Genomic DNA, 72,089 nt, shown 5'->3' with positions numbered 1-72,089 from the left:
CGAGATACTTGCTTTAGTCCATAGAAGGATCTTTGCAGTTTGCAGACCTTGTGATCACCATCACAATATCTCATAATCATATTATGCTGCAATATCAAGCAATTATTCGAATAGACTTCAGCATTGCTACAGGTGAAAAAGTATCCTGATATTCAGTGCCTTCGCACTGACTATAACATTTCGCCATTAGCCTTGCCTTATAGGTCTCTACCTAGCCATCCGAACTTAATTTTTTCTTGTAGATCCACTTACACCCAATAGGTACTATACCTTCTTGGTGAATCTACTAAGGTTTAGACTTGGTTGGAATGCATGGAGTCCAACTTTGACTTCATTGCTTCCAGCCATCTCTCGAAATCGATGTCTAACATCGCCTCGTTGTAGGTATTGGGATCCTTACCTTGATCTCTATCTTCCATGAGGAACACTTCCTTTATGAGGTGGAGGAGGTACTACGTGTACTGGCTTAATATAAATAGGTTCTATAGGCATAATGGCTCGTTGCTCTTTAGAGACTTTCTCTTCAAGCTCAATTTTCCTCCTACTGTCTCTATCAAGGATAAACTATTTCCATGAAGATAGCATGTAGGCTCACAAATACTTTGTGATCCTTTGGGATGAAAAGTCGTATCCTAATGACTCTTTAGGATATCCTATAAAATGAGCATTAATTATCCTATCCTCTATCTTGTCTGCCTGTTGTCGCTTGAGTTGAGTTGGACATCCCCAAATCTGAGATAACCAAGACTCAGCTTCTTACCATGTTATATCTCATATGGTGTGGTAGGAACGGACTTTAGAGGAAACTCTATTCAATAAGTAAATAGCTGAAAATAGGGCATCTATCTAAAGAAACAAGGGTAAATCAGTGAAGCTCATCATGGACCGGACCATATCCAATAGAGTCCGATTCCTCCTCTCTGACACTCCGTTGAGCTGAGGTGTACTAGGAGGAGTCCATTATGAAACTATACCATTCTCCTTTAGATAATCATGGAACTCTCCACTAAGATATTCATTTTCTCGATCTGATCGAAGAACCTTAATGAGTTTTTCTGTTTATTTTTCTACTTCATATCTCAACTCTTTGAACCTTTCAAAAGTTTCAGATTTGTGTATCACACACATATCCATACCGTGAGTAATCATCGGTAAATGAAGTAAAAAATTACAATCCCTAGCCTGCACATCGAATGGGCCACACACATCAGTGTGTACTAGGATAAGTATTTCAGTGGACCTCCCTGTGTCCTACAAAGGATAAATTGGCCATCTTTCCTCGAAGGCAGAATTTACAAATCGAATATAACTCGAAAGTCAATGAGCCAAAAAGCTCATGTTTCTCCAATTTGTTTATTCTGTCTTCTCTTATATGGCCAAGCCTGAGGTGCCACAAATACTTTAGATTTATCTCATTTTTTGGATCTATTAGATCCTATGGTATTCACTGTTTGCTCAGATACATTCATAGATATATCCATATGTATGTGATAGAGACTGTCAATCATAAAACCATGTTGAACCAATTTATTTCTCAAATAAATGGAACAGTAGTCTTATAAAAATCTTTCTGTGCTAAATAAGATACAGAAATCAAATTTCTGCTAGCAACAGATAACAATCCCTAAGTATCCTGAGCATATCTGACATACCTTCTTAAGGTCTGTCACCCTTCATGTTCTTTATGCTTCCCATGTATGTAGGACAGTTCCTCTTCCAATGGCCGTCCATGATGCAATGGAAACACTTTTCCTTGCAATTGGCCTTTTTCTTGGAACTTCCTTACTTGGCGTTTTCTCAGTCTTCTGCTTCTTCGCAGGCTTCTTCTTCTTCCGAATAGACTCTCTCTTGGAAGTAGAAACCAACTCGACAGTGAGAACGATGCCCCTTGAACTCTTCAAGGTTCCTAAGGTAGTTACCAATTTATTTAACAATTCTATTTTGGTGCATACAATCTTGTTCATATGGTAATTTACTATAAACTGTTCATATAAAGCTAGAAGGGATTGTGGGATCAAATCCGTTTGCAATTCCTTGTGCATGGTCATGCCGAGCTTCTCAAGCTTCTCTAAGCCCTTTATCATGGTCAAACCATGATCATGGACAGACTGCCCATCGCGCATCTTGGCCTTGAACAGCCTCTTGGACACTTCAAACCAAGTTGCGTGACTCTAATCACCATACTACTCTTGCAGGTGATTTAATGTGTCCTTGGCAATCTTCATGTTCTCATGCTGGCATTATAATTTATTGGACATGGATGCCATTATGCAGCACCTAACTTTATTGTCATCGTTCGTCCACTTAGCATGCATCTCACGCTGATTAGTGATCGGACAGATTGGTAATACGGAGATTCCATGGTCTAGCACATATCCTAATTTCTCACAATTCAAAACTATTTTGAAATTTGCTGAACCAGTCTTTATAATTGGGTTTGGTCAAACGGTTGTTCTATAGGATATGAGTTAAAAGTCTAGAAGCTAACATTATAATTCTCAGAGAGTAAAAATTCTAGTTAGAATTTTGTACTTGATCCTAATTTGTTCTAGGGTCTTTTAGAACAAATGTACCTTCCACTATTTTCTCGAATTCCTCACACTTTCCTGGTAGAAAACGGAAATCCTACACGACTAGGGTTTCTAGTGGGTACTGCGGTCCCACCGATTTACGTACCACCTCACCTAACAATTATTGGTGATACATAAATAGATGAGTGTACAACTCTTGTACAATGCTTCTTAAGCATGTTGCAGTGCTACTTGGTCTCTAAGCTATGAAGACCTCACCTAACAGTTATTGGTCCCATTTCTTAGTTAAGTCAGACCCACCGTATAACCGTAGAAATAAAGTCATCATTGGATCCTCACCTAACAGTTATTGGTGCCCAACCCCACCTTTACCCTACAACATCTCATGTCTATAGAGAGGTCCAGTCCTCCGATGCAACTTGCCCACTGTGTCCAGACGAGACAAATCAACATCAGAAAGACCTTAGCAGCTCTACTACGGTGGAAGACCTATGGACTTAATATCGGTTAATCAGGTCTTAGTGTTTGCAATCTTGAGCTCTTCATAAGAGGTAATCGATCAATTGGCCAGGTAAGCAGGTGTGAGGCTCTCTTTACGCAGAGAGTAAGGTCTTAATTAAGTAACCACCTTTCATGCTTTCCTAGACACCAATTAGATCAATTAATCTAATATGACTCGCTCATGTTGGTTCACTCTCGACTTGATTGAGAAAGTTTTAGTTTAGGTCTCATTGGGATTGGTCTACTAGTTTGCATCATATGTAAACCTATCTACCCTGTTCACATTCGCATCACATGCAAATAGCACATCACAGGCAGTTATAATTGCAGCAATAAATAAAAGCTGAACTTTAAATAGGTGATGATCATGGATTCTAATTAGGTCATATTATAAGCACATGCACGTCAATTGATCAGTTGGTCTTCAACTCTTGAATTGGTCCCGAGCCTCCTTGATTTGATCCTTGATCAACTCTTGATCCAATCTCCATCAACCGCTCAGATCATCGTTCATCTTATGTACTATCTTCGACTTGATCGTTGACGTACATCACATCACAGAAATACAACCAGATATTGAATAATAAATTACATCCCCTTTTAGGAGGCATGCAGGCCTCTCAAAATATCAAATAAGATGCATGCGAGCATCTGAAAAATTACATGACATTACAGATCACATCACAGGTCTTTACATTTGATACCAAAAGGGTTTGAATCCAATGATCATCACCACATGCAACAATTATAATTTTCAGATCTGAAATCTAATTGATTATCATATGACAAGGGTTGCTGATCATGCTAAACATGATTCTAAACTTTGTAATCCCATTAACAATGTAATTAGAATCATCAATTTATCAATAAAAATCATCATATAAAAATCAGTAACCCTAAAAAATTAAGCATGCAGAAAATTTCAGCATACATATCCTTTTAAATTTCAGATCTATCATGCCTGTTAATAATTAATTCTAACCTTAATCTACGAAGCCTAGGCTCTGATACCACTGTTGGAAACCCGCCCATGCCGCAGAAAATTTAAAAAAATTTCAGATGGCAGCGGAAGAGGCATGCGCGAGATCAATCGTTCATCCTATAAACGTTGTTTAAAAACCGTTCGTAGATAGATTAAAATTAAAATTTTTAAAACTATTATGAAGATTAGATCTTTACCTTGTGCGGATAGATGATCACCGCAAACTGAAGTTCGTGGTTTAGTAGGATGGTTCGCTTGAAGCCGTTCACGCGTCCGGCCTCTACGAGTATCCACACGAAGTAGAGATCCGATCAAAGCTTCCTTGTCTCTCCGGGGTGCTAGCTCCCTTGCAGAGACAACTTTGGATGGCTGATGTCCTTCCTTTGAATCAACCCTTGATTGTGCTTGGGAGGAGGAAGAAGAAGGATGAAGTTTGAAGAAGAATCAAAGCCCCTGCAGCCTACTTCCTTTTCCCTGCGTTGGAACCAAGGAGGAGGGAAGAAGATGGCCGCCATGCTTTCTTTTCTTCTCACCTTGCTTGCGGCTGAAAACCAAGGGGAGAAAGGGTGGCCACGAGTTGGGGAGGGGGAGGGCTTCAATTGATGCCCTAGGGTGCCGCCCACTTCTCCTTTTAAATGCATGAAGGGCTCCTACAAATTAGGAGCCCTTGATCTTTTTCCAAGAGGGGCGCCGGCCCCTCTTGTGTTGCCGCACCAAGGAGAAAAAGGGGGAGGGGCCAGAAAAAGGGGGAGGGGCTTGCGCCCCTCCCTCTTGGTTAACCCTAATCCTCATTAAGTAAGAATTGGGATGCCCTAATGTGGCTAAGCCCTAATCTAATTAGGCTTAGTCCAAGGGTGAACCAATTTTGGGTTTGATCCATGCAATGTCCTAATCCAATTAGAACTCAATGAATCATGACTCAATTGAACCCTTCAATCCTAATCTAATTAGGAGTCTTAGATTAATAATTAATTGGAACTTAAGAAATCCTAATCCAATTAGGACTTATTTAATTTTAATCCTAATCCAATTAGGACTCTTCCTTGAATCCAAAGTCCTAATCCAATTAGAATTTCTAGGAATCCTATTCTAAGTAGGAATCCAAATTGAATTCAAAATCCTAATCTAATTAGGATTGTAGGAATCCTACTCCAAGTAGGACTCCCAGTCCTAGTCCAAGTAGGATTCCCAGTCCTAATCTAATTAGGACTCCAGGAATCCTACTCCAGGTAGGATTCATGTTCCAAGTCCAATTAATCAATTCCCATTGTTCCTTCTTCAATTTGATTATCAATCGAATTGATTACTCGTGATTCATAATCACATTTCAACCATTGGATCGGTCAATACCTCTAGTGTGTGTGACCCCATAGGTTCTATTCTGACTGGTAGTAAGATATATTGCGATCTCTATCACAATGTCATTGAAAACTTCTTTCAATGGGTTGGAACAGTTCCAACTCAACTCATCAGGGTTTATCGATCATCAATATATTTCCTATGAGTCTCACCATCCACCAGTGACACCAAGCAGCATGTAGTGGCTACCCAGCAGAATGGAGTGATGAACCTCTAGGTGCAGTTATCGTATGATACAGTCCTTCTATCGTAGATCCCTATAGGACGGAGGTCATTGACAACTCGTCAAACCCCATCGTCTGTCATATGTCAAGATTTATTCGACTTAAGCTCGAGAGTGGAAAACTCTTTCTCCACTGTGCATACCGCCCCGGCCGAGGTCTTACGAACTCAGTCTCATAAATCACATAGGATCTCTCCTTATCTACCAAGGTTGATAGATTCTATATAGGTGCATACCCTACTCCTACAGTGAACCTACTACAGCCAATCTACACTGCATGGACCTATATGTCTAGAGACCATGTATATATGCAGTCAAACTACAATAACCTTACTGTGAATAGCCGAAGCACCGCAGGTCAAAGGACCAGTCACACAACTACAACATCAAGCAAGTCACTGACGAGTGGATAGACATCCAAGTGATTTCTTGTCTTAGTCATGCTCAGTACCCTTGTTCTCTAACAAGCACTTGCACAATTGCTCCAGTGTCCCTACACTGTGGACTCAAGACTCATCCATCAAAGAAACCAATATGTGTACTAATCTCAGCGGATCAATCACCGTTCTCGTGATGATCCATCGATCAGGAGCAATTCAGGAATTAATCACCAATGACACATGCCTCAAATTCTCAACTCTTGAGAATATGCATCATCATCTTATTAATTTCTTGAACGATTCATGGACACATAAGAACATGAATGAAAAGAATGCCCAACTTAATTAGGACAAGTACAAATTTATGTTTCAGAATAAAATAATGCGTCAGCCAAATTGGCTTCTAGGGCATACTTCTAACACACTGATCTCATTGGATCGATCACCGTCCTTGCGATGATTCATCAATCAAGAGCATTTAGAAATTAATCACCAATAATACATAGCTCAAATTCTTAACTCTTAAGAATATGTATCATCATCTTATTAATTCTTGGACGATTCATAGACACATAAACAATATGAATAAAAAAGATGCCTTTTATTTATAATAAATAGTCAAGTACAAAATTATGTCCTAGAATTAACAATGTGTCAGCCAGATTGGCTTCTAGGGCATACATCTAACAGCTCCCCTGTTCTGTTTCCGTGAAGTCTAGAAAGTGATTAACTCGGAAGATGAGCTGCTGTCGTTTCACCGCACGGAAGAAGATCTTGGATGCGGGAGATAACTTGCAGTTGGCTGGGATCAATTCGGAAGATGAAGTTAATCCGGATGTTAGCTTGGTTCGGAAGGACAGTGTCGTGGATGCTGATCTCGCGAACCTACAAGGTACGTACCATTGCGTGGTCTTTAAAGTTGACTATCAATTTTTGGTACCGTTGCTGAAAATTGCCAGCACGGTTGTTTTCTTTTTATTTATTTATTTATTTTTATTTGTTTCTTTCTAACGATTGGATACATCTATTTTATTATATTGCTATATTTTTGAAATGTACTAATCATCATTTGTTTTGTTAGGATTATCAAAAAAAAAGAGAAGAAGGAAAAGAAAGAAGGAACGAATTTTGGACGACTAGAGAACACGTACTGAAGAGGTTTGATCAATTAGCTTGCTGCAATTTTTGCTTGGTAACCTCTAAACCTCTTTTGTCTTTATTTTTCGTGCATCAGTTTGCAAACGTAGTGGGGAAGCTTGATGAGAGCACAAAAGTGCGTTATACACGTTGCTTAAATTAATATTATTGCTAACAAATAATGATAAAAGGGCTGCATTAATTTTATATTTTATTTGGCACAGATTATCGTAAATCAGAGTTTAAATGTGCATTTGGTTGACTTCAAGCTTGATTACACTGGAACAAAATTGAACCCGGTCAAGCACACTTGCACCCGAGGGACACATGGCAGCCATCCGGAGGCAGCGCAAGATGCATCCACTAAGGGTCTAATTTCATCATCCGGGAGGATCCAAAACCCCGCAACGGATCTGTGATTTGATCTCCCGCAACCCCTCATCCAGATCCTGCGATCAACGCCCTCATCTTTCGCCCATTTAAGGCGCTTCCCAGCTTCCTCCTTCCGCGTGCGACCCCATATCCCAGCGCCCGTGAAGCTTCCCAAAACACCCAAAGCACCGCATCCTCTTCCTCTTGATTCTCCTGCGGAACCAGCGAGCAGCACCCGACATCATCTTCTTTCCCCGTAATCCCAGCTTCCGGATCAAGCAACGCAACGCCCGTGATCACCGCCCAGCCATCCGCCTCCTCCACGGCGTCCGTCCAAGCTTCTCCCCCGCGAGCAATCTTCCGTGATCATTCCGCGATCACCTCCCAGCATCATGCGTCCGTGAACCGCGTCCAACCGCGTCCGCGTGCCAACCGCGTCCGCGTGCCAACCTCCAGCCCGAAATCCAGCCACGGATTGACGCCCTCCGCCTCTGCAGCACCCATTTCCTCGTCACAGCCAGATCCGGCGACCGGGCATCCCGCTGCCAGCCGAGATGGGCATCCCGGACGATCTCCTCCTCCCAGCGAAATTCCAGCATCTTTAGTTTGGAAATTTTGGTTTTAATTTGTGAGGAAATCTTGTTTTTTGGTGAGGTTTTCATTGTATAAAACAGGGGAGGGGTCGGCTGGGAGGTTGTGCTTGATTCCCACACAAAAACAGGGGAGGCTCTGCTTCCACAAAGAAAGAAAAAAAAGAGAGTGAACAGGGGAGATATTCATGTCAATGGCTAGTACATTCATGTCAATGGCTAGCTAACTCCATTGGTCAAGGGAGATGGAAGAACCCTTGACTTTTTGCTCTCATGAAGTAAACTCTGAACTTTGGTTTTAATTGATTTACATACTCTCATATGTTCTGATTCTCTCATATGTATTTATTAGATAGATTTGTTATGGTTTATATTTATTGATGCACGAATTGCTCCGATATTTGATTTGTCGTAGACATAACCGACACGATGAATGCTTAGAAGTTGAGTTCATGTATTCAATCGATATATTCCATGATCAGAACTATTTTATTTATTTGATCCTTAATCGAGAATCGTCGAGTTTATTTGTTGAAAGTAAAATTGTCAAGGGAGATTCTGGATCCCTAGCCATCTTCATATTATCGAACTTTGTTTAATTATCCATTAATTCTCTGTTTTTAATTTTTAAATATCAACTAAAAATCACATCTAAAAATTACGCTAATAATCCATAGATCGTTCCCTGAGGAATCGACCTCGGACTTCTGAGTTATACTACTTGTGCGATTCTCCTGCACTTGGGAGAACAGTTTTATTTTTGCACCAAAGCTCGGTACATTCGTCTCCGCATATGTGTGTCTAGTATGTCGCCCCCTTTAAACTACGAGTGCTCGAATAGATATTATTTAGGTTGCTCATGTATTTGAATCCTTGTTGTAATTGTTTGATTTAATTTGAGTAAGGCATGTATTATTGCTTGACACACCATTTAATTTATCACGCACATAGTAAGGGCAATCACCCCAACAAGATAAGAATTGGATTTCATCACCAGATTTTTACCCAAATTAGGTGAACCAATTCTCACATAGCTATCACTTTAATTAAAATCAATTAGACGTTGGCCCCTAGGGACATTCGAGCTCAATAGGACGAAGATCACCAAAAGTTGCACCAATTTCGCTCTGTGGCTCAGTTGATGTCTAGGCAAGCTTTGTCCCTCTAAGAGAGACAGTTCATCTATTCAAGACAAGTGGTTTTTAAGTGGAATCTTTGCAAATGCATCGTGACCCCTCCACTTACCTGGGAGTTTACTGTTGGGAACCCGCACATGCCGCAGAAAATAAAAAATAAATTCAGATGGCAGCGGAAGTGGTATGCGCGGGATCAATGTTCATCTCATGAACATTATTCAAAAATCGTTCGTAGATAGATTAGGATTAAATTTTTTTAATAATATTAGGAAGATCAGATCTTCACCTTGTACGGATAGATGATCACCGCAAACTGATGATCGTGGTTTTAGAAGAAGGCTCCCTTGAAGCCGCATACGCGTCCGGCCTCTATGGGTTTCCACATGAAGTAGAGAACCGATCAAAGCTCTCTTGTCTCCCCCGGGTGCTAGCTCCCTTGCAGAGACAACTTTTGATGGCTAATTTTCTCCCTTTGAATCAACTCTTGATTATGTTAGATGTATGCCCTAGAAGCCAATCTGGCGGACACATTATTAATTCTAGGACATAAATTTGTACTTGACTTTATTATTATCGAATAATAAATGGGCATCTTTTCATTCATATTGTTTATGTGTCTATGAATCGTCCAAGAAATTAATAAGATGATGGTACATATTCTCAAGAGTTGAGAATTTGAGCCATGTATCATTGGTGATTAATTTCTAAATGCTCATGATCAATGGATCATCACGAGGACGGTGATCGATCCGATCAGTGCACAGATCGCTTTCCTTATGGATGGATGAGACTCGAGTCCACAGTGTAGGGACACTGAAGTGATAGTGCAGGTGCTTGTTAGAGAACAAGGGTACCGAGCGTGACCAAGACAAGAAGTCACTTGGATGTCTATCCACTCGTCAGTGACTTGCTTGATGTTGCAGTAGTATGACTGGTCCTTTGACCTGCGGTGCTTCGGCTACTCACAGTGAGGTTATTGTAGTTTGACTACACGTATACATGGTCTCTAGCCATATGGGTCCTTGTAGTGTAGATTGGCTGCAGTAAGTTCACTGTAGGAGTAGGGTATGCACTTACATGGAATCTATCGACCTTGATAGAAGAGGAGTGATCCTATGTGATTTATTAGACTGAGTTCTAAGACCTTGGCCAGGGCAGTAATATAAAGTGGAGAAAGAGTTTTTCACTATCGAACTCAAGTCAAATAAATCTAGACATATGACAGACGACGGGGTTTGACGAGTTATCCATGACCTCCGGTCTGTAGGGATCCACGATAGAAGGACTGTATCATACGATAACTGCACCTAGAGGTTCATGATTCTATTCTGCTGGGTGGCCACTACATACTGCTAGGTGTCACTGGTGGATGGTGAGACTCACAGGGATCATCTTGATGGTCGATAAACCCTGATGAGTTGAGTTGAAATTGTTTCAACCCATTGAAAAGAGTTTTCAATGATATTGTGATAGAGATCGCAATATATCTCACTACCAGTCAGAATAGAACCTATGGGGTCACACACATTAGAGGTATTGACCGATCCGATGGTTGAATGTGATTAGGAATCACAAATAATCAATTAGATTGATAAATGGATAACCCACTAAGAGTTAGTGGTTGGAAGAAGAAACAATTACAATCGAATTGCAATTTAATTTAATTAATTAAATTTAATTAATTGGACTTGATCACGAGTCCTACTTGGAGTAGGATCCTTGGAGTCCTAATTAGATTAGGATTTCAAATTAAATTAGAATCCTATTTGGAATAGGATTTCTAAAGTCCTAATTGTCTTAGGGCTGAAATTTAATAAGTCCTAATTAGATTAGGATTATTTTAAGTCTTAATTAATTTTAAATTTAATTTAATTAATTTCATGACTCCTAATTAGATTAGGATTGAAGAGTTCAATAGAGTCATGGCTCAATTAAATTCTAATTGGATTAGGAATTGGAGGAAATTGAAATGGGTTCATAAAAATCCTATTTTGACTAGGATTGGACTCATAAAATGAACCCAAACCATCTTGCCACTTAATTTGATTAAATGGCTAATAAAATGGGATATGAGGGAGGGGCCCACGCCCCTCCCCTTGGGAAGTGCGTGGAAGAAAAAGGAGGGGCGTAAGCCCCTCCTTGCTGCCGAATTGGGGAGATAAGGGTGAGCTCCTAAAAATAAGGAGCTCATCCTTATCTCATGGAGAAATAAAAGGAGGAGGGGTTCAGCCCCTCCTCTAATCCTTCTTTTGGTGTTCACGGCAGCAAAAAGGACCCCCTTCCTCCTCCTTTCATCCGCAAGCAAGAGAAGAGGAAGAAGAATCCTTGGTGGCTCTCCTCCTTCTTCATTCTTGGTGCCAACAAAAGAAAAGGGAAAAGGCTGAAAGTGTTTTGTTCTTGTTCCCTTTGATCCGTCTTTCTTCCTCCTCCTCCCTAAGCATTCAAGAGTTGATTGAAAGGGAGGACTTCAGCCATCAAAAGCCATCTCTGCAAGGGAGCTAGCACCCCGGGGAGATACGTAGGCTTCGATCGAATCATTACCTCGTGTGGATACCCGTAGAGGCCGGACGCGTGTGCGGCTTCCATCGAACCTTCTACAAATCCACGTAAATCAGATTGTGGAGACCATCTACCCGCACAAGGTGAAGATCTGATCTTCTTAATGATTTTAAAATATTTTAAAATAATTTAATTCTAATCTATCTACAAACGAATGGTTTTAAAATACGTTCATGCGATGAACGGATCCCGCATAGTTTTTCCGCTGCAATCTGAAAATTATTTCGAATTTTCATGGCATATGTGGGATGCTAACAGTGGTATCAGAGCCATGGTTATGTAGATTAAGATTAGAATTAAATTTTTCAAGGCATTTTAGATCTGAAATTTAAGGGATTATGCTTGCTGAAATTTATGTATGCAGAATTTTCAGCTTGCTGATTTTTCTGCATACTAATTATTGGATGCTTGGATTAATGATTCTAATGCTTTGATAATGTGATTACAAATATTTAGAATCATGTCTTGCATAATCAGCAAGTCATGAGATGAAATAATCAGTTAAATATCAGATCTGAAAAATAATTTTTATGCATGTGATGCGTATGGTGATGATCATGGATGAACCCTTTTGAATGTGCTGAAATGTTCTGCGATGTTCTGTGATGCATGTAATTTTAATTTTCAGATGCCTGCGTGCATCTTAAATTCATGTATTAGAGACCTGCGTGTCTCATGAAAAAGGGTTGTAATTTATTCTTTTATTTTATTTTAATTTTTAAAGCAATCTGGGATGTAATCTGTGATGTGTGTTGCACGTCGATGGTTGATCGATATGTACATCAACAAGCTCAACATGCGCGGATCGAGATCAAGGGTTGATTAAAGATGGATCAAGGAGTTGATCACAATTGGACCTAGAGGATCAAGATCGAGTCAAGAGTTGAAGACGATCAAACCAATTGACGTGCATGTGCTTGTAAAATGACCCCATTCTGGATCCATGATCATCACCATTTAATTTTATTTTTGATAAATGCCTGGATGTTTAATGCTTATGTCTATGCGGGTAGACTTATATTTGCATGAGATGTGAATACGCGATCGAGTGAGACCTAAATCGAAACCTCCCTAATCAGTCAAGGGTGAACCAACATGAGTTAGTCATATTAGATTAATTGATCTAATTGGTGTCTAGGCAAGCCTATAAGGTGGTTACTTAATTAGGACCTTACTCTCTGAGTAAGGGGAGCCTCCCACCTGCTTACCTGGCCAATTGTTCGATTACCTCTTATGAAGAACTCAAGTTGCAAACACTAAGACTTGATTATGCAATATTAAGTCCATAGGTCTTCCACCGTAGTAGAGTTGCTAAGGTCTTTCCGGCGTTGATTTGTCTCGGCTGGACACAGTGGACAAGTTGCATCGGGGGACTGGACCTCTCTATTAGACATGAGATGTTGTGGGGTAAAGGTGGGGTTGGGCACCAATAACTGTTAGGTGAGGACCCAATGACGACATTATTTCCGCGGTTATACGGTGGGTCTGACTTAACTAAGTAATGGGACCAATAACTGTTAGGTGAGGTCTTCATCACTTAGAGACCAAGTACCACTGCAATATGCTTGAGAAGCATTGTACAAGAGTTGTACACTCATCCATTTATATGTCACCAATAACTGTTAGGTGAGGCGGCATGTAAATCGGTGAGACCGCAGTACCCACTAGAAATCCTAGTCGCGTAGGGTTTTCGTTTCTCCATCAGGAGAGTATGAGGGATTCAAGAAAATAGTGGGAGCATATTTGTTTTAAAAGTCTCTAGAACAAATTAAGTTCAAGTACAAAGTCTAACTAGAATCTTTACTCTCTACAGATCACAATGTCAGCTTCAAACCCTTTGACCCGAATCCTTGAGACCAACAGACTGACCGGAACTAACTATAAAGACTGGCTTAGGAACCTGAAAATTGTTCTGAATTGTGAGAAAATAGGGTATGTGCTCGAGAATGATATCCCTAGGCTACCAGCACGTCCTACTGATGATCAGCGTGAGACGCATCAGAAGTGGACTGATGACGACATTAGGGTCAAGTGCTACATCATGGCATCCATGACTAACGAACTTCAATGCCAGCATGAGAACATAAAGACTGCTAGGGAAATACTGGCTCATCTGCAAGAGTTGTATGGTGAGCAGAGCCGCACTGCACGCTTTGAAGTGTCCAAGAGGCTCTTCAAGGCAAAGATGCGTGAGGGGCAGTCTGTCCACGATCACTGTTTGACTATGATCAAGGACCTCGAGGAACTTGAGAAGCTCGGTATGTCCATGCATAAGGAACTGCAGATAGATCTGATCCTGCAATCCCTTCCTGATTCATTTGGTCAGTTTATAGTAAACTACCATATGAATAAAATTGAATGCACAAAGACCGAATTGTTGAATATGTTGGTAACTGTTGAAGGGGCCTTGAAAGGTTCAAGGGGCTCTGTTCTGGCTGCTGAGCTGACTTTTGGTTCCAAGAGAAAGTCTACTTGGAAGAAAAAGAAGCCTGCAAAGAAGCACAAGAAAGACAAAAAGCCTAAGAAGGAAGTTCATAAGAAAAGGGCTGATGACAAAGGAAAATGTTTCCACTGCAACGTCAACGGCCACTGGAAAAGAAACTGCCCTTCATACCTCGAGAGCCTGAAGAACCAAAAAGACACACCTTCTGAAGGTATGTTAGACTTGCTCGTGATTGAAACTAACCTTACGGTTTCTTCTACTTCTAGTTGGGTTATAGATTCTGGTTCTAGTGCTCATTTGTGCACTACTATGCAGGATCTAAAGGAAAGTAGGAGGCTGGCGGAAGGTGCAGTGACCCTTCGGGTTGGCAACGGGGCAAGAGTTGCTGCTGTAGCTGTGGGCACCTACCCTCTGCGATTACCATCTGGATTTAGTTTATTGCTTAGAGACTGTTATTATGTCCCTGCTGCTAGCAGGAATTTGATTTCTGTTTCGTGTTTAGCACAGGATGGTCATGTTTTGACCTTTGACAAAGACTGCTGTTCTATTTATTTCAGAAATAAATTAGTTGCACGTGGTTTCATGATTGATAGTCTCTATCACTTGCATATTGATGTGTCTGTGAATGTGTCTGAGCAAGTAGTGAGTGCCATAGGATCTAAAAGATCCAGAGATGAGATAAACCAGAAGTATTTGTGGCACCTCAGGCTTGGCCATATTGGAGAGGACAGAATGAACAAAATGGAGAAAGATGGGCTTCTTGGCCCATTGACTTCCGAGTCATATCCAGTTTGTGAGTCCTGTCTTCAAGAAAAAATGGCTAGATTATCCTTTGTAGGACATGGGGAGAGGACCACTGAAATACTTACCCTAGTACACACTGATGTGTGTGGCCCATTCGATGTGCTAGCCAGGGGTCGTTATTCATACTTCATTACCTTTACCGATGACTATTCACGATATGGGTATGTGTATCTTATGAGATACAAATCTGAATCTTTTGAAAAGTTCAAAGAGTTCAGAAATGAAGTAGAAAAACAGACTAGAAAAACCCTTAAGGTTCTTCGATCAGATCGAGGAGGAGAATACCTTAGTGGGGAATTTCGGAATTATCTTAAGAAAAATGGCATAGTCTCACAATGGACACCTCCGGGTACACCTCAACTCAACGGGGTGTCAGAAAGGAGGAATCGGACTCTATTGGATATGGTCCGATCCATGATGAGCTTCACTGATCTACCTATGTTTCTTTGGGGAGATGCCTTATTATCCGCAATTTATTTATTGAATAGAGTTTCCTCTAAATCCGTTCCTACCACACCGTATGAGATATGGCATGGTAAGAAGCCGAGTCTTGGTCATCTCAAGATTTGGGGATGTCCGGCCTACGTCAAGCGACTACAGGCGGACAAGTTAGAGCCTAGGACCATAAGTGCTCGTTTCATTGGATATCCTAAAGAGTCATTAGGATACAATTTTTACATCTCAGAGGATCACAATGTGTTTGTGAGCCGACATGCCGTCTTTCTGGAAAAACGGTTTATCCTTGATAGAGGCAGTGGGAGAAAAATTGAGCTTGAAGAGAGAGTCTCTGAAAAGCAACGAGTCATGGATCCTATAGAACCTATTCATACAGAGCCAGTACACGTAGTACCTCCTCCACCTCGTAGATCTAGTAGGGTCTCCCATCCTCCCGATAGATACTTAGGTATACTAGTAGAGGACACCGAGGAAATGTTCCTCATGGGAGATAGGGAACATGTACCAGGATCCCAATACCTACGACGAGGCGATATCTGATATCGATTCCGAGAAATGGCTGGAAGCCATGAAGTCAGAGATAGACTCCATGTATTCCAACCAAGTCTGGACCTTAGTAGATCCACCAGAAGGTATAGTACCTATTGGATGTAAATGGATCTATAAAAGGAAGATAGGTTCGGATGGAAAGGTAGAGACCTATAAGGCAAGGCTAGTAGCGAAAGGGTATAGTCAGCGCGAAGGCATTGACTATCAGGAGACCTTTTCACCTGTAGCCATGCTGAAATCCATTCGAACATTGCTTGCTATTGCAGCATTTCATGATTATGAAATATGGCAGATGGATGTGAAAACTGCTTTCCTGAATGGATATCTTGATGAAGATATCTATATGGAGCAGCCTTTGGGTTTCACTTCCAGTGATGGTGATCACAAGGTCTGCAAGCTGCAAAGGTCCATCTATGGACTAAAGCAAGCATCTCGGAGTTGGAACACTCGTTTTAATGATGCGATCAAATCGTTTGAGTTCATCAAGAACGAAGAGGAACCGTGTGTTTACAAGAAGGTTAGTGGGAGTGCTATCGTGTTCCTCGTACTGTATGTGGATGACATCCTCCTGATAGGAAATGATATTCCTATGCTAACCTCGGTCAAGGTCTGGTTATCACAAGAGTTCTCCATGAAAGACCTTGGGGAAGCATCCCACATTTTGGGGATAAAGGTCTATAGGGATAGATCTAAAAGGATGCTTGGCCTATCACAAAAGATGTACATAGAGGAGGTACTGAAGAGGTTCAGTATGGAAAACTCCAAGAGGGGTCTATTACCCCTTAGGCATGGGATTCATCTCTCCAAAAAGATGTGCCCCAATACATCTGAAGAGATTCAACGCATGAGCAGGATTCCTTATGCTTCTGCAATAGGAAGCCTCATGTATGCCATGCTGTGTACACGACCTGATATAGCCCTTGCTGTGAGTGTCACTAGCAGATATCAGTCGAATCCAGGTGAAGAGCACTGGACAGCTGTGAAGAACATTCTTAAGTACTTAAGAAGAACTAAAGATTTGTTCTTGGTCTTTGGAGGAGCATCGGAGTTAAAGGTAGAAGGATACACAGATTCAGACTTTATGACTGATATTGATGATAGAAAGTCTACATCCGGATATGTGTTCTTGTGCAATGGTGGTACGGTAAATTGGAAGAGTTCCAAACAACCGATCATTGCTGATTCTACCATGGAAGCTGAGTATATCGCCGCCTCTGAAGCTGCAAAGGAAGCCTTCTGGTTCAACAAATTCATTGCAGAGCTAGATGTAATGCCATCGGATGCCATCACACTCTACTGCGATAATAATGGCGCCATAGCTCTTGCTAAGGAGCCAAGGTCTCATCAGAAGTCCAAGCACATAGAGCGGCGGTTTCACCTCATACGCGAATACCTCGAGAAGAAATATGTCGAGGTACAGAGAGTAGATTCCGCAGACAACGTGGCAGACCCGCTCACTAAGCAGTTAAATCAACAGAAGACAGAAGCCCACCTTGAGAAGATGGGACTTAGATATATGTCTGATTGGCTTTAGTGCAAGTGGGAGATTGTTAGATGTATGCCCTAGAAGCCAATCTGGCGGACACATTATTTTCTAGGACATAAATTTGTACTTGACTTTATTATTATCGAATAATAAATGGGCATCTTTTCATTCATATTGTTTATGTGTCTATGAATCGTCCAAGAAATTAATAAGATGATGGTACATATTCTCAAGAGTTGAGAATTTGAGCCATGTATCATTGGTGATTAATTTCTAAATACTCATGATCAATGGATCATCACGAGGACGGTGATCGATCCGATCAGTGCACAGATCGCTTTCCTTATGGATGGATGAGACTCGAGTCCACAGTGTAGGGACACTGAAGTGATAGTGCAGGTGCTTGTTAGAGAACAAGGGTACTGAGCGTGACCAAGACAAGAAGTCACTTGGATGTCTATCCACTCGTCAGTGACTTGCTTGATGTTGCAGTAGTATGACTGGTCCTTTAACCTGCGGTGCTTCGGCTACTCACAGTGAGGTTATTGTAGTTTGACTACACGTATACATGGTCTCTAGCCATATGGGTCCTTGTAGTGTAGATTGGCTGCAGTAAGTTCACTGTAGGAGTAGGGTATGCACTTACATGGAATCTATCGACCTTGATAGAAGAGGAGTGATCCTATGTGATTTATTAGACTGAGTTCTAAGACCTTGGCCAGGGCAGTAATATAAAGTGGAGAAAGAGTTTTTCACTATCGAACTCAAGTCAAATAAATCTAGACATATGACAGATGACGGAGTTTGACGAGTTATCCATGACCTCCGGTCTGTAGGGATCCACGATAGAAGGACTGTATCATACGATAACTGCACCTAGAGGTTCATCATTCTATTCTGCTGGGTGGCCACTACATACTGCTAGGTGTCACTGGTGGATGGTGAGACTCACAGGGATCATCTTGATGGTCGATAAACCCTGATGAGTTGAGTTGAAATTGTTTCAACCCATTGAAAAGAGTTTTCAATGATATTGTGATAGAGATCGCAATATATCTCACTACCAGTCAGAATAGAACCTATGGGGTCACACACATTAGAGGTATTGACCGATCCGATGGTTGAATGTGATTAGGAATCACAAATAATCAATTAGATTGATAAATGGATAACCCGCCAAGAGTTAGTGGTTGGAAGAAGGAACAATTGCAATCGAATTGCAATTTAATTTAATTAATTAAATTTAATTAATTGGACTTGATCACGAGTCCTACTTGGAGTAGGATCCTTGGAGTCCTAATTAGATTAGGATTTCAAATTAAATTAGAATCCTATTTGGAATAGGATTTCTAAAGTCCTAATTGTCTTAGGGCTGAAATTTAATAAGTCCTAATTAGATTAGGATTATTTTAAGTCCTAATTAATTTTAAATTTAATTTAATTAATTTCATGACTCCTAATTAGATTAGGATTGAAGAGTTCAATAGAGTCATGGCTCAATTAAATTCTAATTGGATTAGGAATTGGAGGAAATTGAAATGGGTTCATAAAAATCCTATTTTGACTAGGATTGGACTCATAAAATGAACCCAAACCATCTTGCCACTTAATTTGATTAAATGGCTAATAAAATGGGATATGAGGGAGGGGCCCACGCCCCTCCCCTTGGGAAGTGCGTGGAAGATAAAGGAGGGGCGTAAGCCCCTCCTTGCTGCCGAATTGGGGAGATAAGGGTGAGCTCCTAAAAATAAGGAGCTCATCCTTATCTCATGGAGAAATAAAAGGAGGAGGGGTTCAGCCCCTCCTCTAATCCTTCTTTTGGTGTTCACGGCAGCAAAAAGGACCCCCTTCCTCCTCCTTTCATCCGCAAGCAAGAGAAGAGGAAGAAGAATCCTTGGTGGCTCTCCTCCTTCTTCATTCTTGGTGCCAACAAAAGAAAAGGGAAAAGGCTGAAAGTGTTTTGTTCTTGTTCCCTTTGATCCGTCTTTCTTCCTCCTCCTCCCTAAGCATTTAAGAGTTGATTGAAAGGGAGGACTTCAGCCATCAAAAGCCATCTCTGCAAGGGAGCTAGCACCCTGGGGAGATACGTAGGCTTCGATCGAATCATTACCTCGTGTGGATACCCGTAGAGGCCGGACGCGTGTGCGGCTTCCATCGAACCTTCTACAAATCCACGTAAATCAGATTTGCGGAGACCATCTACCCGCACAAGGTGAAGATCTGATCTTCTTAATGATTTTAAAATATTTTAAAATAATTTAATTCTAATCTATCTACAAACGAATGGTTTTAAAATACGTTCATGCGATGAACGGATCCCGCATAGTTTTTCCGCTGCAATCTGAAAATTATTTCGAATTTTCGTGGCATATGTGGGATGCTAACAGATTATGCTTGGGAGGAGGAAGGAGAAGGAGGGATCTTGAAGAAGAACCAAAGGCCTGACTGCAGCCCTTTTCTTTCCCTTGCGTTGGAACCCAAACGGGATAGGAAGGAGGGGCCGCCAAGAGCTTTTTCTCCCTTCTTTGCTTGCGGCTGAAACAAGAGGAGGAAGAGAGGGGGCGTACGGCCACAAGGAGGAGGGCTTCAATTACCCTAGCTACTGCTCCCTCTTCTCCTTAAAAAGGATGTGGAGCTCCTAACATTTAGGAGCTCCATATTAAATTCCTTAAGAGGGGCGCCGGCCCCTCTTGTGTTGCCGCACCAAGAAACAAAAAGAGGAGGGGCGTAAGCCCCTCCCTCTTGTGTTGCCCTAGTCCTCCTCTAAGGAGGATTAGGAGGCCCCTATTTGGTTTAGTCCTAATATGATTAGGCTTTAACCAAATCATGAACCATTTGGGTTTAATCTAGGTAAGTCCTAATCTAATTAGAACTCAAATGAATTATGACTCAATTGAACTCTTCAATCCTAATCCAATTAGGATTTATTCAATTTTAGTCCTAATCCAATTAGGACTCTAATTTGAATCTGAAGTCCTAATCCAATTAGGATTTCTAGAAATCCTATTCTAAGTAGGAATCCAAATTGAATTCAAAATTCTAATTCAATTAGGATTGTAGGAATCCTACTCCAAGTAGGACTTTCAGTCCTACTTCAATTAGGACTCCAGGAATCCTACTCCAAGTAGGATTCGTGTTTTAGTCCAACCTTCCGCCAGCCTTCTACTTTTCTTTAGACCCTGCATAGTAGTGCATAAGTGAACACTAGAACCAGAATCTATAACTCAACTAGAAGTAGAAAAAACCATAAGGTTAGTTTCAATCACGAGCAAGTCTAACATACCTTCTGAAGGTGTGTCTGCCTTCTTGTTCTTCAGGCTCTCGAGGTATAAAGGACAGTTCCTCTTCCAGTGGCCATCGACATTGTAGTGGAAACATTTTTCTTTGTCATTAGCCTTTTTCTTTTGAACTTTCTTCTTTGGCTTCTTATCTTTTTTCTGCTTCTTCGCAGGCTTCTTTTTCTTCCAAGTAGACTTTTTTTTGGAACCAGAAGTCAACTTAGCAGCAAGGACATTGCTCCTTGAACCTTTCAAGGCTCTCTCAGCAGTTACCAACATGTTTAACAGTTCAGTCTTAGTGCATTCAATCTTATTCATGTGGTAGTTTACGGGTGTAGTACGTATCCTATAGGATAGTGATTACGGGTGTCGGTCCACAGGGATTGAAGAATAAGTTATTTTTCTTTTAAAAATAAATCAAGAAGAAGGATTTGCTAACTTGATTTAACTAAATTAATCTATGAGTATGAATTGAAATTTATCAAAGTAGATAGATCTAGGGTTTGGAATCCACCGCGTAGCATTGTATTAGGGACTGTGTTCTTAATTTTTATCTTTTGGAGAGGCATGCAAATTGGCTACAAACCTTTTAAAATAAAAGCATAAAGAGTGTTAGGAAGATCCATCTTCGGTGTAGCATGAAGTGTCTACCTAAGTATGCTAATCTAGGATGCAGCACACTTCATCTTCCTAGGCATGAATCATCTTAGACTACTTTAGCAAATATGATTAGTAACTAGCATGCTCAAAGTTTAAATATCATAAAAGAATATTTCATTGAAAATAAGAATTTAAACAAGTTCCAAAATAATAAAAAAATAAAAACTACAATGCCCTGATACATTGCTAGGGCTTCATCCAGTCCTAGACTAGACGTTTAGCCGTGCATGGCTTCCGGACGACCTCCCATCTTCAAGTGAAAGTCTTCCCCTCTCATTCTTCCCAAAATATCACAAAATATTCTCTTTCCCCCTCCTTTCTCTTTTTTTTTAATTTCTTTTTCTCTCCCTCTCGGCTTTCTTCTTCTTTTCACCGAAACAGGGGGTCTCCCCTGTTTTTCTGTCGAAGCCCGCTCCCCCCTTCTCCCTCTTCTTCATCTTGCTTTTATAGATCGCCGAAGGCCGGTGATGGATCCCCAGCGAGGAGGAAGGCGTGATGCTGGGAATGATCTCGGCAGAGGCTTGATTTCTATTGCACGTGAGATCGCTGGAGAAGGGTGTGATCGTTGGATGCGGCTGGAACGGACTGATGGCGGAGGAGCTGCATCGTTGATTGCAGCCGGCTGGGATCGCGGAGACTGGGATGGGATCCGGATGCGCCACGGGCGGAGGAGGAGGCGGAGACGCTGGGATTTCGACGCGGCTTGATGGCGGAGCTGGATCTCGGCTGCAGGCTGCGTCACAGGCGGAAGACGAGGCGGAGATGCTGGTTGCAGGATCGTCGAGAGGACGCTGCGGGGAGGATTTCTTAGGCGATGCCATCTCGTGGCTGGAACGGGAATCTCGGCCGTGATGCACTGCGGGGGAGGGGGGAAGAAGATAAACAGTGAACTCATTTGTTATTATTATTTTTTTTTTTGTAACACTGTTCATATGAACAGTGTTTTCACGGGACACTATTCATATGAACAGTGTTTTCACGGGACACTGTTCATATGAACAGTGTTTTCAGTGATTCTTCCCGAAATTATTTTTATTTTATTATATTCATTATTTTCTTTTTTTTGTTTTAAATTTATCAATTTTATATGAAGGCAGGTAATGAATTGGTTGGGAATTGACTTTGGGTTTGAGGTGGGTCATGATCGTTGATTTGCTTGAACTTACTCTCGAGCCCAATGTCGTTTAAATTTAATTTTTGCTAAACTGCTTCAGACTGGACTCAACAGGGCTAATAAGCAGGATCGTGACTTAATAAGAGGTTTAATCAAATATTTTTCTATACAATTATAACTTTTAATCTAATCAAGACCAAAGCCCATTTAATTATAACCTTAGCCGGGTCAACACAATCTCCTTATATGTTTTTCTATAGTTTTCATGAAAGATTGCAATCAAGAGAGAGACAAGTTCAGAGTCTATTTTAAGAAAAAAATTATTTACTTCTTACCATATTTTAATTTTTTTTCAATGTTTATTCAATTTTATGGTAAAATATGTATTTATTAGTTTAAGAACATTAATAAGTGCTACGGAAAGATAACTAAATTATGATTATTAAGTACTTATCACACCCCCAAACCTATGTTTTGCTAGTCCTCGAGCAAAATAAAACAAGAAAAGAAGAATTTTAACTCACTTTCACAGGCATCGCGGTTACATTTACCATATGTAACAAGGCTTTAAACTCCTAGGTTACCCTAGTGGACGAGTTGTAGTCTCGTGAGGGTTTTTAGTGAAGATACCCACAAACTTCAATAAATCATTTATTATTATTGTTATTATTAATTTCTTTTCTTTTTTTTTGATAAATCAATTGATCTATGAAGTGAAAATAAAATTCCAAATGCATACTAGTAAGGAAATTAAAATCTAATTTAAGATACATAAATGATAAGAATTTCAAAATACACACGGTTTTATTTACTAAGTCAGCCCAAATCCTCAGTCAAAATGCAATTCAAGTTGAGGTCATTAAGTTTCCGTTAGGGAGTTGTAAGACTTATTTATACTGGAGTGCTCAGTGAAATCTGGACCGTACACAAGCTAAGGGTTCGGATCTCCAAAATATTGCTAATACTAGTAGTTTCCAAGGATTGGTCGAAAGGACCTACTCACTGATTCAAAATCATCTTATCTGCAGGATTTCGAGAGTTCTGGATGTTTACTTTAGTACCTCATGGGCTTTATCTGTAATATTTCAGTTTACTCGAATTTCTACAACGACGGCTTTCACACTATTGTCTTTTACAAGGTCAATACAAAGTTTTTTTTTTAAATAAAAGATGGATAAATTGTGCACTTTTACTCTTGTGGTGATTTCTCCGCGTAACGAGCAATCAGTTGACAACTCTCACACCAGTTGGCACAAGGTGTCGGGCATCAAGACTCCCCTACGGACTTATGCTCAGAGTCCTCATCATAAGCCCACTTGACCTTTGACAATAGGTAGCCCTTTTCGATGTTCCTGATTAGATCCTTTTTATTGATGATTTTTTTTTTTTGAATTAGATAAGTATGAGTCATCAGGGTCCAAGGTTGCTACTATACTATCAACATATTGTCGAGCCTAGACCTTAGAAGGGTCGGCTAGTGTGTAGTGAAATTCCAAAGTATTAATTAGCTTACAACTCCCTAAGAGAGACTTAATAAAAAGAACTTGAATTTATATTACTTCCGACTAGTCATTGGGCTTTTTAGATTTTATATACCTTGTGTATTTATCATTCTCGCATAAATGTATAGAAATTAGGTTTTTAAAAACAAAAACTTTTTTTTATTTAAATTTTATTATTATTATTATTATTTATTATTTCTAAATGAAAATAAACATATTTTTTCTATTTTTTTCTTTTTTTTTGGATGAAAATCAAAATGAATACCCTCAAACCTAAACCTAATATTGTCCTCAATGTTAAAGAAATCTAAAAGAATTGGGTTGCCTCCCAACAAGCGCTAAGTTTATTGTCTTCAGCCAGACACAGTGCATCCTTAATTATTTTGATAAACAGGGTTCGTCAAATTAAGAAATTCGATCAATTGTCCATCGGCAACATAGTCCACATAAGGTTTTAACCTTTGACCATTGACTTTTAAAACATGTCCACCATTGAGGTGTTGGATCTCTACTGCACCATAAGGAGAAACCTTTTTCACTACAAATAGTCCATCCCACCTAGAGCGAAGTTTACCCGGAAAGAGTCGCAACTTGGAATTGAACAACCAAACCTTTTGACCAGGTTCGAAGGACTTACGGTTAATATTTTTATCATGAAAAGCCTTAGTCCTTGCTTTATAAATTTTAGCATTTTCATAAGCCTCATTGCGCAATTCTTCAAGTTCACTTAGTTGGAGTTTTCGGTGAGGACCAGCTACTGCCATGTCTAAGTTAAACTTTTTGATAGCCCAGAAAGCTCTATGTTCAAGTTCTACCGATAAGTGGCAAGCTTTTCCAAAAACTAATCGGTAGGGAGACATGCCAATAGGAGTTTTGTAGGCAGTACGATAGGCTCAGAGTGCATCATTTATCCTTTGAGACCAATCTTTCCTATCGGGACGTACCGTTTTTTCTAAGATGTGTTTTAACTCCCTATTGAATACCTCGACTTGTCCACTCGTTTGGGGATGGTATGGGGTAGCAACTTTGTGGGTGATGTTATATTTGCGAGCCAAAGCCTCGAAAGACCGGTTGCAAAAATGAGATCCCCCATCACTGATGATGGCTCGGGGTGTGCCAAAACGACAAAAAATGTTTTCATGTAAAAATTTAATCACAACCTTGTGGTTATTAGTTTTAGTGGCGACAGCTTCTATCCATTTTGAAACATAATCAACCCCTACAAGAATATATTCGAAACCAAAGGATGGTGGGAAAGGGCCCATAAAGTCAATACCCCATACATCAAAGATTTCTACAATTAAAATAGGATTGAAAGGCATCATATCTCTACGGGAGATGGTACCATCCGTTGGCACCGTTCATAAGTTTGGAAAAAGTTATGGGCATCTTTGAAAAGTGTGGGCCAATAAAATCCACTCTGTAAAACTTTTACTGCAGTTTTTCTACCCCCAAAATGTCCCCTACAAGCTTGTGAATGGCAGAATGAAAGAATACTTTGAAATTCGCATTCGGGGACACATCGACAGATTACTTGATTGGAAAAATACTTGAATAGATCGGGATCATCCCAATAATAGAACTTTACTTGTGAAAAGAATCGGTTCTTGTCTTGAGTTGACCAATCATCAGGAATTCGTCCTATGGCAAGGTAATTTACTATGTTTGCAAACCATAGCGTTTTCATTCCTTGTACCCCAAATAATTGTTCATCTGGGAAAGCATCATGTAAGGGGGAGGTATTCTTAGAGGGCTCAAGAAGAATCCTAGATAAGTGGTCTGCTACAACATTTGCAGTTCCTTTCTTGTCACGAATTTCTAGGTCAAATTCTTGTAGTAAAAGAATCCATCGAATCAGGGGGTTTGGTGTCCTTCTTTGCAAGAAGGTGTTGAAGGGCAGCATGATCAGTGAATACGGTAACCTTGGATCCTAATAGGTAAGATCAAAACTTGTCTAGCGCGAATACTATAGCTAGCAATTCTTTTTCAGTGGTGGTGTAGTTCAATTGTGCATCTGAGAGTGCTTTACTAGCTTAGTAGATGACATGAGGTACCTTATCTAGCCGTTGCCCTAAAACTGCCTCAATGGCATAGTCAGATGCGTCACACATCAATTCAAATGGAAGGGTCCAATTAAGAGGCCGTATGATAGGTGCAGTGGTCAATTTCGAGCGAAGATTTCAAATGCCTCTTTGCATGCTTCATTAAAGAAAAAGGGAGTGTCCTTGGCAAGAAGATTGCACAAGGGTTTGGAAATTTTACTGAAATCCTGAATGAAGCGACGGTAGAAACCAGCATGGCCAAGGAATGATCGGATTTGTTTCACAGTTTTAGGTGGAGGGAGATTGGAAATAAGATCGATTTTGGCTTTATCTACTTCAATGCCCCTCTTGGACACGACGTGTCCTAAAACTATGCCTTCTTGAACCATGAAATGGCTCTTTTTCCAACTTAATACTAGGTTGGTCTCCTTACATCTTTTCAAAACTAAAGTCAAATTGTCCAAACAATCGTCAAAAGATAGGCCAAAAATTGAGAAATCATCAATGAACACTTCTAGAAAGTTTTCCACCATATCTGAAAAAATGGCCATCATGCATCGTTGAAAAGTTGCGGGTGCATTGCATAATCCAAAAGGCATCCTCCTATATGCAAATGTCCCAAATGGGCAAGTAAAGGTGGTTTTCTCTTGATCATCCGGGTAAACAGGTACTTGATTATATCCAGAATAACCATCTAAGAAGCAGTAGAAACCTTGACCAGCCAACCGTTCCAAAATTTGATCTATGAAAGGTAGAGGAAAATGGTCCTTCCTAGTCATTGAATTAAGTTTCCTGTGGTCAATGCACACGCGCCAACCCGTGGTTGTGCGTGTTTGTATCAATTCTTCTTCCGTATTTTCAACCACAGTGATACCTGACTTCTTGGGTACCACTTGTGTCGGACTCACCCACTTACTATCAGAAATTGGGTAAATAATTCCGGCATCTAATAACTTCACAACTTCTTTCTTGACTACCTCCTTCATGTTAGGATTGAGTCTTCTTTGCATTTCTCGGGTGGGCTTTGCATCATCTTCGAGGTGGATTCGATGCATGCATATGGAGGGGTCAACCCCTTTCAAATCGGCTACAGACCATCCTATGGCATGTTTATTCTCTTCTAGTACCCTTAAAAGTTTATCCTCCTGTTCAGTAGATAAGTTGGCCGCGATGATTACAGGGTGGGTATCTTCTGGTCCTAGAAAGGCATACTTAAGAGTTGTCGAAAGTGGCTTTAACTCAAGTTTAGGTGGAGAATCAATGGAAGGACAAAGTGGTGCGCTAGCAATAGGGGGAAGAGGTTCAGGTCGGATCTTCCAAGGAAGGGAACTCATGGGAGATTGATTGTCGAGTAAGATGTTGACTTCTTCTATGGCCTTGTCTATGTCAAAGTTGTCAATATCAAAATGGGCCAAGCATGCCTCTAGGGGGTCATCTGCTAAGATATAGGGAAGGGCTTCCTCTACAAGATCATCCATTTCATCAATTAGGCAACACCCGTCTTCCCTCACATGTTGGTCAGCGGCATGAAACACATTCAACTTAATTTTCATGTTCCGAAATGATATATCCATTGCCCCAGTTCTACAGTTGATACATGCATTGGTTGTAGCTAAAAAGGGACGACCAAGAATCACAAGGATTTGTTTTTTAAGGTTGGGCACATGTTCCATGTCAAGGACGATAAAATCTACTGAAAAATAGAATTTGTCTACCTTGATAAGAACATCTTCAATCATCCCCCTTGGCATCTTCACCGATCGATCAGCCAATTGTAAAGATACCGAGGTAGGTTTCAATTCACCCAACCCAAATTTTTCATAGACTGAATAGGGTAGAAGATTCATACTTGCCCCTAGATCTAAAAGTGCTCGATCAATGAAGTTATCTCCTATGACACAGGAAATAGTGGGAGCGCCAGGATCTTTGAATTTTGGAGGGGTGTTGTGTTGGAGAATGGAACTTACCTGCTCAGTTAGGAGGACCTTTTTAGGCACATGTGTTCTAGATTTTCACATTTGGGTGCAAAGGTCTTTGAGAAATTTGGCATAGGAGGGAACTTGTTTGATGGCATCAAGGAGTGGGAGGTTGATTTTAACTTATTTGAAAACCTCCATCATCTCTTCTAGTGAAGTTCCCTTCTTGCCAAAGGGAGAGGGTGCATTAAGTGCTTCAGAGAATGGAGCCTTTGGAATGTGGGTTGTGGCAGATGGTGGACTAGCTGAAGAAGGTTTTGGGTTTTCATGTGCTACATTCTTCTCCTCTTCTTCACCTTCTTTATTGTTACCCTCCCCAACCTTATTATCTATTATACGTCCACTCCTTAGGGTAGTCAAAGCATTGGCTTGCTCATGATTTAGTCGAGTTTCTTGAGCCACGTATTGTCCCCTAGGATTACTCATTGGTTGACTTGGAAGCTTACCTTCCTCTCGCTTGTTTAATGCATTGGCTAGTTGACCCATTTGGGATTCTAGCTTAGCAATTGATTGCGTGTGAGAGTGCAATAGTTGTGTGTTTGCCTCCAAACCTTGAAGGGCAGTCAACACTTTCTCCTCAAAGGCTGTATTTCTTTGGGTTGGAGGAGGAGGGTGTTGAAATTGAGTTGAGGGACGGTAGAGATGAAAATTTTGGGAGTAGGGTTGGACATTATTCGAAGCTTGCTGCCTCCAAGAAAAATTTGGATGATTCCGTCATCCCGGGTTATATGTATTGGAAAATGGGTCATTACCCGGTCTAGGCTGTGTCTGAGCAGCATTGATATGTTCTTGCACGAGTTCAGGAAATTGGGGCGCTGAGGGGCACTCATAAATAGGGTGCGATGGGCTAGAACAGATAGCACACACTTGTGCTTGGGATGAGCTAACGATATGTCCTCCTATCATCAATTGATCAATCTTATGGGACAATGCATCTACCTTGCTAGACAGGTCCATGGAATGACTTATTTCACAAATGGTCCCTTTTCTTTGAGAACTCGGGGGTACTTGACGAGAACAGGAAGCATGGTGGAGGGAGTTTTCATTAAGATTTTCAAATAATTGCCATGCTTCATGCTCATTTTGAAGCATGAAAGTCCCCCCACATGCAGCATCGATCATCTGACGGTTTCGTTCAGTCAATCCGTCATAGAAACATTGCACTAGCTGCCACTTAGGTATTTGATGATGAGGGCATTTATGGATTAGGTTCCGAAATCTCTCCCAAGTTTCATGAAATTCTTCTTCCTCAGTTTGGGAGAAGCTTGTAATGGCACGTCTAAACTGGTTCGTTCTTCCTATGGAAAAGTATTTTTTAAGAAATTCTTGTTGCATTTGATCCCAAGAACGAATCGAGTTAGCTTCTAAAGAATTCAGCCATTGTTTGGCTCTATCTTTAAAGGAGAAAGGGAATAATCTAAGTTTCAGAGCATCATCAGTGAAGTTCTGAATCTTGACAGTGGTGCAAATCTCAAGAAATTCATCTAGGTGTTTATATGGTTCTTTGTTGGTGAGCCCATAAAAAGATGGGAGCATTTGGATCACACTAGACTTTATTTCGTATTATACAGTTGCTACTTCAGGTAATCGAATGCAAGATGGGAAAGTGTAAATGGTGGGAGTAAAGTACTCCCTCAGGAGTTTGGGTTGTTCTTCGGCCATCTCAGGGGGTGGGAATGATTCTAAGGTTTTGATCTCAGCTCGAATATTTCTAAGGGTCCGTTCTATTTCAGGGTCAAAAGGTAATAGGTCACGTACTCTAGAAAGACTCCCTTGCATACACTAGTACTTGATCAATCAAGCATGCAATAAAAGAAAAACACATAAATCCTTGTATTTGTCCTAAAATAACTAGACAGCTCCTAACTGGTTTGAAGATGGCACCTAAGCCTCCAATCCGGTCTAATGAACCGAGTTGACCAGGTAAGCTCCCAGGTAAGTGGAGGGGTCATGATGCGTTCGCAAAGGTCCCACTTAAAACCCACTTGCCTCGAACAGATGAACTGTCTCCCTTATAGGGACAAAGCTTGCCTAGACATTAACTAAGCCACAGAGCGAAATTGGTGCAACTTTCGGTGATCTTCGTCCTATTGAGCTCGAATGTCCCTAGGAGCCAACGTCTAATTGATTTTAATTAAAGTGACACTATGTGAGATTGAGTTCACCTAAGTTGGGTAAGAGTCTGGTGATGAAATCCGGCTCTTATCTTGTTGGGGTGATTGCCCTTACTATGTGCGGATTAATTTGTGCATGTGTATCAAGCATGCATTCACAATTTTGCTGAAATTAAAATCAAACAATCACCACAAAATTTTAAGCTAATAATTAATTTAAATAAGAAAGGTTTAGAGGTTACCAAAGAAAATTTTTCCAGCAATTTAAAATTTTTTAAGCAAACTTCTAAAGCATTCCTTTTTGATAGCCCAGATCTCCTCTTCGATTCCTGATCAAATAAGACCAAAAAAAAAATTAAAAAAAAAATTAGTAGAAGAGAAAAAGGAGATAAAAAAGTAACAATAATAGAAAATAACTTTTTTTATTTTATTTTAGATATATATATATTTTGAAAGTTTTTTTTAATTAATTTAATTTTTTTTAATGATAGGAAAAATAACTATGCTAGCAATCCCCGGCAACGGCGCCAAAAATTGATTGGTTCTTTCAATTTCAAAAATAAACCATGCAATAGTACGTATCCTGTAGGATAGTGATTACAGGTGTCGGTCCACAGGAATTGAAGAATAAGTTATTTTTTTAAAAAAATAAATCAAGAAGAAGGATTTGCTAACTTGATTTAACTAAATTAAACTATGAGTACGAATTGAAATTTATCAAAGTAGATAGATCTAGGGTTTGGAATCCACCGCGTAGCATTGCATTAGGGACTGTGTTCTTAATTTTTATCTTTTGGAGAGGCATGCAAATTGGCTACAAGCCTTTTAAAATAAAAGCATAAAGAGTGTTAGGAAGATCCATCTTCGGTGTAGCATGAAGTGTCTACCTAAGTATGCTAATCTAGGATACAGCACACTTCATCTTCCTAAGCATGAATCATCTTAGACTACTTTAGCAAACTTGATTAGTAACTAGCATGCTCAAAGTTTAAATATCATAAAGAAAAATTTCATTGAAAATAAGAATTTAAACAAGCTCCAAAATAATAAAAAAATAAGAACTATAATGCCCTAATACATTGCTAGGGCTTCATCCAGCCCTAGACTAGACGTTTAGCCGTGCATAGCTTCCGGACGACCTCCCATCTTCAAGTGAAAGTCTTCCCCTCTCATTCTTCCCAAAATATCACAAAATATTCTCTTTCCCCCTCCTTTCTCTTTTTTTTTATTTCTTTTTCTCTCCCTCTCGGCTTTCTTCTTCTTTTCACCGAAACAGGGGGTCTCCCCTATTTTTCTGTCGAAGCCCGCTCCCCCCTTCTCCCTCTTCTTCATCTTGATCTTATAGATCGCCGAAGGCCGGTGATGGATCCCCAGCGAGGAGGAGGGCGTGATGCTGGGAATGATCTCGGCGGAGGCTTGATTTCTGTTGCACGTGAGATCGCTGGAGAAGGGCGTGATCGTTGGATGCGGCTGGAACGGACTGATGGCGGAGGAGCTGGATCGTTGATTGTAGCCGGCTGGGATCGCGGAGACTGGGATGGGATCCGGATGCACCACGGGCGGAGGAGGAGGCGGAGATGCTGGGATTTCGACGCAGCTTGATGGCGGAGTTGGATCTCGGCTGCAGGCTGCGTCACAGGCGGAAGACGAGGCGGAGATGCTGGTTGCGGGATCGTCGGGAGGACGCCGCGGGGAGGATTTCTTAGGCGATGCCATCTCGTGGCTGGAACGGGAATCTCGGCCGTGATGCACTGCGAGGGCGGGGGGAAGAAGATAAACAGTGAACTCATTTGTTATTATTATTATTTTTTTTTGTAACACTGTTCATATGAACAGTGTTTTCACGGGACACTGTTCATATGAACAGTGTTTTCAGTGATTCTTCCCGAAATTATTTTTATTTTATTATATTCATTATTTTCTTTTTTTTTGTATTAAATTTATCAATTTTATATGAAGGCAGGTAATGAATTGGTTGGAAATTGACTTTGGGTTTGAGGTGGGTTATGATCGTTGATTTGCTTGAACTTACTCTCGAGCCCAATGTCTTTTAAATTTAATTTTTGCTAAACTGCTTCAGACTGGACTCAACAGGGCTAATAAGCAGGATCGTGACTTAATAAGAGGGTTAATCAAATATTTTTCTATACAATTATAACTTTTAATCTAATCAAGACCAAAGCCCATTTAATTATAACCTTAGCCGGGTCAACACAATCTCCTTATATGTTTTTCTATAGTTTTCATGAAAGATTGCAATCAAGAGAGAGACAAATTCAGAGTCTGTTTTAAGAAAAGAATTATTTACTTCTTACCATATTTTAAATTTTTTTCAATGTTTATTCAATTTCATGGTAAAATATGTATTTATCAGTTTAAGAACATTGATAAGTGCTACGGAAAGATAACTAAATTATGATTATTAAGCATTTATCATGCGCATTTGGTATAGACTGGGTTTAGAGAGATGCATCATGGCCCCAAACCGCGCGGGCCCAATCCTGCCATGATCTGATCGAGCACATTTGCACCATCCAAGGATCACAGAACCGAGCCCGATTTGAAGACATAGAGAGCTAACAGTGGAGTCCCACCAACCGACCACATCCTTCCAAATCAGTCTCCGCGTATCTCATCCCGTGAGATCATGCGAGCCCAAGCATCAAGTCACAATGAGCATCTCATGCGATCTCCAACTTCATCAAGGGAGAAGAAATGGTCCCACAATCAACCGAGCCGTGCATTCCACAAATCAAGCCGTTCACCATCCGTCCACATTCACAACACGTCGACGCAGCGCCCCAACCCTGTTGTCCTGATTCGGCAATCCATCCCAGCATCGCGTCTGTCCGTGATCCCATGTCTGCACTACTTCCTCCCATGATTCAGCCGCTTCCGTCCATGACACACTGGAATCCCAGCCTCCTCCTTGTTTCAGCCACAGCCAAATTCAGCCTTGAAGCATCTCGAAATCCCAGCATCCCACGCCGCATCCAGCATCAAGCATCCGTTTCCTCGTCCGTCCATGATCCCATGCTGTGAGCTAGCGATACCCGTCACCATGATCCACCTCCCAGATTTTAGCCATCCGTGAATCACCCCCTCCACGGATCAAGCTTCCGCATCCAAGGATTCCATCTTCAGCGTCCGCGTTCCTCCCGGCTTCTTCCGCCCGTGATGCATCCAAGATCCACGCCGCATCTAGCATCCAAGCAATCCCATGGATCAAGCTCCCTCGTCCACTCCGTGTCCCGGCAAATCCTCCAAGACCCGCGACCGTTACCCCTCCATCAGGGATCCATCGCCGGCTTCAAGGCTCGGGCGATCTATAAGAAGGGGGGAGAGGAGCTCACGCCGGAGGGGGGAGGAGGAAAGGGAGGCCATCGGTTTGGGAGAGAAGAGAGAAAGAAAAACAGAGGAAGCTATGTTTTGGGGGAAGAAAAGAAAAAGAAAAAAAAAGTATTTTATGTTCCACCGAGAGGGAGAAGTTTTCTTTGATTTTTGTTATTTTTTTCTTTTCTTTATTTTATTTGCAGAAGAAAGGCAGCATCAAGCTACCAATCTTCATTTCTACCTTTGTAATCAATTTATTTTTATAAAATCTATCATTTCTCTTTCATGCAATCCTTGTTCTAGGTTCAGTTTAATTTCTGTTTTCTTTATGCAAACTTTTAATTTTTCTTTCATGCAATATATGAAATTTTCTTTTATGTAATTTATGTTCTAAGCTTCAATCTTCTTAGCTTCCATCCATTTTCTATGCCAAAGCTCTTCTTTGATTAATTAAATAAATAAATGCTTTTCGAATCCAAGTACCTGTCTTTTAGTTAATTTTTAAAAAAAAACATTCTCTGGTAAACCAGAGAATCATTCAACATCCCCGAAGTTAATGTTTTTCTTTTGTTATTCAAAAATCGATTTTGAATCTGAGTGAACGTTTTGATTTTTATGCAACTCCAATCGCCTCCCTATGGATCAACCTCTTACGACCACTATTCTTCGAGTAAGAAAGGTAAGAGCAAAATTAAATTAAAATTTATTTGTCGGTTCTAACAATGATCTATTTAGCGTATTTTTAAGTAAACAATAATAGGACAACTAAATTTTGGTGCCATTGCCGGGGAGGCAAATCGAGAAGCAAGAATGATCACGAAGATCAAATCAAATTTTGGATGCCCGGAGTGAACGCACTCCGGTAGTAAGTTTTTTTTTAATTAATGTTTCTTGTTCTGATTATTTTTAGTTAATAATTTCGTAGCTATTAAATTCTGACATTTGAAATTCAGAATTTAAAATTCTGAAAAAAAATTTAAAATTCAAAAAAAAATAAAAAATTAAAAAAAATATTTCAAAAATTCTAAAATTTAAAAATTTAAATTCAAAATTTGAATTCTGAAATTCAAAATTTAAAATTTAAATTTTTTAAAAAAATAATTAATTTAAAAATTAAAAAAATATTATTTTTGTTGCCCAGAGATGGTCACCCAAGAGGGGGGGTGAATTGGGTGTTTTAAAACTTTTGTCTAATTAAAAAATAAAACACACAAATGTATGAGCTAAAGCTAAAATAAAGCTATGAAGATAAACAATCGCAAACACAAGCTTTTATAGTGGTTCGGAGCCTCCACTGCTCCTACATCCACTCCCCAAAGCACCTTTGGGAATTTCCACTATAATCCACGATTACAGTACGGTAGTTTTGCGAGTTCACTACCCAACTCGTTGTTTTACACCGGGCTAACAACAAACCCTATAACCCCCAATTTCACTTAGGCTTGGGACGCCTTTCCCTTGTTCCAAGTCCCTTGACTGGAACAAGCACCACAATGAAAGGTTTTACAAAGGATTGAAAAGCTCTAAATAAGCAAATATGACAATGATAAACAATAGAACCCGGAAGAATCCTTTTGCCGTTGGAAGCGTGGGAAATGATGATTCTTCCGATGTGGATCGCGTAGGCTTGAGTATGAGCTTTGAATCTCGAGCGGAAGAGAGTGGTTGAGCTTGAAATCACTTGGGAAGCTTGAAAGCACTTGATTTCTTCACTTGAATGCACTCACTCCCTTGAACTTCTCTCTCTTGCTTCTCTCTTAAATGATCTAGCTTTGGGTTGGTAAAGAGTTGTTGAGAAGCACTTAAGAGGTCCCTTTTATAGCCCAAAAAGCAAATATAGCCGTTAGAGATAAAATAAAAGAGATTTGAAATTCAAACCAAACCTGCAAAAGTTGTCAGTCGCGTCCCAGGCGCTCCGGAGACGTCTCCGCTTCAATGCGAGACGTCTCGGCTGTATAAATTTACTTTTCACTTTGTTTGGGGTCGACTCGGCACTTTACGGGGACGACTCTGGAATTGTACCGTTTGAATCCTTGTTTTTCTGTTTTTCTGAGAGAGTCGTCTCTGTACTTTACGGGGACGTCTCGGCTTGTTTGCACTTTTTGCATGGGGACGACTCCGCTGCCTTGGGGACGACTCCGCTGTTATAACTCCGAAAAACATGTCTTCTGGAATTCTCTGAGAGAGTCGACTCCGCTCTTTCAGGGGACGTCTCCGATGCCTTAACTCCGAAAAAGACTTCCTCTGGAAAACCCTGAGAGAGCCGACTCCGCTACATCGGGGACGACTCGGAAACTCAGCTTTTTACTTGCGGGGACGACTCCGCGTACTGTGGGGACGTCTCGCGCATATCTCTTGAAAACTGCCTTTCTGCCGCCACTGAGAGAGTCGACTCCGCTACTGAGAGAGCCGACTCCGCTATCGCGGAGACGACTCGGCAGGTGCCGGGGACGTCTCCAGACGTGCCAGTTCTTCCTGTTTGTGCCAGAGACGTCTCTGAGACAACCCGGAGACGTCTCGGCTGTCCCTGAACTTTTTCTTTCATCTCAAAAATTCTTCAATAAGTCCTTAAAAAATCATGGGAACTTGCCTAGACATTTCTTAACAATATTCTTAATGAAATACATGAAATCCTCAATTAAATTGTTAAGATAAATGGAATTATACTCTAGTGTTTTGTATTCATCAAAATCCATTAGGGGGTCAACAATCTCCCCTGTTGCCCAGATAGACAACCCAAGAGGGGGGGGTGAATTGGGTTTTAAATTAATTTGGATAATTAAAACGTTATGGATGATTAATTAAAAACTATTGCAAGTTATTTAATTAATGCTAAGTGCTGTGAGTGATGTGAGAGGAAGAAGAGAAGAGACAATCCAATGCAAACACAGAGTTTTATAGTGGTTCGGAGCTACCCCTTGCTCCTACGTCCACTCCCCAAGTCTCTCTTAGGAATTCACTATAACCCCCTTGGATTACAGCCGGTTGTTTTGCAAGCTCACAACCAAACTTGTTGTTTTACGAGCTCACAACGAACTCGGTCGGTTTTTCCAGGCTCACCGACTAGAACCAACCCCGATTGTTTTTCCGGGCTCACAATCAAACCCTTACACACGTTGGTTTTAACTTGGCTCACCAACCAACCTTAATCCCCTTGATTCAATCCCCCGATTGAACCAAGTAAATACAGTGTGTAAAAGAAAACAGAAAACAGCTTCTCAAAAAGCAGATAAAAACAATATGAACAATAAATGAAGTTAAGAAGCCTCAAACGCTTTTAGATCGGAGATGAGGAATGGCTTCTTGAACTTCTGGTCTCCTCTTGAAAGAGTGGTCGACTTGAATGCAGGAGGAGGAAGCTTTTAATGTTGAGAAGATGTATTTGGATGCAGTTATTGCAGATCTTCCCTCTTTTTCGTTGAAGAACAAGTTGCAGAGTTGAAAGCTTGAATGCTTGGAGTGGAATGGTTGTTCTCTGCCTTGCTACAGTCTTCTGTGGCTATTTAAGCCAACCCCCACGGAAACTAGCCGTTACACTGCTTTTTCTGTCCGTTCTGCACACTCTGCGCAGCCTGACAATATGACCGTTGGTGGGTTGGAGTCGACTCGCGCGATCAGGAGTCGACTCGGCTGTAGCGGGAGTCGACTCAAGCTTTTCCGGAGTCGACTCGGCAACTGTTCCAAATTTGAATTAAAGTTGCCGTCACGACTGGGAGTCGACTCGTCTTGACCCGGAGTCGACTCGCCAACTTCTGGAGCTGACCTGGCAATTTTGGAGTCGGCTCATCCACTGAAGTCCGTGGATCCAATTTTGAATTTTGTCCACTCGAGTCGACTCGACTGTCCTTGGAGTCGACTCGAATCTCAGAGCCCGAACTCCCGATTCTCTATCTTTTGGCTCATCCAGTCTTGGAGTCGACTCGAACTTCCTTGGAGTCGACTCGGCTCTCAGTTTCCGAAAGTTGGTCTTCTGCCTTTTGACGTGAAGCTTGTCTTGGAGTCGACTCGAGCTGTCTGGGAGTCGACTCGAATCTCAGAGGCAGTAACATGGTTTTCTGTCTGTCGATGGTCGCACAGTCTCGGAGTCGACTCGCGTATTGCGGGAGTCGACTCGAATCTCAGAGTCCATAAAATGCTCTCTGACCTTTTCTTTGTGTACCGCTGAGAGTCGACTCTTGCTTTCTCTGGAGTCGACTTGCCAACCATCGGAGTCGACTCGCGTTCCACTGGAGTCGACTCGAATCTCAGACTCGAAAACTGCTCTCTGACTTTTCTTTGTGTACCTCTTGGAGTCGACTCTTACTACCCTGGAGTCGACTCGTTGAACATTGGAGTCGACTCGCGCACTTCAGGAGTCGACTCGTTGACAGGTTCTGAGATGAGGCTTTCTGTTCTTCTTTCTGTTCTCAGTCGGAGTCGACTCGTACTAGTCTGGAGTCGACTCGAGCTCGTGCCAGTGAACTTGATATGCTTGGAGTCGACTCGTGATACTCGGGAGTCGACTCGAGTCTCAGACTTTGGTTCAGCAGACTTCTTAACTTATCCAAAATACTATGAACCAAATCTAGAGACACTTGGACAGGATTTTCACTGAAACACTCAATTGAATTCATTAGTAATCACAAGATATACTCAAATGCTTTGAGCTCATCAAAATCAAATGGGGTTTTAATCAATCACTCCACAATCTTCCCCTTTTTGATGATGACAAAACTTTGAGTATATGTAAAATGACTTGCTCAATAAATAATGAAATAAAATCCATAAATGAATTCAAATGTCTGATAATTTAATTTATCCAAGTTTGAAAGGAGTGAAACAACAAATTTCGGAGTTAAAGCTCTCCCTTTCATTTGGAATTATATAAGCCTTCATATTATGCAATCAATTGTTTGGCTTATATGTCATTAATGATTTAGCTTGATTAAAATTCAGATTCTCCCCCTCAACATATGCATTCAACTATGTTTTGATTCTCTGAATTTCCTTTTAATGCTTTGAAGTTTTTGAACTGAATTTTTTGTTTTTAGAGGGAAAATCTGTCAATTTGTTCTTGAGTAGGATTCAGCTAATCTCCGAATATCCCTTGAATAGATTCTGGAGATTACTCCATTAGGAGCCCCAAAAGAGAGATAATGAGCCTCGAGGTACCGAATCCACTTAGAACAAATTTGTGTGTGTTTTTAAGAGTTTATCTTTTTATTTATTTTCATTGATTTCTTTTACATATTTTTTTCATATTTCTCCCCTTTTACACATTTTATACATATTTCTCCCCCTTTTTGTCATCATACCAAAAAGGAGGTAATCAACCACAATCAATGGCACAACCAATCATCAAATGGCACATAATTGAAGATAAGATGTCTACTCATTGTATTGATATGAATTGAAGTAGATTTGAGCATACAATAAGTAAAGTAAAACAATACAAAACAAAACTCAAACACATCTATGTCCTCCTCGAGGATGAAGCTCCCCCTCTCGAGGATGCATCTCCTCCTCTGGAGGATGTGGCTCCTCCTCTCGAGGATGTGGCTCCTCCTCTCAATCGGCTCTGCTCCATGAGGAGGGTGACTGCATCTGTGACATGGCCAAGCTGTGTGATGATAGACGTGGTGGCTCTGCTATGTGTAGTGGAGAGCTCTGTCACCGACGCCTGAAGCCCAGTCACCGATGTCTGAAGTGCGTCCATCTTGTCGATGAGTACATTCGACAAGCGCTCGGCCCCCTCGGTGGTGGTGTGCATGTCACGACCTATCTCCTCTCGCATCTGTCGAGTGGAGCTCGTGACCTCACTCATGCTGTGGAACTGGGCCTGGACCAAACTCCGGACATTGTAGATCTCTTCCCGTACATGAGCCGTCATGTCAGTCACGGCTGTCAAGGAAGGGACCAACTGAGAAGATACGGGTGCAGGAGTGGGAGCAGGCACCGCACCTCGGAGCTCCCGAAGCAGCTCATCCCTCACCTCTCTGACTATCTCCTGTCGCAGCTCCCGGAGCTGCTCAGGATCAATCCGGACCGCCATAGAGGGTGGTGCCGAGGAGGAAGGTCCGGCGAAGGTGGTAGGAGCAGGAGGAGTGGATGGGAGGTCTGGATGGTCTGGAAGGTCTGGGTAGTCTGAATCGGGCTCAGGACTAGGTAAAGGTCTGGTGGTCTGAGCGGTGAGGGACGACTTCCTAACCCAGATCCCTTCTCTCTTCCGAAACCCCATCCTGTGCATGGTCCCCGTACACAAGCGATCTGTCCATCGCAATGCACGAGAGGGTTCCCTCTCAGGAATGGGAATCTCGTACTCCCTAAAGAGAAGAGTAAAAATCATGCCGTATGGGAGGGTGAGCCTAGGTCTATCTAGGGGCTCACACATATACCTATAGATGAGTTTGGGGAAGTTGACCGGGGTGTCCTGAAGAATGTAAGACATAATAGCTAGGTCCCTCTCATTTACAAAATCAAATCTTCCTGTCTTAGGGAAGATGGACCTGGACAGAATACTCAAAAGGATTCTCACTTCAATAGGAAGTGAGCTAGCAGATACCTCGTCTAGGGGGGACTGAGGTGGATGCCCTAAGACGACCGTAAGGGCCTCAACTCTATTCTCAGGGTGTGCGGGAGCCACCCCTACTAATGGAAGGTGGAGGATGTGGGCAATGAGATCCTCCGTGACACGCACAGGGACACCTACTACTGTGCCCTCGATACCTCCATCTCCCCGATGGACGGTACTATAAAACTCTTGAACAAGGCCAGGGTAAGTGGGAAGGTCCAAAGTGAGGAAGTACTCTAGGCCCTGGGCTCTAAGCCTATCACCTATGGTGAACCCTTCCCGGGAGAGATAGTCAAAGTCGACATACCTCCCGGTGGTGACGGCCTTCCCGGCCAACGGCCTTGCGGGAACCGCCCTAGGCGGGGAACGAGCCGGAGGTGGTTGCCTCGCGGGATCGTGCCGCGCCTTGGAGCGCCGCTCGGGACCGGCCTCGGGACGGGACCTCTTCCTAACCACGGTCTTACGAGGCATCTTGACCTAAACGGGAAGAAACACCTAAAGGACGGAGAAAGGTCGACGGAGGAGACTCGGGACGGACCGGAGACGACCTAGGAACGGACGAAAACCCTAAGAACCGGTGAAAAATCGATCGAACAGAGGTTGGAGACGATCGGGGACGACCTAGGAGTCGGCTCTAGGGCTTTTTGAACAGTGGCGGCTTGAAAGAAAAGTGTTTGCGAAACGACAAACCTAGGGTTAAAAAGTCGGATCCCGACTGCGAGTCGACTCCCCTGAGTCGCGAGTCGACTCGACCTCGAGTCGACTCCAGAATATGCGCGAGTCGACTCCCCCTTAGGAGCCGGCTCTGAAACTTACTCGAGTCGTCTCTAACCTTGGCACGCACCTAAAAGTCATGCTATAACCGTGCCAAATGAGGAAAAATCACCTAATTGGGATCTGATTTGATGATCATTGAATAGAAACTCTATTTTAACCGCATTCTAATCATCAAAATCAATTAATCTAGTGGAAACTCCCACTAGGATGGATCAATCACTCCTAATCCCCTCCTAAGCACGCTAAACCTCTCTTCACTTAGGGGTTTTGTAAAAATATCTGCTAATTGATTATCAGTACAAACAAATTGGAGTGACACATCACCATTCAATACATGATCTCTTATGAAGTGATGTCTTATCTCAATGTGTTTAGTTCTTGAATGTTGAATTGGATTTTTAGTTAGATTTATGGCACTTGTATTATCACAATTAATGGGGATTTTATCTTGTTTAATCCCATAATCTTCTAATTGTTGTTTAATCCACAAGATTTGAGCACAACAACTCCCGGCTGCCACATATTCAGCTTCTGCAGTGGATAATGCAATCGAGTTTTGTTTCTTGCTAAACCATGAGATTAGGTTTTCTCCTAGAAACTGACACGACCCGCTGGTACTTTTTCTATCAAGCTTACATCCAGCGAAGTCTGAATCTGTGTACCCTATTAAGTTTAGGCTAGATTCTTTAGAGTACCATAGCCCTATGTTCTTAGTTCCTATTAAGTATTTAAAAATTCTCTTAACTGCAGCTAGGTGTGATTCTTTAGGATTAGCCTGATATCTAGCACACATGCAAACACTAAACATAATATCAGGTCTACTTGCAGTAAGATACAGTAAAGATCCTATCATACCTCTATAAAGTTTTTGATCTACAGATTTACCTGATTCATCTTGATCTAATTTGCATGATGAGCTCATGGGGGTGCTGATTGACTTGTTTCCCTCCATATCAAACTTCTTGAGCATCTCCTTGATATATTTTGCTTGATTGATGAAGATTCCTCCTTCAGATTGTTTGATTTGAAGCCCTAGGAAGTAGTTCAGCTCTCCCATCATGCTCATCTCAAACTCACTCTGCATCAAATCAGCAAACTCTTCGCAGAGGCGATTGTTAGTAGCACCGAAAATGATATCATCAACATAAATCTGTACTAATAACATATCTTTGTTTTGCTTTTTCAGAAATAATGTTGTGTCTACATTTCCCCTAGAGAATTCATGTTCTAATAGGAATTTACTAAGTCTCTCATACCATGCTCTAGGTGCTTGTTTTAATCCATAAAGTGCTTTGTTCAGTTTATACACATGATTAGGGTATTGATGATTTTCAAAACCAGGAGGTTGTTCTACATACACTTCCTCATTAATATACCCATTTAAAAATGCACTTTTTACATCCATTTGAAATAGTTTGAAATTCTTAGAGCATGCATATGCTAATAATAGTCTAATAGCCTCAAGTCTAGCTACGGGAGCAAAGGTTTCATCAAAATCTATGCCTTCTTCTTGATTATAACCCTTTGCCACTAGTCTAGCCTTATTCCTTATAACAATTCCATTTTCATCTAGCTTATTTTTATATATCCATTTTGTACCTATAATTGGATATTCAGAAGGCCTCTCTACTAGATCCCACACTTTGTTTCTAGTAAATTGGTTTAGTTCTTCTTGCATTGCATTTATCCAATTTACATCTTTTTCAGCTTCTTCTATATGTTTGGGCTCAAAGTGTGAAACAAAAGCTAGATGGTTATTCAAATTTCTAAGAGAAGCTCTAGTCCTAACCAGTTGAGATGGATCATCTAGAATGAGTTCCTTAGGATGCCCGTGAGCATACCTCCAAGCTTTTGTTAGCCCATGATCCACAATAGGCTCTTGGCTTGATGATGCTTCTTCAATCAATTTTTGATTATCATCTTGTAATCCCATCTCATCTATCTTTTCTTCAAGTATTTCAACATCATCATCAAAATTAACCTTCTTACTAGATGAGATGTCACTAGAGTCATCAAAAACAACATGTATAGATTCTTCTATAACTAGGGTTCTTTTATTAAAGACTCTATAGGCTTTACTAGTTGTAGAATAACCTAAGAATATTCCTTCATCAGATTTAGGATCAAATTTCCCTAGATTATCTTTCCCATTATTATGTACAAAACACCTACATCCAAAGACATGAAAGTAATTAACTTTTGGTTTTCTGTTTTTCCAAAGTTCATAAGGTGTTTTCTTTATAATGGGTCTTAATAAAACTCTATTTAATATGTGACAAGAGGTATTAATGGCTTCTCCCCAAAAGTACTTAGGGAGGTTACTTTCACATAACATAGTCCTAGCCATTTCCTCTAGTGTTCTATTCTTCCTTTCCACAACTCCATTTTGTTGTGGTGTCCTAGGTGCAGAAAAATTATGGGTTATCCCCTTTTTACTACAAAATTCGTCAAATAATTGATTTTCGAATTCGGTACCATGGTCACTTCTAATGGCTATGACTGAAGACTCTCTAGCATTTGTTACTTCCTTATGAAACTTCTTAAACATAGAAAATGCTTGATCCTTATGCGCTAGAAACATGACCCATGTGTACCTAGAGTAATCATCTACTATAACTAGACCATATTTATTTCCACCTAGGCTTGTTGTTCTAGTTGGACCAAATAGGTCCATGTGTAGTAATTCTAGAGGCCTAGAAGTAGAGACACATTTTATGGATTTAAAAGAGTTCCTAGATTGTTTGCCAAATTGACATGCTTCACATATTTTGTTCTTTTCAAATTTTAATTTTGGCAAACCTATCACGGAGTCTCTTTTAACTAGTTTAGTTATTGTGTCCATGCTTGCATGACCTAACTTACGGTGCCATAACCAACTAGCATCATTATCTTTAGTTTCATTTACAACTAGACATTGGTTATGTTTTGCAAGATCTTCTAGGTCTACAACATATACATTTCCACGTCTAATTCCTTTAAAAACTAAACTATTATCATTAGGATTTGTAATAATGCATAGTGATGGTTTAAACATAACATCATATCCTTATCACATAATTGACTAATGCTTAACAAGTTATGCTTAAGACCATCAACATATCTAACATTATCTACAAAAGTAGAAGGGGTGATTTGAACTTTACCAATACCAATGATGTGACCTTGGTTGTTGTCTCCAAACGTCACAGCACCTCCCTTCTTAGCTTCAAGGGTGAAAAATTGATCTTTATCACCCGTCATGTGCCTTGAGCAGCCACTATCCAAATACCAGCAGTTTTTGTTGACTTTGGCTGCAAGACACTCCTACACAAGCAAATCATGTTATCTTAGGTACCCAAGTTTTCTTGGGTCCTTCATGGTTAGTCAAGTTGGTTCCTTTTGGAACCCATACCTTTTTAATTTTTCTTTTAGTTTTACTTTTCCTAAAATTACACATATTTGCTTTATGACCTACTGTACCACAACAAAAGCAAGTTATTTTCTTAATTTTAGTTTCTCCAGCTTTAACAAAGAAGTTACTAAGAAGTTTTTGTTTATTTCTTGGTTTATATCCTAAACCCGCTTTATTAAATACGGCTCGTTGATTATTAAGTATCATATTTAACTTTTCAGAACTATACGTAAACTTTTCAACTAAAGGTTTGTATTTTCCAAGTTCTTTAGTTAATGTTTGATTTTCTGCTTTTAAATCATTTAGTTCTTTTGTGAGATCCTTGTTTAAGATTTGTTTATGGTTTTTAAGTTCTGAAAGTTCCTTAGTTAGTTTTTCATTATCTTTCGTTAAGTTGTTAGTCTTCTTAATTAAGAGTTGGTTGCTTGTTTTAAGTTCTAGATTTTTTTTGGTAAGATTATCTTTATCCTTAATTAATGAATCATGCTTATGAATGTAAGTTTGGTTAGTTACTTTTAGTTCTCTGTTTTTAACATTTATATTCTTATATTCAATCATTAATTCATTAAACGCATCATAAAGTTCATCAAATGTAAAATCAAAATGCGTATCGAAAGTTACCTCGTTTTCGTTGGCCATGAAGCAGAAATTGGCCTTCTCTTCTTGTTCTTCACCCGATGATGAAGATGATGCGTCGGAGTCCGATAGGGTGGTGACAAGGGCTTTCTTCTTCTTCTTGTACTTGCTGCCCTTCTTTAGTAAGGGACACTCAGCTCTGATGTGTCCCGGCTTTTTGCACTCATAGCACCCAATCCCCTCATTTTCTCTTTCCTTACCTTTGTCCTTGCGGTAGGAATTTGAGGGGCCTCTCCTTTGATGATAGGACTTCTTGTGGTTGATGAATTCTTGAACTTGCGCACAAGAAGTGCCTCACCACCATCTTCCTCATCTTCTTCTTCTTCACTACTGCTACTGCAAGATAAGTCTTTGTTAGATGAAGTAGATTTTAAAGCTATTACCTTTTTCTTATGGGAGGACTCTTCCTCGTTGTGTTGTTTCATGGTGAGCTCGTGCGTCATAAGGGATCCAAGAAGCTCCTCAAGTGGTAGCTTGTTCAAGTCCTTGGCTTCTTGGATTGCCGTCACTTTAGCTTCCCACGACCTTGGTAGACACCGAAGGATTTTCCTGACAAGCTCATTGTTAGTATAGTTCTTGCCAAGGCTTTTTAGGCCATTGACAATATCAGTAAACCTAGTGAACATGCATGTGATTGTTTCATTTGAATCCATTTTAAATAGTTCATATTTATGAACCAAGATGTTTATTTTGGATTCCTTGACTTGATTCGTGCCCTCATGGGTCACTTCAAGTCTGTCCCAAATTTCTTTTGCAGAATTACAAGTTGAAACCCTATTGAATTCATTACGGTCTAAGGCACAATAAAACACATTCATAGCTTTAGAGTTTAATTGTGCCTTCCTCATGTCATGTTCATCCCAATCCTTTTCTAATTTGGGTACCTTAACACCCTCTACATATGTGGATGGGATGTATGGGCCATTCACTACAATGGTCCACATCTCATAGTCTTGGGCTTGGATGAATATTCTCATCCTAGCCTTCCAGTATGAGTAGTCGGATCCATTGAAGAAAGGGGGTCTCTGGGTGGACTGACCCTCAATGTGAGAAGATCCAAATGGGGTTGTCATTTTGATCTTTTAACTCTTGAGTGGAAGAGTTTTTGGCTCTGATACCACTTGTTGCCCAGATAGACAACCCGAGGGGGGGTGAATTGGGTTTTAAATTAATTTGGATAATTAAAACGTTATGGATGATTAATTAAAAACTATTGCAAGTTATTTAATTAATGCTAAGTGCTGTGAGTGATGTGAGAGGAAGAAGAGAAGAGACAATCCAATGCAAACACAGAGTTTTATAGTGGTTCGGAGCTACCCCTTGCTCCTACGTCCACTCCCCAAGTCTCTCTTGGGAATTCACTATAACCCCCTTGGATTACAGCCGGTTGTTTTGCAAGCTCACAACCAAACTTGTTGTTTTACGAGCTCACAACGAACTCGGTCGGTTTTCCCAGGCTCACCGACTAGAACCAACCCCGATTGTTTTCCCGGGCTCACAATCAAACCCTTACACACGTTGGTTTTAACTTGGCTCACCAACCAACCTTAATCCCCTTGATTCAATCCCCCGATTGAACCAAGTAAATACAGTGTGTAAAAGAAAACAGAAAACAGCTTCTCAAAAAGCAGATAAAAACAATATAAACAATAAATGAAGTTAAGAAGCCTCAAACGCTTTTAGATCGGAGATGAGGAATGGCTTCTTGAACTTCTGGTCTCCTCTTGAAAGAGTGGTCGACTTGAATGCAGGAGGAGGAAGCTTTTAATGTTGAGAAGATGTATTTGGATGCAGTTATTGCAGATCTTCCCTCTTTTTCGTTGAAGAACAAGTTGCAGAGTTGAAAGCTTGAATGCTTGGAGTGGAATGGTTGTTCTCTGCCTTGCTACAGTCTTCTGTGGCTATTTAAGCCAACCCCCACGGAAACTAGCCGTTACACTGCTTTTTCTGTCCGTTCTGCACACTCTGCGCAGCCTGACAATATGACCGTTGGTGGGTTGGAGTCGACTCGCGCGATCAGGAGTCGACTCGGCTGTAGCGGGAGTCGACTCAAGCTTTTCCGAAGTCGACTCGGCAACTGTTCCAAATTTGAATTAAAGTTGCCGTCACGACTGGGAGTCGACTCGTCTTGACCCGGAGTCGACTCGCCAACTTCTGGAGCTGACCTGGCAATTTTGGAGTCGGCTCATCCACTGAAGTCCGTGGATCCAATTTTGAATTTTGTCCACTCGAGTCGACTCGACTGTCCTTGGAGTCGACTCGAATCTCAGAGCCCGAACTCCCGATTCTCTGTCTTTTGGCTCATCCAGTCTTGGAGTCGACTCGAACTTCCTTGGAGTCGACTCGGCTCTCAGTTTCCGAAAGTTGGTCTTCTGCCTTTTGACGTGAAGCTTGTCTTGGAGTCGACTCGAGCTGTCTGGGAGTCGACTCGAATCTCAGAGGCAGTAACATGGTTTTCTGTCTGTCGATGGTCGCACAGTCTCGGAGTCGACTCGCGTATTGCGGGAGTCGACTCGAATCTCAGAGTCCATAAAATGCTCTCTGACCTTTTCTTTGTGTACCGCTGAGAGTCGACTCTTGCTTTCTCTGGAGTCGACTTGCCAACCATCGGAGTCGACTCGCGTTCCACTGGAGTCGACTCGAAAACTGCTCTCTGACTTTTTTTTGTGTACCTCTTGGAGTCGACTCTTACTACCCTGGAGTCGACTCGTTGAACATTGGAGTCGACTCGCGCACTTCAGGAGTCGACTCGTTGACAGGTTCTGAGATGAGGCTTTCTGTTCTTCTTTCTGTTCTCAGTCGGAGTCGACTCGTACTAGTCTGGAGTCGACTCGAGCTCGTGCCAGTGAACTTGATATGCTTGGAGTCGACTCGTGATACTCGGGAGTCGACTCGAGTCTCAGACTTTGGTTCAGCAGACTTCTTAACTTATCCAAAATACTATGAACCAAATCTAGAGACACTTGGACAGGATTTTCACTGAAACACTCAATTGAATTCATTAGTAATCACAAGATATACTCAAATGCTTTGAGCTCATCAAAATCAAATGGGGTTTTAATCAATCACTCCACATCCCCCTTTTTGATGATGACAAAAATACTGAGTATATGCAAAATTCGAAATTTAAACATATACACAGTATTTGATCAGATGTACAAGCATAATGTTTTGATTAGAGCTAGATACAGTGTGCATAATTCAAAATAGTCAATTTTCAGTTCTATCATTATGCATAAGATTGATCTTTATAGCTCTTAAGCAATTTTAGCATATCAACTGAATTTGAATTAAGTTAAAATTTGAAAGCTAAGTTTTTTTTGACTCTCCCTTTCTTTTCCAGAAGGGCAATTATCTAAAAGCCAATATTTTTCAATTTTATCTTTTCTAATTCAACTTTGGAGTATGAATTTCGTATTTTGCATTCCAATGTATCCAATATCCATATTGGTTCTACTCTTGGTTCTACTCCCCCTTCTATATATCTACTCCCCCTTTTTGTCATCAACAATGAAGGGGACAAATTATCCTTCTATGAACTACTCAAGGAGATTCAAGTTGTGCTCCCCCTGTCCAAGTTATTTCTATTAAAGAATTTTAGTCATTCATATCACTCCCCCTTTGTTTTGGAATTCATTTCAGACTCCTCTTTTTGTTTAACATAGTTATCACAAGATGTGCTCCCCCTGTGTCATATGCATGGATAAGTTGTGTTGAATTTGAATACTTAAGGTATGTTATGAGATTTTTATGGCACATCACAAGAAACACATACACAGTCACAGAATCACATACACAGTAGCACATACACAAGGTTTCAAAAGAAATTGTATTCATGTATCATTGTAAACCTTTGAAGTCAGTACATAGTTAAAAGAAGAAATCATTACAAGTATTGATTTCTACTACAAAAAGTGTTTCAAAATAGCCTAGGGTATACAAAAAGAAGATCCCTAGATGTCTACAAAAAGTCCCTTATCGGCGACGTTGCTCATAAGCCCTACAAGCTGCATCTATAAATGCATTGATTGAATCCATTAGGGTCTTGAACTGATCTCCCAGTGACTTATGGAAGGCTGCCACGAGTGCTTCAAATTCTATGGTTGCCATTTCAATTCTTCCTCTAAGTTGGGCAACCAAGGTGCCCACATTTCCTCTTGGGCTTGTCAACTCTTTAAGACTCTTTGAAATGGTCTTCAAGCTGTCCTTTAGCTCAATTGATCTGATTGTTTGGGTGGCACCCACACCAACTATTTCTTGCGTTGTAGCTTCAATTTGAGCTCTAATTTCCTTCAGCTCTTGTAGAAGCCCTTCATGTGAAGCTCTGATGGGGGCCAACTCAGTAGAGATCATGGATCTCATTTCCTCCCTCATCTGCTGGCAAATGACAGATGCTAAGGTACGCATCTGGTCTTTTGATAGGAAGGAGGGCCCACTGACTGGAGGAGGTGGTGGCATGGATGTGGAAGGTCCAGCTGAGCTGGAGGGTATATCAGAAAAATCCATGTGGCTGGGTGGAGGAGAGTGGTGGTCAGACTCCTGATGTGGGATCTCAGGCTCTAGGGTTTGAGCTTTTCTTTTTGGTACCTTGACCCAAGACCCATCTACCTTCTGAAACTCCATTCTTCGCATTGTGCCCTCATTATAGTAGTCGGTGTTTCTCAAGGGTTTTGCAGGTTCATTTTTGGGAATGTGAACCTTAAAGTGTTTAAATACTAGGGTAAATATCATGCCATAGGGTATACTAAACCTAGAATACCTATGACATAGAGCAATGTAGTTTAACATGAGTCTAGGGAGGTTTAGAGGAATCCCTAGTAGGATATGGTGCATGATAACTAAATCTCGCTCCGAAACAAAATCGAAGCGACCGGTTTTAGGAAACAAGACCCGGTTGACAATACTTAAAAGTAATCTCATCTCGGCATTTAGGTCTTGTGAGTTCACTACATCAAGAGGGCCGCAGTCCTCTCGTCCTAAAAGTAAGTTTAGGGCTATTTTCCTTTGGGGATGTGAGGTTGGAGCCTCACCGTCCTTAGGGATTTGCAAAACAGTGGATAAGATGTCCTCATTAATTTCTACTAATGTCCCCCGGACATATGCAGTGTACCCTAAGTCCCCTAAAGCCATATTACTAAACATTTCTCTAACAAGGCCGGGGTAGGTCGAGGTATTGAGGGTACAAAGGTGCTCCCACCCTTGAGCTCGGAGTCTCTCTCCAATAGAGAACCCCTCGTTATCTAGAAAATGAAAATCTATGTACCTCCCGGTTGTCACTGTGCGATTTGCACAGGAAATGGTTGTGGTCGGCGGAGCAACCGGAGGAGACGGCGCGGAAGGTTCTTCCCTCCGTTCCTCACCGTCGGCCGCTGCCCTAGGACGCCTCCCACCAGTCCTCCTAGCTCTTTTGGGTGCCATTGAATGGAAATCCTAGGGAAATGAGGAGAAAGAGCTAGGGTTTGTGTTGGAGAAAAATGGAGGCTAGGATTTTTGTTTTTGTCGGGGATGAAAGGGAAAGCTCGGGTCGGCTCGAGCTGTTTCGACCTATTTTAAAAACTCTCGTTCGATCCCCGAGACGTCTCCGCGACTAAGGCGAGACGTCTCGCCTGGGGGGACGTCTCTGCGATTTGCCAGAGACGTCTCCGGCACTGAAAAATTTCAGACTGAATTCTATCTTTTTCCAATTTTTTATTTAATCACCCTAATCAACATGATTTCTTTTGATAAACACAGAGTGAATTTGTTTGTGATCCTCCCCCTTAATAATACATCCTATAATAATTTGATAATGATTTTTGAATTATTAATATTGAAATGAGGAATGTTTGACCAAATTTCGAATACCTATGAAATAGGCTCTAAAAATATCTCCATGAAGAGTCCAAGGGAGGGTAACCATCCTCCGGAAAGTCAAACAGTTCGTCATTTAGCTTAGATGAATTCATGCTTTCACTTATGTTTACCTTGAGGTGGATTACTAGTTTGAGTAGCAAAGCAATGCAATACAAGTTCAATTTATTTGCTAGGATCATACAAGCTCAAAGCATTCCTTAAGAAGTTGAATCTATCTTTACAAAGGGGCTTTGTAAAGATATCGGCCAATTGATTTTCAGTACATACATATTCAATCATCACATCATTTTTCAGCACATGATCCCTAATAAAATGATGCCTAATCTCTATATGCTTTGACTTAGAGTGTTGGACAGGATTTTTTGTTAAATTAATTGCACTTGTATTATCACATTTAATTGGTATATTATCCATTTTGATACCGAAGTCTTCAAGTTGTTGCTTAATCCAAAGAACTTGGGCACAACAGCTTCCAGCTGCAATGTACTCAGCCTCAGCTGTGGACAAGGCAACTGAATTTTGTTTCTTGCTAAACCAGGAAACCAAATTAGCACCTAAGAATTGACATGTGCCACTTGTGCTTTTTCTGTCGAGCTTGCACCCGGCAAAATCAGCATCGGAATAAGCAATTAAATTTATGTCAGATTGTTTCGAATACCATAAGCCTACATTAGATGTCCCTACCATATATCTAAAAATTCTTTTAACAGCTTGCAAGTGTGATTCCTTAGGACATGCTTGGTATCTAGCACACATACAAACACTGAATAATATATCTGGTCTACTAGCAGTAAGGTAAAGTAATGAGCCTATCATACCTCTGTACAATTTGCAGTCTATATTTTTACCTTTTTCATCTTTGTCAAGCTTGCAACTTGAGCCCATGGGTGTGCTGATTTCCTTTGCATCCTTCATCTTGAATTTTTCCAACATTTCCTTGATGTATTTGGACTGACTGATGAAGATGCCTTCCTCTGATTGTTTTATTTGTAGCCCAAGGAAGAAGTTGAGCTCACCCATCATGCTCATTTCAAATTCTCCCTGCATAAGCTTGGCAAACTCTTGACAAAGACTATCGTTAGTAGCACCAAAAATTATATCATCCACATAAATTTGCACAAGCAATAAGTCATTTCCTTTTCTTTTAATGAAGAGGGTTTTGTCTACATTTCCTCTCTTAAATTTATTTTCAATTAGGAAATTACTTAATCTTTCATACCATGCCCTAGGAGCTTGCTTAAGTCCATACAATGCTTTATGCAATTTATAAACGTAATCTAGATGTAAGTAGTTTTCAAAGCCTGGAGGTTGTCCTACATAAACTTCCTCCATTATATAACCATTTAAAAATGCACTTTTTACATCCATTTGATAGAGTTTAAAATCCATGAAGCATGCATATGCCAAAAGTAGTCTAATAGCTTCTAATCTAGCAACAGGAGCAAAAATTTCATCAAAGTCTATTCCTTCCTCCTGATTATAACCTTTGGCAACTAGTCTAGCTTTGTTTCTTATGACTATTCCATCTTCATCTAGTTTATTTCTATACACCCACTTGGTGCCTATAATTGTAACATTATGGGGTCTTTTCATTAGAGTCCAAACTTCATTTCTTTCAAATTGGTTTAATTCCTCTTGCATAGCATTCATCCAATTATCATCTTTTTCGGCTTCTTCTAGTATTTAGGTTCTATTTGTGAAACGAAAGCAAGATAATTACTGGTATTTCTTAGAGAGGATCTTGTCCTTACCCCTTGTGAAGGATCACCAAGGATTAGATCCCTTGAATGACCATGTGCATACCTCCATTCCTTAGGAAGATCTTGATTTCTTGATGGAGGTTGATCTTCTTCATCTTGCTGAATTGTATCTTCTTTGATCTCATCCTCATGTTATTTGTCTTGTATGGAGAATTCCTTCATTCGGTCTTCAAGTATACCTGCATCACCATCTTCTTCTTTTCTAGAAGAATCTCCGTTAGCTTCATCAAAAACAACATGAATGGATTCTTCAACAACAAGAGTTCTCTTGTTGAAGACCCTGTATGCTCTACTAGATGAGGAATAACCTAAGAAGATCCCCTCATCTGATTTAGCACTAAATTTGCTTAGATTGTCCTTTCCATTATTTAAAATAAAGCATCGACAACCGAAAACATGAAAATAGCTTATATTTGGTTTCTTACCTTTTATTAACTCATAAGGTGTTTTCTTCAAGATGGATCTAACTAATGCACGGTTTAAAATGTGACATGCAGTATTTATTGCTTCAGCCCAAAAATATTTTGGTAGATCCGATTCGCACAACATGGTACGAGCCATATCTGCTAGTGTGCGATTCTTCCTTTCTACCACCCCATTTTGTTGGGGTGTCCTAGGTGCCGAGAAATTGTGATTGATACCATTTTCGTCACAAAACTTTTCAAAGTGCTGATTTTCAAACTCGGTACCATGATCACTCCTAATTGCTTTTAGTTTAAGATTGAGTTCATTCGAAACTCTATTATGAAACTTGATAAAAGCGGAAAAGGACTCATCTTTATGTGCAAGAAATGAAACCCATGTAAAACGTGAAAAATCATCAACAATTACAAGACCAAATTTCTTACCCCCTAGACTAGCAGTTCTAGTGGGTCCAAACAAATCCATGTGGATTAGTTCTAAGGGTTTTGTTGTTGAGACTATGTTTTTAGACTTGAAAGAGCTTCTCGTTTGTTTTCCTAATTGACATGCAGCACAAATTTTGTTCTTTTCAAAATCTATCTTTGGTAGTCCTTTGACTAGATCTTTTGTAATCAATTTAGAAATTAAATCCATGCTAGCATGTCCTAACCTACGATGCCATAACCAACTAGTCTCATTGACTTTGGGACTCATGGCTACAAGACATTGGCCATCCTTCATGGTGAGATCATCAAGATCAACCATGTAAACATTTTCATGCCCATGTCCTGTGAGTATGATCTCATTGTCAATTGGACTACTAATTATGCATAGTGATGATTCAAATGACATTTTAAATCCCTTGTCACAAAATTGACTTATACTTAATAGATTATGTTTTAGTCCATTAACTAACAATACATTGTCAATAAAAGAGGAGAGTGAAATGGAGATTTTACCAATACCAATGATTTGACCTTTAGCATTGTCTCCAAATGTGACTACTCCTCCTTCTTTTGATTTCAAAGTGACGAAGAGACTCTTGTCACCGGTCATATGCCTTGAGCAACCACTATCAAGATACCACATTCTCCTTTTATTCCCGGCTGCAAGGCATACCTGCAAAATGATCATGTGAAGCTCTTAGGTACCCAAGTTTTCTTGGGTCCTTCGTGGTTAGTGTAGTTGGTTCCCTTAGGCACCCATACTTTAGTTATGTTTTTAGCTTTCACAAATGTACTCTTGTTAGTTTGGATCTTTTTTTGAATACAAGAGTAGGCTTTATGTCCATTCTTTCCGCAATGAAAGCATGTAGGTTTTTCAGTTTTTACATCTTTTGCTTTTACAAAGAAATTCTTTAGATACTTTTGTTGTTTGTTAGTTTTATATCCTAATCCGGCTTTATTAAAAACAGCTCTTTGATTTGAAAGAATAAGATTTAATTTTTCAGAGCTTTGTGTGAATTTTTCAACAATTGGTTTGTATTTATGTACCTCATTCTTAAGATTTAAATTTTCTTTAACTAGTTCTTCCTTATCCTTTTTAAGGGATTCAACATTTTGTGCAAGTGAGGTATTATTATCGAGTAGAGATTTTACTTTTAGATTTAATTCCTTAATTAGTGTTTTTCCCGTTTTATTTTCAATGCTAAGTTTTAAGTTTCTATTTTCTAGGTCAATGGTGTTAATATTTTTAACGCTCTCCTTCTCAATCAATAGGTTTTCAATATCTTCTTTCAGTTTTTGATTGGAGGCTTTTAACTCTTTATTCTTTGCTCCTAACATACTACAATCACCCATAAGTTCTTGAAAAGCTTCATACAATTCTTCTAAAGTAAAATTTATAGTTGAGTTTTGACATACCTCGTCGTCTTCGAATGCCATGAAGCACAAATTGGCGGTCTCTTCCTTCTCTTCCTCGGAGGATGATGTGTCACTATCATCCCATGTTGCCTTCAATGCCTTCTTCTTCTTCTTTCCAAAAAACTTCTTTTGTTGAGGGCATTCGGAACGAATGTGTCCCGGTCTCTTGCAATCGTAGCATATGATTGGGTCTCTTTCTTTTTCTTTTTCTTTTTCCCAATCATTTCTCCCTCCAAACTTTTTTCTTGGAAAGGGTTTCTTTCTCCTCATGAATTTTTTAAACTTCCTAACTATCAAACCCAAGTCCTCGTCCTCACTTTCTTCCTCACTCTCACTACTTTCTTCTTCACACATACTCGAAGTAGTCTTGAGTGCAATTGTCTTCTTCTTTGGCAAATCATCTTCATGTTGCTTCATCGTGAGCTCATGCGTCATCAATGAGCCCAAAAGTTGTTCTAGCCCCAAGGTGTTGAGGTCTTTGGCTTCTACGATCGCCGTGACCTTTGCTTCCCATGCTTTCGGCAAAGACCTGAGAATTTTACTTACAAGTTTCGGATTAGTATAAGATTTACCCAAACTCTTTAGACCATTAATTATATCGGTAAAGCGTGTAAACATGCATGTGATGGTTTCATTGGGTTCCATCTTAAACAACTCATATTTGTGAACTAGAATGTTCACTTTGGACTCTTTGACTTGATTTGTACCCTCGTGGGTAACTTCAAGCCTATCCCATATTTCCTTAGCGGAACTACATGTGGAGACTCTATTAAACTCATTTACATCTAGAGCACAAAATAATGAGTTCATGGCTCTTGAATTGAGTTGAGCCATCCTATCATCATTCTCATCCCAATCCTCCTCAGGTTTGGGAACTTGAATGCCATTAACCATGTGTGATGGTTCTTGTGGTCCCTTGACTATAACCCTCCACAAGGCATAGTCTTGTGCTTGAATGAAGATTCTCATTCTAGTCTTCCAATAGGTATAATTTGTCCCATTGAAGAGTGAGTCTATTGGTTGCTTGCCCCTCAGCAGGAACATTGTTAAAGGGTGTTGCCATCTAGATCTTTGGCTAAGACGGTTAGGTCTTTCAAGAAATACACAGAGCACCTGCTCTGATACCACTTGTTGCCCAGAGATGGTCACCCAAGAGGGAGGGTGAATTGGGTGTTTTAAAACTTTTGTCTAATTAAAAAATAAAACACACAAATGTATGAGCTAAAGCTAAAATAAAGCTATGAAGACAAACAATCGCAAACACAAGCTTTTATAGTGGTTCGGAGCCTCCACTGCTCCTACATCCACTTCCCAAAGCACCTTTGGGAATTTTCACTATAATCCACGATTACAGTACGGTAGTTTTGCGAGTTCACTACCCAACTCGTTGTTTTACACCGGACAAACAACAAACCCTATAACCCCCAATTTCACTTAGGCTTGGGACGCCTTTCCCTTGTTCCAAGTCTCTTGACTGGAACAAGCACCACAATGAAAGGTTTTACAAAGGATTGAAAAGCTCTAAATAAGCAAATATGACAATGATAAACAATAGAACCTGGAAGAATCCTTTTGCCGTTGGAAGCGTGGGAAATGATGATTCTTCCGATGTGGATCGCGTAGGCTTGAGTATGAGCTTTGAATCCTGAGCGGAAGAGAGTGATTGAGCTTGAAATCACTTGGGAAGCTTGAAAGCACTTGATTTCTTCACTTGAATGCACTCACTCCCTTGAACTTCTCTCTCTTGCTTCTCTCTTAAATGATCTAGCTTTGGGTTGGTGAAGAGTTGTTGAGAAGCACTTAAAAGGTCCCTTTTATAGCCCAAAAAGCAAATATAGCCGTTAGAGATAAAGTAAAAGAGATTTGAAATTCAAACCAAACCTGCAAAAGTTGTCAGTCGCGTCCCAGGCGCTCCGGAGACGTCTCCGCTTCAACGCGAGACGTCTCGGCTGTATAAATTTACTTTTCACTTTGTTTGGGGTCGACTCGGCACTTTACGGGGACGACTCTGAAATTGTACCGTTTGAATCCTTGTTTTTCTATTTTTCTGAGAGGGTCGTCTCTGTACTTTACGGGGACGTCTCGGCTTGTTTGCACTTTTTGCATGGGGACGACTCCGCTGCCTTGGGGACGACTCTGCTGTTATAACTCCGAAAAACATGTCTTCTGGAATTCTCTGAGAGAGTCGACTCCGCTCTTTCAGGGGACGTCTCCGATGCCTTAACTCCGAAAAAGACATCCTCTGGAAAACCCTGAGAGAGCCGACTCCGCTACATCAGGGACGACTCGGAAACTCAGCTTTTTACTTGCGGGGACGACTCCGCGTACTGTGGGGACGTCTCGCGCATATCTCTTGAAAACTGCCTTTCTGCCGCCACTGAGAGAGTCGACTCCGCTACTAGAGAGCCGACTCCGCTATCGCGGGGACGAGTCGGCAGGTGCCGGGGACGTCTCCAGACGTGCCAGTTCTTCCTGTTTGTGCCAGAGACGTCTCTGAGACAACCCGGAGATGTCTCGGCTGTCCCTGAACTTTTTCTTTCATCTCAAAAATTCTTCAATAAGTCCTTAAAAAATCATGGGAACTTGCCTAGACATTTCTTAACAATATTCTTAATAAAATACATGAAATCCTCAATTAAATTGTTAAGATAAATGAAATTATACTCTAGTGTTTTGTATTCATCAAAATCCATTAGGGGGTCAACAATTTTTCCTTGTAATTGATAGGGTGCAATCCTCCGAGTTTATTATACATTTATTGGGGCTCATCACGAAGTAATCTCCAGAGCTTACTCAACAGGCATTCGGAGATTGACTGATGCATAAGTGTGGAGTGATTGATTATAACCCTATTTGATTTTGATGAGCTCAAAGTATTTGAGTATATCTTATGTTTACTAATAAATTCAATCTAGTGTTTCAGTGAAATTCTTGTAATTTATGGTTAAGTGTCTCTAGATTTGGTTCAAGACATTTTGGATAAGTTAAGAAGTCAATTTGAACCAAAGTCTGAGACTCGAGTCGACTCCGGGAGATTACGAGTCGACTCCAAGCGTATCAGAAGCACTGGCACAGGCTCGAGTCGACTCCTGTACATTACGAGTCGACTCCGACTAAGAACAGACAGACGAACAGAAAGATCCAACTCAAAATCTATCAACGAGTCGACTCCTGAAGAACGCGAGTCGACTCCGATACTGCCGAGTCGACTCCAGGGTAGTATGAGTCGACTCCAGGGAGTTACAGACAGAAAGACAGAGAAGTTATTTTGGACCCTGAGAGCCGAGTCGACTCCTGAGGAACTCGAGTCGACTCCGATGGTTGGCAGGTCGACTCCAAAGGAAGCGAGAGTCGACTCCCAGTGTGATACAAGGCAAAAGTCAGAGAGCAACTTTCGGACACTGAGAGCCGAGTCGACTCCCGCAAAGTCCGAGTCGACTCCAAGACAGCGCTACCCCAAAAAGACAGAAGACTGTTTTTCGGATACTGAGAGCCGAGTCGACTCCGAAACAGTTCGAGTCGACTCCAGGATGGCACGAGTCAAAAGACAGAAGATCGGGAGTTCGGACTCTGAGCGCCGAGTCGACTCCCAGAATTTTCGAGTCGACTCAAGTGAGCAAAGTTGAAGAATACATCTATGGATTCCTTGGAATGAGTCGTGTTGCCCAAGGTGACAAGCCAAGAGGGGGGGGGGGTGAATTGGTTTCTTCTTGGTTTTAGCTATCTTACTTGTGTTAAATGAAGAGTTAGTAAACTTAACAATTCACAATACAAACAACAAGAAGTATAGTGGTTCGGTGCTCTCCTTAGCACCAACGTCCACTCCCCAAGCGACCCCTTGGAAATTCACTATAATCCCGTGGATTACAGTTGGATTGTTTTCCGGGCTCACAATCCAAAAACCTTTACACTTTGGTTTTCCGGGTTCACCAAAAACCTATGTTGGTTTTACGGGCTCACCAACGAACCTTTCCAATTGGTTTTCCGGGTTTACCAATCAACCTATTCCGTTGGTTTTGCGGGCTAACCAACCAACCTTTACAAGTAGTTTAACAAATAAAGAAGGAAGATTTAAACTCCTAGATGAGCAAATAAAACAATATAATCAACAAAGAAGAGTTTAGAAAGTATTTATCGCTTGTAGTGACTTCTCTCTTCTTTGTCAAGGATGCTTCACTCTTCAAGGGAGGATGGAGCTCTTGATGACTCTTTGAATCTGCTCAACCCCTTTCTTTGATTCTTGAATGAAGCACTTGGATGAAGAAGATTAGGGCACTTTCTCTTTCTTGTGTACTCTTTGATATTCTTTGGAAAGGATGTTTTATCTGATGAATAGTGCCCCTTTAAATAGCTTCCTACATCCATTGGACAAGCCCCAATGGTTAGAATTCAAAAACTAGCCGTTACTCACTTTTGGAAGGATAAAAAGTACATCTGCAGAACTAGCCGTTATGCTTCAGCCCGTGTTTGGGTCGGCTCAACCTGTCCTTGGGTCGACCCAACTTTCACTTGGGTCGACTCAAACATTCCTTGGGTCGACCCTCTCAGAAACACAGAAACTTTATAATTCAGCCTTCCTTCACTTGGGTCGACCCAACCTTTCTTTGGGTCGACTCAAAGTTCACTTGGGTCGACTCAACTTCTTCTTGGGTCGACCCTAACAGGGTTTTCAGAGAACCTTTTCTGTCTTCTTTTCTGTCTTGCCTTTGGGTCGACCCTCTCAGGGTTTGGGTCGACTCAAGCTTGGGTCGACTCAACTACTTCTTGGGTCGACCCTCTCAGTAAATCCAGAGAACCATTTTTCTGTCTTGTTTTGAGGATCTTGATCCTTGGGTCAACTCATGCTTTCTTTGGGTCGACGCAACTCACTGTTCATCTTTGCCATTTTTGCAGAAGTATGCCAAATATTTTCTTGATGTGCCGGGGTCGACCCAATCATCCTTTGAGTCGACTCAATCCACACTTTGCTGCATCTCAAGGTTAGATTCATTCAAATGAACAATGAAATGTATCTATATCAATTAATACAAAATATACTGAGAGTAATAAACTTATAAATGAAGTATCGATTTAACTTATAACATACTCTAGATCATTGCTTGTTAATCATCAAAATAACACTATCATCCTCAATCTCCCCCTTTTTGATGATTACAAAATAAAGAGTATGAGCCTATTGATACTTATCTTAAATTCAGTTTTTGAAAGGGTTTAACTTGCTGAATTTCAGCTTTTCATATATAAGAGTGAAGTCTCCCCCTATATCATTTAAATGTTGCCAATTTGACTTTTTGTGTTACTCCCCCTTTCATTTATAATTCATTAAACATGAAACTCCAAAAATTTGAGATAAAACATGAGTTTCAGGTTATGTATCGAGGTGTGAAAGGTGCGTGCCAAATTCTGAATTTATGTGTGCCAAATTCTGAAATTTGATATAAATTGTTGAGTTGAACATTTTCATTGTTGCAAATTGCTCCTCCTTGGATGTATATGCTTTCCTATATGATTTTCAATTTGTTTTACAAATTATTTTACTTTCTTTCTTTACTTCTCTCCTTATTACTCTTTCTTTACTTCTCCCCCTTTTTGTTACTCTATTTACTTTTATCTTTACTTCTCCCCTATTTACTCTTTCTTTACTTCTCCCTCGTTTTGTTATCATCAAATAGGTACATGGGAAAAGATGCAATAAATAACAACCATTCAAACTTCATTGATCAAAATAGGAACATTTGAGTACATTCATGTCCAAAAATAAAAGCAGATACAATGTTCCTTAATCAAGATTTAAAGATACATGATAAAAGCAAGATACATATGAAAACTAGATATCTAGCCTAGGCTCTAAACAGAAATGCTAATATCAGCCTAGGGAGAATCTAATGGCTGGGATCTAGTCCTCATCCTCCTAGTGTACGTGGCGAGGGGAGGTCGAGCCTGGTGAGACTGTGTCTGGCGTGGAGCACGACGAGCTGGATGACTCTGTGCCGAAATCTCTGACTCAGCAGCCTGTGGCACAGATGGTCCATGGGTCTCTCTCTCTCTCCGGAGTGCTCCTATCTGCTGCCTCAGATCACTGATCTCAGCAGACATGACGTCCAATCGGCTCATCAGCCCGTCAGTGATAGTCCTCGCCTGAGCTGACATGAGCTCAGTCATCCTGCTCCAGAACTCATCCGTATCTCTCGGAGGAACGGATGACGATGGTCTAGCCTCTGAAGGTGCAGTAGGATGATCCATATGCTCCTCATCCTCAGCCTCTGGTGCATCTCCCTCTGGTGCCTCACCCTGAATGCCTGCTCCAGTGTTAATCCACTGTCCGTTCACTTTCTCATATCCCATGCGTATAAGTGTCCGTGCAGTGTATGTGTCAGTATGAAGCAGACTCTTGGATGCCTCCCCCTCAACAGATATACCATGCTGCCGAAAAATCAAAGTGAGTATCATACCATAAGGTAGTGATACCCTAGAGTTGCAGATCACTTTCCTCATCTGTCTCAGTATCATGGCCAGAAGATTTAGGGGAATCTCCTGAATCATACACTCCATCACTGCTAGATCTCGCTCTGTGATGAGATCGAATCTCCCGGTCTTTGGAAATAAAATTCTGTTTATTATACTGAGCAGTAATCTCATTTCAGCAGAAAGAGAACTAGCTATTACCTTCTCGGAAAAGTTGAAGTTCTCATTTTTCATGATCAACTGTAGGGCTCTCAGTTTATCTTCTGGCCTTTCCGGAGTGGCTCCTACGCAGGGTAGATGAAGTAGCTCACTCAAGCTCTCCTCGGAAACTCGAACTCGAATTCCTCGAACTTCCGAAACAAGCCATCCCATACCAGTTTTAAGGAAGGCATAGAACTCTTGAACCAATCCGGGGTAGATCAACACATCTAGGGAGCAAAGATACTCCCAACCTTGCCTTTGGATCCATTCCCTCAACCGAAACCCTTCTTGATCAAAGAACTCGGAATGGATCCTTCTCCCCGTTGTAACCGGTCTCCCCGCAAATCTTGCAAGTATAGCAGAGGGGGAAGGAGGAGGAGGTGGCTCCGCACGTGCCTCACGTTGTGGAGACACGGTAGATGGCTCCGTAGGTTGCCTTTCCTCATGTTGGATCCGTGTGACTCTTCCGGATCTCTTGGCTACGGCTCTTTTGGGTCCCATTTCTCCAAGATCTTAAGGTAATCTACTATTTGGAGGAGTTTGGAGAGTGGGGATTAGAGTATTCAGAAGAGGACAAGGGCAAACAGTGCCCTAACATTGCTCTCGGGTCCCCCTTTTAACAGTGGGGTCCCGACGTTGGGTCGACTCAAGAATTTTCTTGGGTCGACTCAACGTTGGGTCGACCCTATTCTGGGTTGGGTCGACCCAAGTGCAGAATTTTTCTTTTCTCTTCCTTTTTCCGTCTAAAAATTCTCCTTGCTTCCAATCCTTATAAATTCTTTCTGGGACAATGATACATGAGTAAGGAATCTATAGATAACAAGTTTGACTCATGTTTCATGGGTTTTTAGAAATTGGAGGAATGTATCATGAAACTACTAGCTCCCTTTTATATTTCTTCAATAAAAAGGATCACATATGCCTAATTCCCTCCTTAGCATGCAGAATCTATCTTCACTCAATGGTTTTGTAAATATGTCGGCTAATTGTTTTTCAGTGCATATATGCTCAATACATATGTTTCCATTTTGCACATGATCCCTAATAAAATGATACCTTATCTCTTTGTGTTTGGCTTTAGAATGCTGAACTGGATTTTTAGTAAGATTGATGGCACTAGTATTATCACATTTAATAGAAATATTATCTAGCTTAACTCCATAGTCCTCTAGTTGTTGCTTAAGCCATAATACTTGAGCACAACAACTACCAGCAGCTATATATTCAGCTTCAGCTGTGGACAGTGTCACTGAATTCTGCTTTTTGCTAAACTATGATACTAAGTTATTTCCTAAGAATTGACATGTGCCACTTGTGCTCTTCCTATCTAATTTGCATCCGGCAAAATCCGCATCTGAATATGCAAACAAATCTAGACAGGAGTCTCTTGAGTACCATAATCCTATATTGGTGGTTCCTCTTAAATATCTAAGGATTCTTTTAACAGCACTTAAATGTGACTCCTTAGGATCCGATTGGTATCTAGCACATATTCCTACACTAAATACGATGTCGGGTCTACTAGCAGTAAGGTAGAGCAAGGATCCAATTAGTCCTCTATAGAGCTTAATATCAATACTCTTGCCTTTTTCATCTTTGTCTAGCTTACTAGTAGGATTCATTGGAGTGCCTACTCCTTTATGATTTTCATTCCCAAACTTCTTTAGTATTTCCTTTGTATACTTAGTTTGATGAATGAAAATGCCTTCTTTAGTTTGTTTGATTTGTAATCCTAGAAAGAAGCTTAGTTCTCCCATCACTCTCATTTCAAATTCTCCATGCATTAAATCAGCAAATTCTTTGCAAAGAGTATCATTTGTGGCACCAAAGATTATGTCATCTACATATATTTGTACCACTAATAGATTTTTGTCCTTTCTTTTGAGAAATAGAGTTTTATCTACATTTTCTCTACTAAAGTCATTATTAAGCAGAAATTTGCTTAATCGATCATACCAAGCCCTTGGTGCTTGCTTTAATCCATATAAAGCCTTATGTAGTTTAAACACATGATTTGGCAATTCATGATTCTCAAAACCAGGAGGTTGTTCTACATATACTTCTTCCTCAATAAAACCATTTAAGAATGCACTTTTTACATCCATTTGATACAATTTGAAATCCATGAAATATGCAAATGCTAGAAGTAGTCTAATGGCCTCTAATCTAGCTACAGGAGCAAATGTTTTATCAAAATCTATTCCTTCTTCTTGATTGTATCCCTTAGCTACAAGTCTAGCCTTATTTCTTATAACTAACCCATTTTCATCTAATTTATTTCTAAATATCCATTTTGTTCCAATTACTGAGTTATGCTTTGGTCTTTCAGTTAATGTCCATACATTACTTCTTTTGAATTGATTTAATTCATCTTGCATGGCATTTATCCAATTAGTATCTTTTTCAGCTTCTTCATAAGTCTTAGGTTCTAATTGTGAAACAAAAGCAAGATAATCATTTAAGTTTCTAAGAGATGATCGAGTTCTTACCCCTTGAGATGGATCACCAATGATTAAGTCTTTAGGGTGTCCATATGCATACCTCCATTCCTTTGGCAAGCTCTGGGATTGTGGTGGCACGCAATCATCTCCCTTATCTTGAATTGGCACGTCATTAATATTCAACTTTTCAAAGTCAACAATTCCTGTATCATCATCAACAATATTTTCTTTCCTAGCAGACTCACTATCAGACTCATCAAATATAATATTGACTGATTCTTCTACTACTAGAGTTCTTTTATTGAATACTCTGTATGCCCTGCTCGATGTGGAGTATCCTAAGAAGATACCTTCATCTGACTTGGCATCAAATTTACTTAGATCCTCCTTGCCATTGTTTAAGATGAAACATCTACATCCAAATACTTTAAGATATTTAGCAGTTGGTTTCTTATTCTTCCAAAGTTCGTAAGGAGTTTTCTTGGTTATTGGTCGTATTAAAACTCAATTTAGAATATGGCAAGCAGTGCTTATAGCTTCAGCCCAAAAGTACTTTGGAAGATTGACTCACACAACATTGTGCGTGCCATTTCTGCCAATGTCCTATTTTTCCTTTCAACAACCCCATTTTGTTGAGGCGTTCTAGGTGCTGAAAATTGATGTGAAATACCATTTTTAGTACAAAATTCTTCAAAGCGTTGATTTTCAAATTCAGTACCATGATCACTTCGAATTGCTACTAAGATGAGTTTCTTTTCATTTATGATATTATTGTATAGTTTCAAGAATTCTGAAAATGCTTCACTCTTATGTGCCAAAAATGAAACCCATGTATATCTTGAAAAATCATCAACAATAACTAGTCCATACTTCTTCCCTCCTAGACTCGCAGTTCTAGTGGGTCCAAATAAATCCATGTGTATAAGTTCAAAAGGCCTAGTTGTTGATACTATATTCTTTGATTTGAAAGATGATCTAGTTTGTTTTTCCAAAGAACATGGTCCACAGATTTTATCCTTTTCAAAAATCAATTTTGGCACATCCTTTATTAATTCCTTCTTGACTAGTTTTGAGATTAATTCCATACTAGCATGTCCTAGTCTACGATGCCAAAGCCAACTTGTTTCATTTTTCTTTTCTTCATTAGTAATTAAGCATAATCCATTTTTCTTGCCTACATCATGAAGATCTACCAAGTAAATATTTCTTTGCCTTTGTCCTACAAGTACAATGCTATTATCTTTAGGATTTGTGATTATGCATATAGATGCTTCAAATGTGACTTTAAACCCTTTATCACAAAATTGACTTATGCTAAGCAGATTATGCTTCAATCCCTTAACTAATAAGACATTTTCTATAAAAATGGATGGAGTAATGAAAATTTTACCCTTTCCAATGATATGTCCTTTACCATTGTCTCCATAGGTTACTACTCCACCCTTCTTTGATTCCAAGGTGACAAATTGGTCTACGTCACCGGTCATGTGTCTTGAACAGCCGCTATCTAGATACCATCGTTTTTCCACTTTATCAGCTGCAAGACACCCCTGCAATCAAGATCAAGAAAGAGCTTTAGGTACCCAAGCTATGTTGGGTCCTTTAGGGTTAGTACTTGATGTTCCTTTTGGAACCCAAACTTTCTTGAATTTAATCTTTTGATTAATACTTAATTTGTTTTGACTGGACTTTCTATAGTTATATTCATATGCTTTATGTCCTAATTTGTTGCAGCAATGACAAGTAATATTTTCATTTTTAGCTTTTACAAAAATGTTCTTTAAGAATTTTTGTTTCCTATTTGTTTTATATCCTAATCCAGCCTTATCATATACAGCATTTTGACTATCAAGAATCATATTTAATTTGGTAGAGCTAAGTGTAAATTTATCTACCAAGGATTTATATTTTTCAGCATCATCTTTTAACTTGATGTTTTCAGCAATTAGAATCTTGGTTTCATTTGTAAGTTTCCTACTTAATGTTTCATAGTTATGAGACAGTTTTAACTTATCTTTGATAAGAGATTGATTTTCTTCTTTTAGAACTTTATTTTTAATGATAAGCTTCTTATGTTCTTCCATAAGTTCTAAGAATGCATTATGTAATTCGTCAACAGTAAAATCACATTCAAGTTCAGAATCTACCTCATCGTCATTGGCCATATGACACATTTGGGCCATCTCTTGATGATCTTCCTCTTCCGAACTTGACTCCTCACTTTCACTCCATTCAGCCATGAAGTTCTTCTTTTTCAGTTTTCTTGCCATCCATTTCAAATCTGGGCAATCTATCTTATAATGCCCGGGTTTGTTACACTCATAGCAAATAGGAGTTTCTTTTTCTTTTTCTTTGTCCTTACCCTTTTCTTTGCTTGAGCTACCTTTGAGAAAGGGTTTCTTTTTATAAAATCTATTCTTACCTCTCATAAATTTTCTGAATTTTCTTCCAAGCACAGCCATCCCTTCTTCATCAAATTCATCATCATTATCTGAATCTTCTGATTCAGTTTGTTGTTTAGGGGTGGTAGTCTTTAGGGCAATGGGCTTTCTTCTCTTGACCTCTTCTTCCGAATTTTCCCTCATTGTCAACTCATGGGTCATGAGTGATCCTAGAAGTTCCTCTAATTGCAGTGTGTTGAGGTCCTTAGCTTCCTGAATTGCGGTTACCTTGGTCTCCTAAATTCTTGGTAGAGACCTGAGAATTTTTTGCACCAATTCAGAGTTAGTGTAAGACTTTCCTAAACTCTTAAGCCCATTTATAATTTGAGTAAAACGAGTAAACATATCAGTTATGGACTCAGTAGATTCCATTTTAAACAATTGATACTTGTGTACTAATATGTTTATTTTTGACTCCTTAACTTGATTGGTCCCTTCATGAGTGACCTCAAGTTTGTCCCAAATTTCTTTAGCAGAGATGCAAGTAGATATTCTGTTAAATTCATTTATATCTAAAGAGCAATAAAGTATATTTATAGCTTTTGTATTTAATTGTGCCAATCTTATATCACTTTCATTCCAATCCATTTCTGGTTTGGGTATGATAGTGCCCTCTATATTAAGTGTGGGTGTGTGAGGCCCTCTAGTAATGATGTACCATAATTCATTGTCTAAAGCTTGAATGAATATCCTCATCCTAGCTTTCCAATATGTGTAGTTTGTGCCATTAAATAGAGGTGGTCTATTTGCGGATTGCCCCTCACTCATAACACATCCCACTTGGGTTGTCATGATCTTTAACTCTTGATTGTGAGATCAATGAGTACTATTGGAGCACCTTGCTCTGATACCACTTTCGGATACTGAGAGCCGAGTCGACTCCGAAACAGTTCGAGTCGACTCCAGGATGGCACGAGTCAAAAGACAGAAGATCGAAAGTTCGGACTCTGAGCGCCGAGTCGACTCCCAGAATTTTCGAGTCGACTCAAGTGAGCAAAGTTGAAGAATACATCTATGGATTCCTTGGAATGAGTCGTGTTGCCCAAGGTGACAAGCCAAGAGGGGGGGGTGAATTGGTTTCTTCTTGGTTTTAGCTATCTTACTTGTGTTAAATGAAGAGTTAGTAAACTTAACAATTCACAATACAAACAACAAGAAGTATAGTGGTTCGGTGCTCTCCTTAGCACCAACGTCCACTCCCCAAGCGACCCCTTGGAAATTCACTATAATCCCGCGGATTACAGTTGGATTGTTTTCCGGGCTCACAATCCAAAAACCTTTACACTTTGGTTTTCCGGGTTCACCAAAAACCTATGCTGGTTTTACGGGCTCACCAACGAACCTTTCCAATTGGTTTTCCGGGTTTACCAATCAACCTATTCCGTTGGTTTTGCGGGCTAACCAACCAACCTTTACAAGTAGTTTAACAAATAAAGAAGGAAGATTTAAACTCCTAGATGAGCAAATAAAATAATATAATCAACAAAGAAGAGTTTAAAAAGTATTTATCGCTTGTAGTGACTTCTCTCTTCTTTGTCAAGGATGCTTCACTCTTCAAGGGAGGATGGAGCTCTTGATGACTCTTTGAATCTGCTCAACCCCTTTCTTTGATTCTTGAATGAAGCACTTGGATGAAGAAGATTAGGGCACTTTCTCTTTCTTGTGTACTCTTTGATATTCTTTGGAAAGGATGTTTTATCTGATGAATAGTGCCCCTTTAAATAGCTTCCTACATCCATTGGACAAGCCCCAATGGTTAGAATTCAAAAACTAGCCGTTACTCACTTTTGGAAGGACAAAAAGTACATCTGCAGAACTAGCCGTTATGCTTCAGCCCGTGTTTGGGTCGGCTCAACCTGTCCTTGGGTCGACCCAACTTTCACTTGGGTCGACTCAAACATTCCTTGGGTCGACCCTCTCAGAAACACAGAAACTTTATAATTCAGCCTTCCTTCACTTGGGTCGACCCAACCTTTCTTTGGGTCGACTCAAAGTTCACTTGGGTCGACTCAACTTCTTCTTGGGTCGACCCTAACAGAGTTTCCAGAGAACCTTTTCTGTCTTCTTTTCTGTCTTGCCTTTGGGTCGACCCTCTCAGGGTTTGGGTCGACTCAAGCTTGGGTCGACTCAACTACTTCTTGGGTCGACCCTCTCAGTAAATCCAGAGAACAATTTTTCTGTCTTGTTTTGAGGATCTTGATCCTTGGGTCGACTCATGCTTTTCTTGGGTCGACCCAATTCACTGTTCATCTTTGCCATTTTTGCAGAAGTGTGCCAAATATTTTCTTGATGTGCCGGGGTTGACCCAATCATCCTTTGGGTCGACTCAATCCACACTTTGCTGTATCTCAAGGTTAGATTCATTCAAATGAACAATGAAATGTATCTATATCAATTAATACAAAATATACTGAGAGTAATAAACTTATAAATGAAGTATCGATTTAACTTATAGCATACTCTAGATTATTGCTTGTTAATCATCAAAATAACACTATCATCCTCAAGTCGACTCCAAAAGTGCCAGGTCAGCTCCAGACTTTGGAAAGTCGACTCCGGGTTAAGTCGAGTCGACTTCCAGTCGAGAAGGGCACTTTAATTCAAATCTGGAACAGTTGCCGAGCCGACTCCAGAAAAGCATGAGTCGACTCCTGCTGCAGCCGAGTCGACTCCAGATCGCGCGAGTCAACTCCGATCCCAACGGAAACATTGTCAGGATGTGCAGAATGTGCAGAACGGCTAGAATATTGTGTCTAACGACTAGTTTCCATGGGAAATGGCTTAAATAGCCACAGAGAACTGTAGCAAGGTAGAGAAGCGACATTCTATTCAAAGAAAACAAGAAATCTTCATCTACCAAAGGATTTCAAAGGAAAAGAAGGAAGAGGGGCCATTAACTCCATCCAACCAACTCTTCCCAGCATTAAAGAAGTCTCCTTCAGTCTTCAAGTCTTCAAAACATTCAAGAGGAGACCACCGAGTTCGAGAAGCCCTCCTCTACATCTTCATAAATTCGTTTGAGGGCTCTTAACTTCTCTCTTATTTATATCGCTGAATATCTGCTTGTTTAGAAGCTGTATTTTTCTGTTTGTTTTTCAATCCATTTGTTCCTTACTTGATTCAATCAGGGGATTGAATCAAGGATGTAAAGGTTTGTTGGTGAGCCTAGGTTGAAACCAACGTGTAAGGGTTTGATTGTGATCTCGGAAAAACAATCGGGTGGTTCTAGTCGGTGAGCCTGGAAAAACCGACCGAGTTCGTTGTGATCTCGTAAAATAACAAGTTAGGTTGTGAGCTTGTAAAACAACCGGCTGTAATCCGAGGGGTTATAGTGAATTCCCAAGTGAGGCTTGGAGAGTGGACATAGGAGCAAGGGTTAGCTCCGAACCACTATAAATTTCCTTGTATTTGTGATTGTCTTGTTGTCTCTTACTTTCATTTCATACACTGCACATAGCATCTAATTAATCCACTTGCAAAAAGCATTAATTAGTTATTCACAAACCTTTTAATTGCTATAATTATTTTAAGACCCAATTCATCCCCCCTCTTGGGTTGTCTATAGAGGTATGATAGGATCTTTATTGTATCTCACTGCAAGTAGACCTGATATCATGTTTAGTGTATGCATGTGTGCTAGATATCAGTCTAATCCTAAGGAATCTCATCTAATTACAGTCAAGAGAATCTTTAAATACCTAATAGGAACAAAAAATATAGATTTATGGTATTCTAAAGAATCTAGCCTAAACTTAATAGGATACACAGATTCAGACTTTACTGGTTGTAAACTTGATAGAAAAAGCACCAGCGGGTCATGTCAATTCTTAGGAAAAAATTTAATCTCATAGTTTAGCAAGAAACAAAACTCGGTTGCATTATCTACTGCTGAAGCTGAATATGTTGCTGCCGGAAGTTGTTGTGCTCAAATCATGTGGATCAAACAACAACTGAAAGATTATGGAATTAAACAAGATAAAATTCCCATTAATTGTGACAATACAAGTGCTATTAACTTAACTAAGAATCCAATTCAGCACTCAAGAACCAAACACATTGAAATAAGACATCACTTCATAAGAGATCATGTACTGAATGGTGATGTTACACTTCAATTTATTTGCACTGATGATCAACTAGCTGACATCTTTACAAAACCCTTGAGTGAAGAGAGATTTAGTGTGCTTAGGAGAGGATTAGGAGTGATTGATCCATCCTAGTGATGTTCTCTTCTAGTTCATTGATTTTGATGATTAGGTTGTGTTAAATATAGAGTTTCTCATCGATGATTATCAAATCAGATCATAAACTTAGTGATTATCCCTTGATTGGCATGAAAATAGCATGATTTTTAAGTGCGTGCCAGAGTTCGAGTCGACTCGGATATGTTTCAGAGTCGACTCATGAGGGGGAGTCGACTCGCACACAGATGGGAGTCGACTCGAGGTCGATGGCAACATATGGGGAGTCGACTCGCACATATTTTGGAGTCGACTCGAGGTCGAGTCGACTCGCGACTTACTGGAGTCGACTCGTGGTCGGGAATCCGATGTTTTAATCCTAATCGAAGCATTTAATCAACACTTCTATTCACCGCCTCCACTGTTCACAAACCCTAGAGCCGTCTCTGACCTCGTCTCCGACCTCCATTAGGGCTTTTCCGTCGAGCTTCTTCCAACCATTAGGACTTTTCCCCCTCTCTAGGTCTACTATGCCTCGTAAGGTAGTTGTCCCGAGCCGGAAGAGGCCCCAACCCGTGAGCGACACCGAGCGACGGTCAAAGGCTCGGAATGATCCCGTAAGGCCACAACCTCCGGTTCCTTCCCCGCCGAGGCCGGTTCCCTCGCGTCCGTGCGCCGGGAAGGCGGTCTCCACCGGGAGGTATCTCAACTTTGACTACCTCTCCTGGGAAGGCTTCACAATAGGGGATAGGTTAAGGGCCCAAGGGTTAGAGATGTTTTGCTCCCTAGATCTCCCTACTTATCCGGGGCTAGTTAGGGAGTTTTACGGGACAATAGCCAGGGTTCATGGTGGGATACAGGGAACCGTAGCCGGTGTCCCTTTATTCATTTTAGAGGATTTTATAGCACAAATCCTACATCTTCCCCAAGTAGGGGTGTTTCCCACTCACCCGGCCGATAGGACTGAGGCCCTTACGGCCATATTAGGGAGTCCACCCCAGTCCTCATTAGATGAGGTGTCCGCTAGTCAGCTTTCAGTTGAAATGCGGCTCCTCCTGAGTATTATATCTAGGACCCTCTTTTCCAAGACCGGCCGCTTTGACTTTGTATCCAAGAGGGACCTAGCCCTAATGTACTATATTCTCCAAGATACCCCAATTAACTTCCCTAAGCTGATCTACAAATACCTATGTGAGCCACTAGACAAACCTAGGCTCACCCTTCCATATGGGATGTTGTATACCCTGATTTTTAGGGAGTCCGAGGTCCCCATTTCTGAGGGGGAACCTCTCGCGCACTGCGATACACAGATCGCATGGGTGAGGGAACCCTTCACAGGATGGGATTTGATAAGATTGAGGGAGTCTGGGTCAGGAAATCATCCTCTTCCACACCTACTACTCGACACTCCCCCAGCCCTGATCATGATTCTGACTTTTCCACCTATCCCTCCACCTCAGCACCATCCACTTCAGCCGGACCCTCCTCTTCAGCACCTCCTACTCAGCCACTAGAGGTCCGGATCTCTCCTGAGCAGCTCCGGGAGCTGCGGCAGGAGATCGTGCAGGATCTTCGGGACGACCTACTGAGGGAGCTCCGAGG

At 40.6% G+C, this 72,089-nt stretch overlaps 1 non-coding gene across 1 annotated transcript; it reads left to right on the top strand.

The window, feature by feature from the left end:
- The first annotated feature begins 29,260 nt into the window (after window positions 1–29,260).
- LOC120106362 lies at window positions 29,261–29,366 on the top strand. The gene has a single exon (XR_005508530.1). It is a non-coding gene; the product is annotated as a small nucleolar RNA R71 (small nucleolar RNA).
- Window positions 29,367–72,089: the final 42,723 nt, after the last annotated feature.

Source organism: Phoenix dactylifera, unplaced genomic scaffold (assembly GCF_009389715.1).
Source record: "Phoenix dactylifera cultivar Barhee BC4 unplaced genomic scaffold, palm_55x_up_171113_PBpolish2nd_filt_p 000535F, whole genome shotgun sequence".
Classification (NCBI taxonomy): domain Eukaryota; kingdom Viridiplantae; phylum Streptophyta; class Magnoliopsida; order Arecales; family Arecaceae; genus Phoenix; species Phoenix dactylifera.
Note: the sequence above shows the minus strand (reverse complement) of the source record. Positions and strands in the feature narration are given on the sequence as shown.